Source organism: Porites lutea, chromosome 12 (genome assembly GCF_958299795.1).
Source record: "Porites lutea chromosome 12, jaPorLute2.1, whole genome shotgun sequence".
Lineage (NCBI taxonomy): Eukaryota > Metazoa > Cnidaria > Anthozoa > Scleractinia > Poritidae > Porites > Porites lutea.
The window spans coordinates 7,385,052-7,442,551 of NC_133212.1; the positions used below are offsets into that span (position 1 = coordinate 7,385,052).

Sequence of the window (57,500 nt, forward strand, 5' to 3'; positions counted from 1 at the left end):
TGACCACAACTGAAAAGCAAAATGTTTAAAAATATCGTTAAGACTGAGTATTGCTCTTATCACGAACAGGATGTTATTTTTTCCAAAGCGAACAAATTAAAATGTTTAGTTACCAAATATTCAATATGTTTTATCATGCACGCAGTCGTGCAGCGACATTCCCGGGCATTGCACAAATTATTCCTAAGTTAAGTCTGCCTTCAAAGGTGGGAGACGTTTGGTTATTTTAAGATTCTTTTATTAAAGTTACAAAAAACTATAATTGATAACTAAGTATTTATCACCGTATTGATGTGATGCGCAAATAATAAGTTTTCTTAATTTTCCTTCCTTGTTGATATTTCGAGTCCTGAGCCAAATTTCTACTGAATTACTCTAGACAATTATTCGTTGGTATTTATGAAGTGATCTATTGTCCTTTGAACTTCCTGCCTTGACATTAAACTTTTCACAGTTACCGCAATTTGCAAAGACATCAATTGTGTAAATAAGGAAGTTGAACAATTTGGATTTGTTCAAGTAAATAGCTGGGACAAATAGAACTTCTTTAGTTTAACATTTCACAATGTTTAGTCAGTACCTTTACAGCATAGACCGATCTTTCAAAAAGCATATAGTTTACATAAAAAAAAAACATAGAAAAGTTTATTTTATCCATGAGGTTAATTTGCGCTTTCTTTCCTCTTTTTTCTATAACAAACTTAGACCAATATTTTGCAGCGTAGGAACACCCAGTACACGCAAAGCTCACGAAATGAAGATCGATAATATGGGAAGATGATTTTTCAGTTATTGATCTAGCCCTCTATGGAAAAAACTCCGAGTACTCCCGATAGGAGACGAACCTATGGCATTCTGATTACTAGTCCAGATGCTCTACCACTAAGTTACAGGATATTCTTCGGAGCTAGGGACACTAAACTAGGTTTACGTGACAAACTTCCTGCAATATTACTGCTAGGAAGCCAGTCCAAGAACATTTTTTAAAGGTCTCTCTGGTTTGTTACACAACACCTATTCATCTAATGAGATCGAGCCTAACTTTTTATGATAAACAATTTTATGTAAACTCGTCATACATGTACCAAGACATTTTTAATTTTCTTCGGTTTCATCTATCCATTCCAGCAATATAAATTAATTTCTTCAATTGACCGAAGCGCAAAAAGTGTCCATTATCGTTAAGCTTAAATATTGTTGTTATTACGCGCTGAACATTAATTTTCAAATGCATGCGAAAAAATTTGAATGTGTATATTTAAATGGTGACGAATGAAAAGAGGAAATAATTACACCTGCCTTTTGTCAAAAGTCTAATAATTTCTCGAACCTTTTGTGAGACTTTTAACATTTTTTTTCTTAATTTGCTGATTATACCACGTATTAATATCATGGGTTATAATTGAGCTCACAATCGTGTGGGTTTATTTATTTTTTATCAATTTCATATTGCCATTTTATCATCAAGAAAAGGATCGGACAGGCGATTAAAACCTGGCTTCAAAGACATAAACGTTCAAACCGATTACTCCATCGTCTTAGTTCAAAATAAATTGACGAATTTTTGCAGTCTCAATAATCAGTATAGTTGAGTTTGATCGTCCGGGTGAACGTAGTCCTGAATAGGACTGTTGTTGTTGACAGTGACTGATGTTTCGACAACCTGTGCGGTAGTCATCTTCCGGGTCGAAGTGAGTTGTATCACGTCAGTTGATGGTACTATACTCTGGTTATCGCCCTGATTGGTCAATTACGTCGCGATGTTATTGGTAGTCTGTCAGTTAAGCCGTGATGTTATTGGCTATGAAGACTCGTAATGTAATTGGTGCTTTGTGTTGAACACCTGTACTTACAGTGTATGTGTCGTCAACAGAACATAATTAATTCACGGGATAAATATATCATAAGTTTCTTTGACGCATCCAGTTACCTTTCAGAAGCTCTGCGACCTACTGTACTCCAGTCACTTAAGAAAACCGATTTCTTGACATTTACAACCTCTCCCAAAAATGAAGAATGTATCAGCTGGTACGAGTTCAAATGACATGTCTTCATCATACCATTCACGAGTAGAAGGTATAGTGCTGTGCAGCGTTTTCCTCCTGGAAGCTGTCTTAATTTCCGTTGGGAACTTGCTCACATTTGTAGTCTTCACATCAAAGAAAACGCTTCGCAAGAAAAGTCATTTAATTGTAATAAACATGGCCTTTGCCGATGCTATTTTAGGGGCTGTTGCTATGCCTTTGTATGTTTACTTATGGATCGGGCCCACTTATTGGTTATGGAATTATAAAGAGAAACTGTCCTTGGACATCTCGTGGAGTGTTGTTGATGCCACCTTCTCGCAGGGCTCGTTAATCTCAGCAGCCGCTATAGCCTTTGAACGATTTTACGCCATATACTGTCCGCTGAAACACAGAGCAATGTCATTTAAAGCATACTACATTATAATTTTCATCATCTGGACGCTGGCTGGCCTTCTTTCCGCGGTGTTTAACATGGCAAACTTCTTAATCTCATCTAAAGCAGCTTCTTTTTGTTGGATGTCATTCTCTTTGCCGTCTCTATTCATTGTTTGCGCTTGTAGCATAGGTATTTGGAGAAAGTTTCAACTGAGGAACATTTCTTCACAGCAACAAAACAGAGCCTTGATAAACAAACGCTTGACGTTAACTTTGCTTCTCGTGTCCACCATTTCTCTACTGTCATGGCTTCCCTTAGTCATCGCGAACTGTCTTATTTATATCCTAAAGATTAATATACCTAAAGTTACATTATTTTATCGTGTCATAAATCTTCTCAACTTTTCCAACAGCCTCGTTAACCCGGTTGTTTACTCATTAAGAATTCCCGAATTCAGACAAGCGCTGGGTTTTTGCATAATAAGACGTCGGAAGCTGATAAACAGGGATGAAAGGAACAAAGGAAGAGATAACAAGCGGCTTGCCCCGACTCCGGCAATACGACCATCAATACAGCCAAATGACCAAAATTGTCTTCAGAAGGAGTTTGAACTAGAAACTATTGTGACTAAACTGTAATCAGCTATGTTGGTCTAATTATTGCAACTACGTTGTGATGTAAAAATTTTGACAACGAAATTAAAGTGTAGCGTAGCCAGACACTTAAATAAATGAATGCATGGATACATGAATGAATAAATGAATGAAAGAATGCACAGACGGACGAACGAACGGCATGACATGCATGGTAGTGAAACCTAATTGGTTCAGTTTGTTTGTTTTGAAACGGAAAGTAAAAAAAAGCGGTTTGATAAAAAACAGTCATGATATTTAGTAAACATTTTTAGCCTGGATACAAGGAACAAAAGCTTTAGAGTAATATTAAAATACATTTGGGCTACTTTTCATGATATTTGTGGTCAGTATCGGGAATCAGGAGAGTTTGTCTAAGACAAATCTTATTAGAATCTCGTCAAATTTGTTGAAACACTTTTTTACGTTATGCCCTTTATAATGTTGATACCACCATGATATGGCTCTTGGTTGACTTAAAAAAAAATAAACGATTCTCAAAACTGAAGACGGAGAGAACTAGATAAGCTGGTTGAGGAAGCATGTGTTTGCACGAAATTTTGCAGGTGTGTGAATGGGGTTTATCGACTAGTGACAAAGGGTGAAAAATATTACTGACTACCGACAAAACGAGTAAAAAAATTATCGACTACCGACAGGAAAAATATTAACCGACTAACGATATGGGCTGAAATTATCAATAAATGCTTTAAGAAAAAAGAGCATTTTGTATTTTGTTTTTTGTCTCATCAGATGGTTTAAGGGAAACAATTTCCTGTTTTGTTGATACAGGTACATTGCCACAACCAATATCAAAATCACAGAAATTAAGTCACACCTTAGAGCTGCTGCTGACTTGCTGACTGCTAAATTTTATTGAAAAGCATAAGGTGGAAAAACCAAACGTTTCTTGTTTCGGTCCGAGAAATGCTTAGATTAATCCTCCTCTCTTTTTTACATTGTGCTCTTTCATGTTGACTCCAGAACCATTATATGACTCTCGGTTGACTTAACACTCGGAAGTACACGCAAATTCATACCCCCACCTTGGTGCGGGGGTGGAGGTGGAAGGAGCCCCTCCCCGGAGTTTTTGATATGTTACAGTATTTTGAAACGATTTTGCCTTCAGTGGAAAGCCTTTACTCTTCTTAACAAGATGAGGTATATTTCACGGGTGGTGGCGCTGCTGGAGGCCGCGAGAAATGGTTACGGTAGTTTTTTGTGCTTTACATGAATAATAACACATGAATAAGCACTTTGCATGATTTTAGCCACAAGATATACTTTTATTTTTACCCAAAATTGGCTTGACCACCTGCTACTTGTGACGTCATATGTCATAACCACAGCAACTGACCATCACTAAACTTGTCTCAAAATCTGCGCGAGGGTTGAACGAACAGCTACTGAAAACGTCAGGCCCCGGTTGTTCAAAAGCTGGATAGCGTTATCCACCAGATAAATTACTATCCAGTGGATAAGTACTGGGGAAACCAATAGCACTATCCAGGTTTTGAACAACTGGGTCCAGGTGCTAATGTTTTATCCTCTAGGAAAAAACTCGGAAAAACCTTATGGGGGAGATGTACGTCCGAGGGTAAAAAAAAATATTCTCAAAACTGAAATCGGAGAGAAGAACTGCATACAGGGAGTAACTAGATAAGCTGCTTGAAGAGTAGTGTAATTTGCCAAATACCAGCGCATTTACAACATTCCCCAATGTCCTGGTGCCGAGAAAATGTCTCACCCTATTAATCTGACATAAACTACCTAAACATGATGAGACAGTGTTTGTAATATGTTCATCAAAGCTAAGGGTGGAGTCTACTTGAAGTCCCTGGTCTCGTGCAGAGAAGGCTATAGTAACTTCCTTTCCAAGTAGAGTGACGTGAAAGTCTGCAGGTAATCTCTGTAGCATTTGTCGCGTTCCCAGCACCATCAACTTGGTCTTGTCTGGGTTGATCAAAAGACTATTATAGCAGCACCAATTAATATGCAAGACGCAATCTTTGATAAATCGTCATTAACTTGCTGGACAACACTGCAAGTACCTTTGACAAAAAATGACAAATAGAGTTTTGAATCGTCAACGTGTGATTCCAGAGAACCAGGTTTCGGGTTGTTGGAAAGGTCGTTAATGTAGATGGATGGATTTTTTTTATGGATTTTTTTTTTCAGCCATAAACTGAAAATTTGAAAGAGAATAGCATTGTTTTTCTCTCATACTTACAGTTTCTGAATGTTTGCTTATAGTATAGATGCCAAACCTGTGGGGAATGTTTTCTCTGTTGCACTTCCTTTTATCTCAGGGTGCACGGGTATCAAGACATGCATGAGAAAGGAACTATTTTATATTAAGTCTATGGAAGGGTTAAAAGCATGCAGTTTTTTCGCTGATGTATAGACTGACCCAGAGCCACTTTTGTAAGGGTTAACTAGTTGCTTTTATGTTCATCTATAACTGGGGGTTTGACAGTGCCTGTGGTGGATGGCCATTGTATTATAACGAGTTCATCCACCTAAAATAGGTCCCCCTGCGTGCCCTCGTACCCTGCTTGGCCACAGGCTGTAGGTTGGTGGGGAAGCTAAGGTGGCACTGACTTTATAAGCCCCATTTATATGAAGAAAAATTGCCCCGGGAAAAAGGGTCTCTCTTCCTCTAGCGATCAATTTTATGAGAATAAAACTGAAAACTCGCTCCTCGCCGCTTTGGACGTTTCGCGATGAGAAACGTCTGCGAATCAGCGACAGAAATTCCATACTTATAACCTATATCAATGTTTATATAATAAATCCGGTAGTCATGGGGTTCCAAATGAAGATTTGTTCAATTTTACGTTTCTCTTGGTCGATTTTGGTAAACTTATTTGTTCATCTGCGAACGAGCTCCAAAAAGAATTTAAATGCTTCTTCTAGAGAAGAATATAATCCACAAATATTGACTGTTTTGTTATAGATTCAACGCATTTAAATTTGACCTTTGTGGCCTTTGGATGTCATTCGTAAACAATAGCTAAAACAATCTAACTACTCCGTCGTCCAATCAGCGCTTATGACCGGATTCGGGACAGATTTACGTCATCAGTATGGAATTTCTGTCGCTGAGTCGCAGACGTTCCTCCTCGCGAAACGTCCCCAGCGGCGAAGAGCGACGAGAAACGGCTGTTTTCGCAAGCTACGATCGCGCATGCTTTCAAAGTGTTTATGTGGAAAAACGATGGCCTCCTACCATCGAAAGGGTGATCGGTCTAGGCGAGGCACCCTTCTAGCCGAGCGTAAATTATGAAACGTTGGCGCTCAGGGCGGCTAAACGCTTATACCCCGGACAACGTTTCTACATATAAACGAGGCCTTAAATGGCTTACTGGTAATAGGTATCGTGACGTTACCTGACCTAAATATTGACTTTCCCATTTTATACCAGGAATAAACGGCCCTAGCGTTGAATCATTAGGGTAATCCCTTGTCCATGTACAAAGTGCATCAAAAGCTGTGCCCCTTTATTTAAGTAGTATAGTAAGGACCGAATTGACCTCTATCTGGGAGGAATCTCATAAAGAAGGGAAGGCATACATTATGGAAATCGTGCATAGTCATGAAGACGAAAGCAAAATAGCTTTTTTACAAAAATGTAATATACGCCACTTCCAAATTTCCCATAATTCACCTTATTTGTCCCCCCCCCCCCCCCCCCCCCCCGCCAAAAAAAAAAAAAAATTGCATAAGCTTTGTTTTTCTGTCGCGCTGGGTATTACAACGGTCCCAAGAGAAACTGAAAACAGTGCTTATGCAAAATTTTCGGGGGCCAATAAGGTGCATAATGGGAAATGTGGAAGTGGCGTATAGCACATAACGCGATTTTTTACTCTATATCCGCCATTTGCACATCTCCAATAACACGCCTTGTTTGCCCGCCAAAATTTTTCTATAACCCTTGCACTTTATTTCCTCTGGGTATTACAGTCGTCCCAAGAGAAATTAAAGACTGCTTATGCGAAACAAGCTAGGTCTATTTTTAAGATGTGAAAATAGCGAATTATCCCTTTTAGCTTTTTCACGTTTCTATTGTTTACGAAAAGGGCAAATTTGGCAAGAATTTATAAAATATTTATAACCCTAACCCTAATTAAAACAGAATGAAAAAAGAGGCATGTCGATGATTGTGGGTCTTACGAAAATGACATATTTTTCGATATTGGCGAATTTGGCAAGGATTCATCAAAGGTCTAGCGAAAAAATTAAAATGAGACAACAAAGAGGCCTATTGGCAGCTGGCAATTTTCACGAAAATGGGAAGAATCCATCAAAGGTTTTTGCAAAACCTCAAATGAGGTGACAAAGAGGGAAATTGACAATCGGCGATTATAAGAAAATTGGAAATTTTGGGCCAAAATGCAAATTTCGGCAAAAATGCGAGTATGCCAAAAAGTCATCGAAAATGGCAAATTTGGAGAAAAATTTATTTAAGGTTTGGCAAAAATTAAAACAAGATGGCAAAAGAAGCATGTCGATAATTGTGGGCTTTACGAAAATGACATATTTTGCGAAACGTACCGGCGAATTTGGCAAGGATTGAGACAATGAGACAACAAAACAGTCATATTGACAGTTGGCGATTTTCACAAAAATGGCAAATCTGAGAAAATGGGGAACTGAGAAATACTCCACCCACGATCTGGTAAAACCTCAAAGGAGGTGACAAAGAGGGGAATATTGACAAAAGGCAAATTTCGGCAAATATGGTGAGTGCGCCAAAAATTCATCAAGGGTTTGGCCAAATATTCAAATGAGATGACAAAAAGGGGTTGGGCAACAGTTCATTTAAGGTTTGTCAAAATTCAAATGAGATGACAAACGAGGTATGTCGATAATTGTGGTTTTACGAAAATGCCAAATTTGGCAAGAATTTATAAAAGGTTTGATAAAAATTAAAACACGCTGACGAAACAGGCATGTCGATAATTGTGAGTTTTACGAAAATGACAAATTTGGCAAGAATTTATAAAAGGTTCAGTAAAAATTAAAACAAGATGACGAAACAGGCATGTCGATAATTGTGGGTTTTACGAAAATGACAAATGTTGCAAAATTCGCGAATTTGGCAAGGATTTATCAAAGGTCTGTTGATAATAAGCGAGAATAGCAACTTTGGCGAAAATGGCCAATTTGGCAAGAATTTATCAAAGGTTTGGCAAAAATTAAAACAAGATGACATAAGAAGGATGTCGTTAATTGTGGGTTTTGACGAAAATGCCATTATTTTGTGAAATCAACAAATTTCTGGAAAAAAATTATCAAAGGTTTGGCAAAATTTGAATGAGCCGACTAAAACGCGCACACACACGACGTTTCTCTTTTGCCCATTCCATTCTGATGACGCGTTCTGTGCTCTTCTACCCAAAGTAAAAGCCAGATCACCCTCATATTAACTTAGTTTTAGTCATGTTAGAATGCATATTTATGCAAATGTCATTAGACTGCAAGTGAAGAGGCCGAAAGGCAAGTGCAAAATGTGTTCAAACAGCTCCAGAGGCATATATCTCACGCATATATCTCCTTGCTTTGAAACTGGAAGCGAACAACAGCTGGAACAACCCCGGGGAACAACAAGAAGACGAATTTCCCGCCAGTTTCCCGGCTTTGTTTGCCCTTTGTCGTGATTCAATCATCCATAACCGACCTATCAATTTCCGGTTCAGTTTGACAACCTCCTTTTGAGGGATTGCAAAGCGATGTTCCACCCTTTTAGTTGTAATTAGCCATCCATCAAAGGGAGGTATTGAGTTTTTCTTGAAAGTTCAATTATTCAGATTAGAATAGAGACGTGGGCAAATTGTATTATAAAGACTGCAGAACGAAATAATCTTCGATGTAACGTGAATTACTGAAAAGAATAGAGCACGGGTTTCCTAAAGAACTAGTCTTTTTGACATTTAATTCAGCAATGAAAAGTGTTTTGAATACGCATACCAAACATAACACAGTATGTTTTGACTGTTTGTTTGCCCTTTGAATCTTTCAATTTCCGGTTCCGCCGTTACGGTGGGGCTATCAATTTGCTTGTACGTCCCAGCCTGGAAAATATCCATTAACTTATCGATAGGTTTAGAGATTTTTGGGAGAGTTTAGATCTCAGCAAAAAGAAAGATAATTTTTCTTCAGATTAGGCGTATTCTTTAGTTAAAAATAGATTTATCACGTTTCTACAACGGTTTGTTCAGTTTGTTAGCCGACGAGCTCACACAGGGCTAATTTTAGGCCAACAACACGTAGGCGACTCGGGTCAAATCGGATTCCATCATCGGAAGAAGTTCCGACGGGACCTCCTTTAGACGGATGGCGAAGTGTGACTACCCCTTTAGCCTGTTCCAGGCGTTCAGCTAGTGGGGAGCGGTGCGAAGAAAAAAGGAGCGCGAAAAATTAAAAGCGAGGGAGGGGGGGATCCCCAGTCCCCCTCTACTTTTCATCGCTATCTTTACTTCGCACCGCTCTCCACTATCTGAACGCTTGGAACAGGCTACTACCCCTTAAATTTAGGGATATTCCGGACTGTACATGTACGTAACCAATAGCGTGACAGCATTAGTTTCCCGTGATACTTTTATTACTTGCCCATAAATATATCATTGTAATGCCACTTTAGTTTGTATTAATTGACTTACTGAAGATTGGACGTTTTACTCCGAGATCGTTTTTTTTTTGCACCTCTTCTATCTCTCATTTTTTTGGATGCATTCAAGGCAATAGCAGCCACAAACAGGTAATTTCTTCATTTTCTAGTAAATATAAACGTTTATCATTATAGAACTCGTATGACCTCCGGCTTTGGTTCGATCACGACCTGCGATCCCAGTAGCTAGGTCTTATTACTTAATTTTGCCTAGTCACTGCCAAATTTCTTTCTATCTGTTGCTCAATTTCCAATGTAACTCGGTCTCTGCGTTGTAGTAACTCGCGATCGGCCTCTGCGTTGCAGAGCCAACTATCTGACGAGTCCCTAGTCAAGGAAGGAAGGAAGGTTTCACGATCGTCGCCTAAATGCGCCTCAGTTAATAGAAAAATTTCAACCGTCAAATGATTCGAAAAAGTCGTAGCAATAGCTTTCACTATAAGTAAATGTATATGGGATAGCAGTTGTTAGAAGGCCAAGCACTGGGCATCTCCCCCTGACTTCTAGCTTGAAGTGGACGATCACAGTTTCTATAAATCTCGGCTGATTCAGGGAGAGCTATAAGTCTCATTTAATTTTTTTTCGAGTTTAAATGAAGCTTCTAAGTTCCTCATTTTAACTACTAAAAGTTTTTAAAGCAAAAAAAGTGGACATTTGAAAACGGGTTAAGAGGGTGCTTTTCGAGAATGGTCACGTGATACTCAATATCCATGTGTGACATGTAAGAACCCGCACCGGGCTTTCGTAGCTTCTATCCATAAGCCGCTGTGCGGTTTTTTGTTTTATTACCTTGTGCTCCTGGACCAAAAGTAGAGTGAATAAATAGTGGCTTATGTTAAAAACGTTATTTTGCCTTCTGACGATGGAAAACCGCAAAAATCGCAGTGAAATCGTTTCGCCAATTTCAAATGTGAGTATTTTAAAACCTAATCTTCATTTGTACTTTGTAACTGAGAAGTAAGCTTTTAAGACTTCACCTGGGCGGTACATCACAACCATGACTACAAAGCAAATGTGTTGATGCTGGAAGCTAAGTTCATTAATTAAGCTTACGAAAATCTTTAATAATAGTAAGAAAGCTCACAATGTACAATGTATGAGATGTATGGACAGTATGCCTTTCACATTTGAATGTATTTCATGCACATTTAATAGTCTTACATTCTCGCTTTTGCATGTTTAAGATTTATAATTGAAATATACTTATCGTTTCACGAAGTAAGTTTTCAATAACATAAAGTAAAATGTGATTAAATGATGGTGCATCTACAAGAGCACCTCTTATGACCTCCCTGTTTAATAGATGCCAGTAACAACAGGCCATTTCCCAGTTCCCCCGGGCCTCTATATCAAAACTAGGTTAAGTGCTCAGCCTTTGATATGGAAATAATTTTTCATCCTGAAAGGTTGTTCACTTGGCCTCATTTTGAAAGTGAGGGGTCTTGGAACTCACATGTGGCCTATTTACATCCAGGAAATATGTAAAAGAAATGCATATCCCTTCCCACCCTCAAACCCCTTCTAGAAACACCACACAAAAAATAACAGAGCGAGAGGAGGCTTAAGTAATGTCTCTTGGCTCAGTCGAGTTGCAGGGAGTGGGCTCTATAAAGGCTGAGGTTGGAGGCTGCTCTTCATACTTTTAAATTTCTACTGCAGTGCTAAGCAGCTAACACGATCTTTTTTGGACCTGAATATTACATTGAAAGTAATCTTGTTTATATAAATGAGGCCAACACTTAGTTGAAAAAAAATATTTATGAGCATACAGACAACTTTCTCATTCGGGTTTTTTAATTTCTTGGGATCAGCTGTTTTTTTTTTTTTTTTTTTTTTTTAATATATATTTCTTTATATACTGAGTTTGAATTTAGTTCTCCATGATAATATCAATCATCATATTCTTAAAAAGTAATGATATTGTTTTATAGGTAGAAAAGATGATGATAATTGTCTTTCAAAGAATTTTGCTCTGTTATGGTAACAGGCTGTGGATTAGTGCTGACAGTCTATTTGTTTCTGGGAATTCTCTACCACTGTTTTAGTGTCTTGCTAGTGTGGCATTTCCCCTTGCAATAACTAAAAATTATTAGTGAAAATGGCATCTTCTTTCATTCTGTTAATTATATTTTGTGTAAAAAAGTTTCCATTGATAATTTTTTTTGCATAATAATGTCAGATGGAATCTCATCAGCTGAGTAAAACGCTTTTTGAAAGATGCCAGGGTAGTTTTGTTCCACCGAACAATGGATTTCTGAACCCACTGAGCTTATATAACTTAAACAGTTATAAGTTTGGTAAGCAGCCTATTCAGGAAACATGAATCTTTGCAGAGGCACCAAGAACTTTGGAAATTCTAACGACATCCTACCAGATGTAGAGTTATATTTTTAACAACACACAAAAAATCTACAAACGTTTAACTTTAACACTTTCCTGGAAAGATAGCCAGCCAGTGAACCCTGTAGAAAGAAATCTCAACTGAAATAAATTATTTTTTGGCAACAGCAAAGTCTAAATTTTGGCTAAATGTGTTCAAGCATGTGCTTAAATCAGATTATATCCTTAATGCATCCAATTAGCAGGATCAAAATTAATGGTCCCTTTATTATTAATATATCAGTGTAGCAAAGATCATTTCTAGCATTATTGATTTATGTTTTTTCATGTGGAAGGGTGAAAAGGCAGTCTCAAAAGGTCTGGATTTGGTAAAGAATGCATTTTTGCTACAGATGGCTGTTGCAAAAGGGTCAACTAAAATCACATGGTACATTTAATTACTTTAATATCACTACAAGTGTGACCGACGATAATAGTAATAATAACATATATGTAACATTCATATTAAATATATTTTGTTTTTTGTTTTTCTTTTGGTTTTAGGGTATGTTGAGATGAAACAAAAGAAAATAAAAATAACAATACTAGAGATTAAAAAAAAAAAAAAGAGATTTAACTACTGACGATGCATATTTATATTTATAATTTACTTTGAAAAGCCAGTAAGTCCTTCTTCAAATTTATATGTGAAAGTGTGCAATTAAAGTATTTTTTTTTTATTTTTTGTAGGGGAGAATAATTTATCACAAAACTGATTGCAAGTTATGGCCCAGCCAGATGCAAGTGCTCGTAAAGAAAACAAATCTAAAAGCAACTCTTTTTCCAGAAAAGTCATTCTTATAAAATTTGGTGATGAGTGCACTTCATTCAGTGAGATGCGTAACCTTCCAGATAGATCTGTTATTGAGCTTTCTACCAGGATGACACAAGACAGCGTCAAGGATAAAATTTTAGAGACTTTCCCTTACTTAGAAAAAGAGAGGTGAGTCAATCTGGGTGAAAGTATTTTTTTGCCACGGGATTAAGACACTTCCTGATTTTCATGGCTAATAAAACGTTCAAAATTTTGTTGTCAATTTTTTTTTTTGGCAACTGTTAAATTATCGTGTTCACAGAATAACCTTGGCCTTAAAGGGACTGTTGAGGCCATGATTATAAAGAGACGTTGACCTTAGGAACTAGGGCCTGTCATTGAAGTGAGGGAAGGTAGATATTGGGGATATCCCAACCTCCTTTACTGCTCAAACTGGCTGCTATTAACTTCCTGTCAAATTTAATACGGTACGTAAATCCTCTATGGAGCCCCCCTCCCTCCAATAAGCCCCCCTTGTTAATAAGCCCTTGCTCCTATGCCTTAATTATTCTTCACTAATAAATGATAGACTGTATTAATCAATCACGGCTGTTGAACTTAATAATTCCTGTGAACTGATACAGGATGTTGTATTTTAAAACGAACGGAAAGTTCAGATTTGCGTGACCTCCAACCTTTTTAATACATGTGCTGTACCTGCATGCAGAGCTTTTCCACTTTGTGTTCTAGTTCTTTATAGGGAGAACTGATACCATCATCTTTGTTTAAGAAAAGTAACCCCCCTCCCTTCCAAAATGAGCTGCCGGCCTCTATTAGGCCCCCCACCCCCCTTCCAAATGGGCTTGAAATAAATAAGCCCCTGTGGGGCCTTATAGAGGATTCATGGTGTGCATTTCTTCTTCAGTCTTCTGGTGGATCTTTATGGGGGTTTTGGTGAGTAACTGAGGGAGTGTCTGACGTGGGTTTTTGTGTAACTATGGCCTGATTACAGTTGACATTGTCTCTGCAGGGCAGGCTTGCAGTCCCCTCGATCCAAGGACTTTTGGTGTTTTCTGCCCAGGCTTTCTTTTCACATTTTCTGTTTGTTTTCACCTACATTATAGTTGGTTGTACTGATGGCGGGCCACTTAATAGATGTTGTTACCATATTTATTCAATAAACCGCCCTGGGCGCTTATTAAATTTTTGGACCTTGAGAGTGGGCGCTTATACAAGGCTGGGCGCTTATTAAATTTTCACCATTTTCAGCAAGTGTAGTATGTTTATTTTGCAGCAAAACAATAAATTATGGTAATAACAAAATGCAAAGATGTAGCAAAGCAAGGTTCCTGTAAAATACTCTAAAGAAATCTCCGTCTTCGTGGAAGTCCTTTATTAGTACTTTTTCAATTTCAATTTGCCCAAGAAGCAGATACAGCTTGCTGGATGGATGTCAGGCAATCTAGACCACTGTTTGAGTTTGAGTAGGAGGGGGAGGTGGTGGGGTGTTAGTGGGCGCTTATTTTAGGTTGGGGGCTAATTCGAGGTTGGGTGCCTGTTTGAATTAATACGGTATATCCGGTATAAAGGTGAACATATTTTCCCAACAGCGCACACTCTCATTGGTTACTTTGAGGTCACATCACATCAAACAATGAATCACAATGTTTTTGAAATGTATTTCTCTTGAAATTAACTGTTTCCCTCAGGACCAGCCATTATGTGTTTAATGTTGCACTTTTTGCATGGATCAAATGAATCTTTGTTATGCAAGACATGTCACATATTTCCTTATTAATTAATACTGTATGGAGATTATTAATCATTGCTGTGTTAGTAAAATACTGAATTGAAGTTTTGTTTAACAAAGATGATGATAAAAAAAATTAGCTTTCAAAATGCTAGTGTACTGTTTATCATTTTTCTGTTATCTATTTTATGTTTTAATTCAATTGGTAGCAATTGAGCAACATGAGCAACTGTGATTTTCGTTGTCTCTCCTATCAATCTTCTGTTCAATTTACATGTACTTTTAACTGTATTTTGATCATAACCTACAATCTTGTTTTTTAATTAGTTTTGCACCACGTGTCATATGAGAGTCATTGCATAGAAGTTACAACGGCATCCCTTCTTTTCCCTGTCATCCTGCATGAAAGTTTGTTCAAAATTTGTTGACAGGTTACTGGAAACCAACGCTAAAATACACTTGTATTTTTGTCTTGCTAGGTCCAGCTTTAGGTGTGCAGCTTCAAAAAAAGTTAATAATGATCGAAAGGAATTTGACTTTGGTGGATCTCGCATCTGGGATGGAAAGACAATCAGGGCGAAGATAAATGCGAATTCAAACCTCTATATTTTGGAACAACAAGTAAGACTGTGTAATTTTAAAGCTGTGAGTAAATTAATTACAAAGTCCCACCAGAATCTGTGCTCTCAATCAACCCGGGAATGAGGCAACCTTGAAGGTAATAAAGAAGGTTGGAGGTGGGGCTCCAAATGGTCGCTGGTCATCAAAAGTCACCTTTAAAATAGACGTGAAACCTAACGCTCGGAAGGGGAATTCGTCGTACGCGTTTTATTTGGTTCCAAACGTTTCTGTCGACTCCCATCCAGCTTACGTGAAGATGAGAAAACTAATAATAAAAATAAAACAAGATCACATCTACTACAAACGGCGAACCGCGTCATATGCTGTGTCGCAAAAAAAAAAAAAAAATATATATATATATATATATAAAATTTGCACATATTTTTTAACTGTAGAGTCACGAAGATAGGAGCAGTTCGGATGATGACAGTCCCGTTCTCACAAGTGGAATATCAGAAAGTGACCAAGAATCCTTAGAAAGTGAGTGTTCTCGGCTTGATCTATTTCCCTGCGTTTTCTCGATACACAGAACGTTTTTTGAGACACCGTTTCAGTGTCTTGTAAGATTGACACAGCTACAATACTCGTTAAAAATCGTGAAACACGTATGCGTTTCCCCTTCCCCAATGTTGATTTGTGTGTTACAGTCGTATCAGTGCTCCAAAATACGCCTTGGGGAAGGAGAGGGGTATATTTGAGTAAGAAAATTCAAGAATGAAACGGTGTCTGTTTCAACGATTTGTGACGAGTATTGCAGCTTCTTACAAATTGCAGAATAATGATAGGAAAAAAAATATTTGTCACATAATATCAGCTGGTCGGTCTGTAGGAGAACAACAGTACAACAGTACTGTACCTGTCAAGTTTTTTTTAGGGCTTGCGTCTTAATTAGGGTGTAACCGAATTTACCTCGGAAAAGTTTGCCAGTGTAAAACATGTTTTTTCCTTCTGCAATGGTTAAGTAACTGAAATCAATATAATATCCCGCTTCACTCGCCCAGCTTTTCTGTATGTGATTAGCTTGTTTACAGACATATTTTGGGGCTGAGTCGTTAGATTTAGCATGGTTCCGATTCTGGTTTTAATGTGATTATTAGCTTTATACGAAATGCTGGGTTTCAAAGCACCGGTTTTATAACACACATGTGCCTGCTTAGAAATACTCAGTCACTGGAAACCCATGTCCGTTACTGATTTTATACGTAAAGGAGTTCGAGCCAATCAGAGCAGCGGACGGCGTTTTTCACTTCTGAGTAAAATATTTTGTCCAATCAAAATTAAGCCACAGAGGTGCGTGTGTTTCGCGCCAAGTTTCCTGCGGGCAGTTATTCAACTAGAAAAAATTTACAGGCTATAAAGGAAAGTTTTTTTCGCAGAAAGTGAGCAACCTTCCGGAAATTGGAATAGAAGAACTTTGTATAATTTAATTTCACTGAATACAAATCGTAGGGAGTCTGCAAAACAACAAAACCACAAACTGAACGAGACGTAAGGTTAGGTTTTACTTGTAACAAACTTAGAGCTATTGTGTCTTCTGTTAAAAGTCGAACCTCTCCACAACGGCCACCTTCGGGACAGGAGGAAGTGGTCGCTGTGGAGAGGTGGGTGTTATGTGAAGGGGTGTAATATGACAATTTTTTTAGGGAAGTAAAACACGTTTATTGTGCCAAGTTCATGCTTACTGTATGCCATAATGGTAATCCAATCATATTATATAAGAAGATAGAATAAAACACAACAATAGTTAAATAATGTTTTGAACCAGATTGTTATCATGTCAAAACGAACAAAACTCGCAATAGTTGCTGTCGCAACACTCGCTATAAGTATTGTAGACAGTTCTGATATGCGTACTGCAGCAGTATAAATGAAACACAATTAAAATGCGATTGCCGCGATTAATCATCAACGCGAGCAAATTTTGTGAACATTCTGGCCGTTGTCGAGGTGTTAATTTGGCAGTTGGGCACACACTTTAGTGGCCGTTGCCGTTGTAGAGAGTCTTAAACAAGAGTCAACGTATGGACTGTCCGTCCATGAACAAAAGAAAATTTGGCCGTTGTAGAGAGGTGGCCGTTGTGGAGAGGTGACCGTAAGGTGGAGGTTCGATTGTATTCATTCAAACCGGCCAATTCAATTCCTTCATTTTTTAAATGTAGTTTCAGAAGATAACTTTATTAATTTCAGTAATTTATTACATCTCGTACACACAATAAAGGCCCAAGACCATTTGCTACTGACACGTGTAGTATATACTGAGCAGGCAAAACCTCGCAAAAGAAATGAGTCTTAAAATTAATGATCTCCAGAAAGAGGAGATCTTAGTGCAGAACCAAAAAATGTGCGCAAGCGTTTCTGCCACATCTCAACAAAAATCGCAATTAGGGTAGTTTTCTGGTCAGATTATGGTCAGAAAGTCATTAGTGGCAATCGTTCTATGGAGAAATTTTAACTGGAACTCCATCATCCGTGTACTTTCAGGGTATTTTGAGGATACAGTGTACGCCTTAGACCATTGCAGTTCATCGCTCATACCGTTGTCCATCATCCATTTATGTTGACTGCGGGTATAGGGGAAGTACATTTTTGAGACAATTAAATGCCGAGTTGATTAGCCGACTTTCAACAAGAGATTTTTTAAAATTTTGTAGACGTTTTTTCCTATACGGTACTACTTATGTAGAGCTGTTTTGACAAGTGTTCCAAAGGGCTTTTATTGAAATTATTAGTCCAAAATACTTCAACAGACAGACTTGGACTGTGTATTTAATCTGAAAGCCATTCCAACTCAAAAAATTGTCCGATGTTTGTTGTCACCTCTTTGTGGAACCAGTCGGGGTAGAAAATTGGGCGGTCATCTATTCTTTAGTTATCATGAAATTGTGCCAAATGCTTTGGTCGACAAATTGTGTTTCACTTGTTTTTTTCCCCTCGCAATTAACTTTCACAGGAGCCGATTACTGCTTTCACAATAGTGAGTACTTTTTTTATGAAAATGCTCTTATTTTCCAAACCTTTTCAAGTTCTTTCTTATTGAAGTTGCTTGTCAACACAAGCGCTCCTCCATGCTCTTGCAACTCAATATCAAAGAAAAATTTCCATTTACTTGTTTATATAGCCTTCGGGGAGAAGACGCTTTTTTCGACTTGTTTCACCCGTCGAGACAATAGGGAATTTAAGAACCACGACGACGACTTTGTCGACGACGACCGGAAGTGAGATACCGTGCACTGCGCAAGGGCGATTAGCAAATTTCGTCGTCGTGGTGTCGTCGACGACGCCAAACACAGTGGAATCACGTCGTCCTGCAATCCACAAGCCTCGGCAGGTATAACTACCTGTTTTAAGACATTTTTCAAGGGCTTTGTATTTTTTTATGCTCGTAAGTCGAGGTATCCTTTCTTTTTTCTCCTAACAAGCGATGTAGATTAAAAATTCGACTGATGAATTGTGTTTACTTCGAAGACAACTGAGCTGTGGACGGTGAGCGAGCGAACTCGTAAGTGATAAATTTATTTGTACGTGTTTAGGAAAGGCAAATCATATATCTTTAATATAGAGGAAATGAACTTTATATGGAAAACAGCTATCGCATCGGAATGTCTCTTTTTCCAAATCTAAACTCTGACAGACACTCGGACTCGGTCATCTCATTCAGGTTGAAAGTTGAATAATCTTCGTACGGAAAGCAGAGATTTTTCCATTCGAAAAGGTCAGACAATACTAAAAATTCTTCATCGTCAATGAAAGTAGACGTACGGCTTATAAAATAAGATCTTGCATCGTTTTAAAAGACGCCTTTGCGAAAACAACTTTGTTGCGAACGAACATCACAGTTCTACTACTTCTACTTGTTTGTTTACATTCAGTGTCGTCGTCGTCGACCTACCGATCGACTGCATCTTAAGTTTCCTTTTAAAAAAAACTGTTATTTTTCCTATTAGAGTAAGTCTGCGAAAGCTATAACACTTTAAAATGTATAAAAAAGGGGGAGGGCAACCATGTCGTACCCCTCTTGAATGTTAAAAAAAGTCACTAGCCCATCCATTATTTAACACACAAATTTCCGGGCCACTATAAGAAAGGCTTACCCAACTTACGATACTAGCACCGAAACAGAAAAAAAAAATGTGAGTGCTTCGAATTAAAGGCCATTCTATCGTGTCGAATCCTTTTTTAAAAGAGAAGGAGGCCGAGGATATTCTGCTCCTTAGCTCCTTTCAGACGAATGTTTTCCAAATTGAATTTTCGTTTCAAAAAACCTGTCTGGTCGTTGTTAATAAGAGAGGGTAGTTTTCAAAAGTTAACTGCTAATTCCTGCTTTACCGCTTGTATTCTATGGAGTATTCTATTTATTTACATTAGTATCTGCAATTGCATTTTTTAAAATTGTAGAACAATCATTACTCTTGACGTTGGAAATTATAGGAAGATAACTGGTTAAAAGAATGATCCAAAGGCTAAACGAAGAGAGTGGCCGCCAGGAAAACGCTGTACTTAGCACATGGAGGTGATGCAAGCAAGGCTCACTGCGCTTGAGCCAATCGACTGACCGCGGACCAGGTCCGCGCTCCTCGTTGTTAATTGTGTTAAATAAATTTAACTTCATTTAAACAACTTACTAGCTCGATGTTAAGCACACAAAAATCACTGAGGATTATCAAATCTACCGCCCTTTTATTGCTCCAGATGTGGAAGATACAAGTATTATCCCCAAATCAGGCAGCGTAGAGGTAAGGAGGACTTACCATTAATATTCTGTCACTACTAAATAATGATACTTCTACTACTACTACTACTACTACTACTACCACTACCACTACCACTACCACTACCACTACCACTACCACTACCACTACCACTACCACTACCACTACCACTACCACTACCACTACCACTACCACTACCACTACCACTACCACTACCACTACCACTACCACTACCACTACCACTACCACTACTACTACTACTAGTACCACTACCACTACCACTAACGACGACAACTGCTCCTGCTGCTGGTGCTGCTACCGCTACTGCTGCTGCTACTCAAAGTCCTGCTACTGCTACTGCTCCTGCTGCTACTGCTACTGCTGCCGCTGCCGAGACGAGCCAGTCTTCAGTTGACTTTTGAATTTTTTTTTTCCGGTAACATGAACATTTGTATTTTCATAATTGTTTGCTCGTTACATATTTCACCGCCCTTTAATTCCTGAGTCTTTCTGGTAGTCGAGTATTCCATATGGCAGCCCCTCATCTTCAGGCAAATAATTTATGTTATTCCTTGCTTTTGTTAACATCATCATTATTAACAACTGCTGCTGGGGATTTATTATTATTGTTAGTATTGATAACATTGTTTTACTAATTTTTCTGCGCGACACTCTCTTTGATCTAAACAGGGAAGATATCCATTTCACTTCAATTTCCGTAAAGAGTTGTCGGAAGATGTATCGTCAGGAAGAGTGGATTTTTTTGGAGTAGCAAGTGTTGTGGCACAGAGGATAATGAACTCTTCCACTTTAACTGGAATCGTCCCTTGTAAGTGAAACATTGCTTTCTTCAATTTTGTGTGACTATGTTGGCCCATGACATACTGCGATTCGCGTGAAAGTTCCCGTTGTTGTTGTTATTATTATTATATTTGCCATGCGTATTGTTATTATTATTATTATTATTATTATTATTATTATATGCATTTAAACCATTTCTTTGTTTCTGATTGGCTAACATTACACGCATAATTCATCATAACCAGCGACCGTCGACCAAATTTGGAGCAATTTTGTGATATAAGAAATGATGACGTCAATCGTGCAGCAGCATTGCCTAATTATTGAACAGTTAATTGAGAAGACGTGAAGATGAGGATGAGTTGTTTTGGTAGTGAATACAAAATTGTGGAACATCTCACTCGTTTCACGAGGAAGAAATAGGCGTTCTATTGGCTAAAAGCATAGCAAGAAAAGCAAGAAGACAACTCGACCGACGGTATCTGCTATTTGGAAAAGATTTGCGGAGCTGAACAACCCTTTATTTCCTAAACTTCCCGATAAAGATGCACTATCGATAATATATAGATTTAGCCAGGGCTAATAATACGTGTAAACAAAAAAATTAAATCGTGTAATGCTAAACGGGGACGACAATGAAAATGACTTCAAGACTAATAGATCTAATTAGCAAAAAAACAAATTGTACGTGCAGCACACCTTTTCTTCTAATTAGCAAAAAAAACAGCAGGCTTTTTTGTCTTTCCCTTGCCGTTGTTTTGCACGACAACAACGCTGTTTGTACGACTAAAACGTAAAACCTCTTAGTTACACACTATTTTTATGGAGGAATTGTCGTATGTGCTTACCCAATATTTTGTTTCCTGTGTTCATGTTCGCTTTTATTTTTCACTGCCGCTCATTTTCACCTTGCTGGCCGCTAGCATGTCTCATTTTGTCACCGCCGCTTTGAATTTCCATGTTTTTCTTCCAACGAAATTCGTCTCCTTTGCTTTCAATAACTCGCTCTAGCTCTTTCTCTGTTATCCACGTTAGTGTAAACATGAAAAATAACGCCGAAAAAGACACCACTTTGTTGTTGTTTTTTCTTTCTAAAAGTTCGGGCGGCCTTGTGATTTCCTTCCAAATAAAACCTTGAGTTGCATTTGGGTTCCCATACCTGTTGATTGAGTTATTTTACATTGGTATGCCTGTGGTGCGGACGGACAGTCGCTCGGTGTACGGTCACGTGATTACCAAATTTCTCGGATGGGTAGACTACCACATTTCCTTAGCTGTGGGGCTCCGCGCTTCGCGCGGCGTGTGGAGCTCCGCTATGAACTTAACGTCGACGGAGGTAAGCATGTTTTAGCTTGTTTAAACTTGGATTTATTTTGAATGAATAATATAGAAATTATTGAATTCGGCTTTCGTAGAATATGAAGACTTCTGCGGATCTCGGATGGTGTTACCCACCTCGGCCTTGGTGGATAGTACCCTCCTCGCACTGCAGAATATCCTACTCAGCCTCATCCAATAACTTTTAATTATTTTTTTCCAACCTTGCGAGCGGGCGGAATCCTCCAAATCCTGCAATCTGATTGGTTCCGAGAGCGGGCGGTATTTTATGATCTTGCCCGCTAACCCGGGCGGAATCGTTGGCAGCTTCATTCACAAGTTTGTTTGTTGTTTGTGAATGAGCAGAAACCGTCATTTTCAAACCGTTTTTCTCTTAAAACTTACGCTATTATTAGCATTAGCTAGGGAAAAGTGAATTTTATTATTCAGAGAAAAAATCTGAAGGGAGAATCAAACAAGTCAGCCAGGAAAACCGCTAAAGTAAAGCAAAACAGGTGGCTCGTGTTGTCGCTCCACTAGCTTTATAACCGCGCTATAAGTACTGCAATCTTGCTTTTATGCACCGTTTATTGAACATTTTTGCACTGTTTGTGGTTTTGTTTTCCATTTTTGCTGTATGAATCTAGATTCTGTCGTATTTTATTGAATTTTGCCTCGCTAGTTTTCTACTTATCAGAAAAGGTTGTTGTCAATGATTGCATTTAACTTTCAATCTTGAATAAACATCACTAATCACTTTTCCAGCAGTTGGTTATCGCCATTTTCATTTCTTTGCTTGTAAGTTGTTACTCACATCGCCTTCTTTTATTCGAATTTAATTCAAAACCTTAAAGTTGGTATTTGCAGATAGCTATTTTTACAAAGCGTTTTGCAGTTTTCATCCCACTCGATTGAACTAATCTTAAAGCAATTTTTGAATTATTCAGCCGAAGAAAATCCTTGCTGTTTTTTTTTTCCTGCGGCTTTTAATATCAAGCTCCTCAATTCTTTTATCCCTGTTTGACACTCAGATTATGAATTGTCTAGCAAGACACAAAAACCTTTTTTATTCTAAAAGAGAGCAGTAAGTGCCATAATATAAATTACCGAGCTAAAAATCATGTTGTAATGTTTTGTTTTGGTTTGCAATCGATCGAGCGCTTGATCTTAACTTGTCCTACTTCCCACTTCAACACACATAGGTTGGAGAGTGAAGGAAAATTTTCCTGAAACTTTTAAATCTCAGTTGGAAACAAATGAAAATGTTATTCACCGGCCTAGGTCAATCCGTATTGGAAGAAACCGTGCCCTCGGTCTGAGTACCGCCCTCGGCCGGTACTCAAGACCTCGGACACAGTTTCTCCCAATACGGACCTCCCAGTCGGTGAATAACATATCTTTAATGCTATTATATATCGGCACAACATGTACATGTGCAAAGCATGGCGTATATCAGAAGTATGTTAATAACAAAAAAGGACTTCTTACTGCTTACCTGCAACATCAGCTTAAGTTTAGGTAATTTTCCATTGCGGGAGTGGTGCCCTCTCCTATGGAAGGACATGGTTTTGCTTGGAAAAGGTTCAAAGGAGAGCGTCGAGCTGGCCCTCGGACAAAAGAGGGGCGTAATGCACTACAAGGAGCGGTGTGCCATTTTTAACAGTGCAACAGATGTGTATTTTGTCTAGAAAATCTAGAATTTCAAGACTTCTTCCAGTTTGCCTCAAAAAGAACAAGAAGCAATCATAGTTATTAGTTACCATTTAAAGCATCTAGTTGTAACTGTTACGAATATTCATTTTTTATTAGAATTGTAAAAGAACCAGGAACGGTTTACCTGAGTTGGTTGTCCGGGCGGGAAATTTTGTATGTTTTAAGCGTTCTTTAAAATCATTTTTAGATATCTCGTAGCATTCTCTTTTTATTCTTTATTGGTTATATTTTTATTTACCCTTTGTATGTAAATTTTTAACAGTAGATTTTTAATATTTATTGAATATTATTTTGGACTTTTCTTTTGGGAGTTCTTTACGTAGGCCCAACCTCTTAAACTCCCTTTTTTAAAACATTTTTTGTTAGATATATTCACCTTTGTTTTTAGATGCTTTGAATAAGCGTATGAATGTATATGTATGTATCTCGCTCCCGTCTTTGCCCGTCTAAGGCTATCTTCACACTATACTGAAGGATACCTTTTCTTGTCCCACTTGTGACTATGGATGTTCAGCAGGTCGAAGGACCCTCAACTGGTATACTCGGATGAAAATCTTGTCCCTTTACTTTCCTGAACTGCGAAAAGGGAGCAAAGAATTAAAGCTCCGCTCGCTGCGTCACTTGCTGGCTAGACAGCTTCATGCATGTTTTACCACCAGGAAAAAGATGAATCAGGTTGTTACTTGTTAACAACGTGTTCTATTGTGAAAGACGTTTCGACAACCTGTGCGGTAGTCATCTTTAGAGTCAAAGTGAGTTGTATCACGTCAGTTGATGGTATTATACTCTGGTTGTTGATCTGATTGGTCAATTACGTCGCGATGTTATTGGTCGTCTGTCAGTTAAGCCGTGATGTTATTGGCTATGAAGACTCGTAATCAGTAATTGGTGCGTTTCGATCCGTCTATTGCCACAGTTAAACAGTCGTCTATTGTTAGTCAAATTGTCAGTTCTCCAGTCGTTCTCTCGTAGTTAGTTTTGCTTGATCTCGTCAATAAGTCTCTTCTTCAGGAGCCTGATCTGATCTGATTGGCCGGTTGTTCTTATTTTTGCTAACTTCTTAAAGGAGAGAATAAATACTGGATAGGAAAGGTCGCTGTGGGCACCATAAGGACCGCAGCCAGTTATAGCTGGCCCTAGCGAGACCTTAATCCATCAAAGATATACTTTTCATTACGTCTCTGCTATTTTTACATTTCAGCTCGTCTGCTACCTGGCACTGTTAAAGTTACCGCTTGGACCGATGCAGGCGATTTTCTGGGGGAGACTCATTTTACCTATCATGCTAAAACGCCTCCAAAGGAGGTTAAAGAGCTAGTTGACAACCCGAACCAACTCTACCCATTGTTTAGTTCGTTTTCGGAACAGTTCGGCTTCTCAGTGGAAAATGAGTGTAGTATTGGTGACTCTTACAGTTCAGTTAACTTGCAAGACGCAGGTAAGAAGAAAAATTTCTCTTGGTCCGCAAATCACATATGAGATGATGATCGTTCGATAGTTCCGAATACCCCTACTTCGTTTCTGAAATCAACGAATTGACCAATTCAAGCGTTTAGAATCATACGATTGTGCTGTTCTGTCTGATTAAATGAGTAAGAAATCCAATTTTCAAGCCATAACTTGTCCTTCGTCTTTATGCAATTAAGTTGTTTCATTTACATTACTGTGTAGTTTTTGTTACAAAGGAGGATATCCGTATAAATTTTAACTTGGTCCATACCCTAAGTCCTCTATTACGCACGCGTTACTCAGCATAATTCACTGCTGGACCAAACGCACTGACGGAACTGGCTCCGCTGTCAGAGTTGTTTTGTTCGACTACAAAAGGGCCTTCGACTCTATAGATCACGCAATGTTTTTTTGAAAGATTAATAGGCCTTTTGCATTAGTTGATTATGTATCAGTTAATTCCAGCCGCGCCCAGCCCCCTCCTCCCCCCCCCCCCCCCCCCCTGGCTGACTCCCGGGCAATAGCATTTTTTTTGCCTTCGATGGCAAATTCCCGGGGATGGGGACTCTTGAGCTGTCAAATCCCCCGGGGTGGGAACGAAAAAAGAGGGCAAATGCCCCGTCTTCCGTCAGCACTGCAACATTTTTCATTGATCGCACAGTCGAATAATGCCGTTTTAAGCATTTTAATTTGCGATTTTTTGTTTCAATTAACGTCTTCCTTTGTAATAACGCTAGGATTCTAATTAAGACTTCACGCCTCGACGACATGCACCAGTTTATGGTGTTAGTATTGATATAAAATTATTCACATTAAAATTTATAGAGCGCTGTAAAGTTATATGTTATGAATAGTTATATAAATATGAAAGGATGTTTTTCAAATAATAATTATCAACAGAAATTTGATTCAATGACCATAAAACATTGATTCACATCGATAGCTCCGGATTTCGCTCCGTAATTCTGGCTTGATAAGCAATGAAGAAATGCATGCATAAAATCGAGAGCATACCTTTACAACCCTCTTCAATTTATTCCTGTTCTTGAAAGATGAGCCCATCTGCTTTTTTTTCCTGAAAAACCTTCTGTGTAGTTATATTCTGATAGGAAACCGCGTGTGTGTCAAAAACTCGGGAATTGCCTCGGGGTTGGCAAATGCCCGGCCCCCGGGCAGTGCAAAATTTGCAAATGCCCCACCCTCGGGACTGACAAGGCGGGCAAATGTCCCGCAGTAGCCCAGGGGGAGAAGGGGTTGGGTGCAGCTGGAATTGACTGATGCATTACGTGATCAACTTTCGGTTAACACGAAAACAGTTCGCTTTTGGAAAATTTTGTTAGCACGAGCTGAAAGAGCATATTAAAATTAGGCAACCTGTACAATTTCAGCCCTAAAAAAGTGGCGATTGCAACGGCCGCCGAAAATTAGAAGGATTTGTATGAGAAAAACAACTTTTACCACCCAGTCACGCTTTAATCGTTTTCCATACAAATCCTTGTAAATTTCGAAATCTTTAAACTACCGTGAAATATTTCTTTAAACATTACGGGTCTCAAATCTCCTTTTAATTAATAACAGGCAATTTGAGCCCTTAAGTACGTAAGGGAAAGACTCAACGACAGTTTAAGAATTTCATAATTTACAAGGATTTGTATGGAAAACCACTCAATCGTGACTGGGTGGCAAGATATGTTTTTCTCATACAAATCCTTCTAATTTTCGGCGCCCGTTGCAATTTCTAGTTTTGAGATATATGGCTGAAAATTTACTGGCTACCTAATTTTGATATGCTCTTTCAGCTCTAGCTTGCGAAAACATCCGTTTCTCCTCGCTCTTCGCCGCTGGGGACGTCTCGCGAGGAGGAACGTCTGCGACTTAGCGACAGAAATTCCGTAGTGATGACGTAAAATCTGTCCGGAATCCGGTCAGAAGCGCTGATTGGTCGACCGAGTAGTTACATTGTTTTAGCTATTGATTACGAATGACAGACAAAATACAAAAGGCCACAAAGGTCAATGGTAAAGGCGAAGAATCTCTAACAAAACAGTCAATATTTCTTGAATATAGTCTTCTCTAGAAGAAGCATTTGAGTTTTGCTGGAGCTCGTTGGCAGATGAACACATCACTTGACCAAAATCGACCAGAAGACACGAAAAATAGGACAAATTTATATTTGGAACCCCATTACTACCGGATTCATTATGTAAACATTGATTTGCGTCATCAGTATGGAATCTCTGTCGCTAAGTCGCAGACGTTCCTCCTTGCGAAACGTCCCCAGCGGCGAAGAGCGAGAAGAAACGGATGTTTTCGCAGGCTATTTCAGCTCGTGCTTACGACATTTTTCAAGAGCGAACTTTTTTCGTGTTTACCGAAAGTTGATCACGTGATCAACTAATGCAAAAGGCCTATTGCCTTGGATATCCAAGATGGCTTTTTGTGCTGGATTAACGATTTTCTTAAAGACTGCAAAGAGTCAAGATAGACTTTAAGATTGCAAGTCTGAAACGGAGAGATATCCCGGTTAGGGGTCCCATATTAACACCAGCGTTACTGAAATATGTGTGAAGCTGGCCTTTAAAATAAAATTATTCACGGTATGCTATAATAATGATTTACTACTTTCCTAGGTAGCCGTGTATTTTTTATCTTCTAAGGCTGTATCGTCATGTTTTAGGTTCTTATGTTCAACTAAAAAAACAGCAATCAGTGAAGTTCCTCGAGCTACTGCTATATACAGCAGCTGAAGAAGATGCTCAGCGGTTTGTTGAAATGCTGTTTAGTACTTCAGCTGGACCAATTGTCTTTAACTCTTACAAAAGCAGAAGGCCATTACCTGAAGATGTCGCTCAAGCAAACGGCAATTATGATTTAGCTCAATACTTACGAGATGTGAACACAAGGTAAGTGAAAGCGCGTTCATTATGAAGTTGTGGTCAGTAGTCTTTTTGTTCACCAATGCTATTGATTTGCCCCTTGGCTTTGAAATTTTAAGGCCCAATTACCCCGTCGTTTTTCGTTAGGCAAAATACACACCTTCATCGTCATTCCTTATTAAAACAAGATAAGATATGAAGCTATGGACAGTGTTACACCTAATTGTGATGGCGTTGTCATAAATGAAAAAAAGCTTCAGCGAATCAATTAGGCAGTGTAATCAGGGATCTTGGCTGATGAAAGGATGAATTTTAAAGCGTCCTTAAGGTCGCCAGTTTACCTTTTCTCGACAATTAGCTCAACTGATATCAAATTGAAGCATTACTCCGTACCTCAAAAGTGTTTTCATGATAATCGAAATATTAAAATGTAATTTGCATGGTTAATTAATTTGTATTTGGCTTTTGTTGTTGTTGTTTTCGCTTTTTTGACGGACAACGTTATGGCAATTAGGTGTATATCCTCTGGGAACTTTGTCTAAAGCATCCCCTAGTTTCGTCTGCTTACCTTGAATTCTTTCTTTAGATTATCTGAAGAAAAGTCTGGTGAAACTGAATCCAACGCAATTAACTGGTTAGAGCTTGCGAAAGCGGTGCAGCAAGAAGCTGGTAAGTTTTCCCACAAATGGTACCATTCTTTGTTGGTAGTGTATTAACATTGTTTAATTTCCTCTTCCTTTTTTTTCTCTCATCCGTGTTTTCTTTTTAAGGTTGGTTTTCACTAGCGACTGAGTCGGAATCGTAAGCGGAGTCGCAAGAGCTCTTATGACGTTATGAAAATCAAAAATCAGAGTCGTAAGCAGAGTCACAATCGCGACGGAAGTCTGAAGAATCAGAACGTTTACATTTTCTTCCGACTCCGCTTGTGAGTCCGTCGCCTACGATCTAGTGAAAACCAGATTATCGGAGTCGATAGCAGAAGCGGAAGGACTAATCACAATGCGCGTTCCTACGCTTTGTGATTGGTTTAGGTCCATGGATTCTGCTTGCGACTCTGACGACCTAGTTTTCACTAGATCGTAAGCGCCGGAGTCGTAAGCGGAATCAGAATGCTGTTTTCACTAGATTGTAAAGATCTGCGCTTCTGATTACGACTCCGACTCCGACGCTAGTGAAAACGAGCCTTTTTCCCTTTAAAAATACTGTGGTTTTTCTTTGTGGGTTTCCGACTAATTACTTGATACCTAATACTATTCCTTCAGATCTTCCTCAAGATCAATCAAGAGGACTATTAAGGAACCGTACTGATAATGACAGCGAGGACAACTCAAGTAATAATTTTGCTGATTCGTCCTCAAGCGCATCTTCTGATTCAGACGACAAAGGTCTGTTTGTTTTTTCTTTGGTTCGTTTAGTTATTTGTTTAGTTATGCCAAGCCAAATGTAGCAATATTCAATATTTATAAATGCATTCAATTTAATACCTTTTTTTGCTATTTGCTTACTTCTATTTAATTTAATCCTCAATTTTCATTCAATTCAATCCCCAATCATTCAATTTAATAACTGTTCAATTTAATCTACTAAAAGTCATTCAATCTGAACACTGATACTTATTCAATCCAATCCTTCCGTATTCGTTCAATTTAAAATATACATATATTTTTAATTTGACCACTTATGTCTATTCAATTTATTCAACCGCATTTTATTCAGTTCGAACGATATACATTCATTCAATTCAATCAGCCCATATTCGTTCAATGTTCGCACTCATTCATTTAATCTCGGGGACTGGGACGAGTGAAAACAAACGCGCGGTACTGGGTAATTCTTCCCGCTCTTTGAAGTCGACCATCTTGGTTACACTATGGATGAAGAGAAATTAAAGAAGGCGGCTGGCCTTCTTAAAGAGGCATCTGATATGTTGCTGACTGTGGAAACATCAACATCTACTAATTCTGGAACGGATTCAAGTGATTCGAGTACAATGAGACCGGCAATAACAACGCCGATCGCCGAAACCCTTGCAAGGGCAAGATCAATGATGAACACAAGCTCCAGTCGCGGTCTGTACAGAAGACTCAACAGAAATGAGAGGCTGAGAGCGACAGCAGAGTCAGCGACGAAAAACAAGACGGCGAAAAAGACCAAGAACATCGAGAAAAGGCCATTTGAATTTGCCTTTCTAAGGGCAATTTCCGAAGAAAGCGATGAAGAGGATGAAGTTGAAACATTGAAAAAAGAGAAGATTGTGGAAAGAGGTATGGTGGTACTTAATGAGGATGATAGCGAATTGTGTGTGCGTGGAAAAATAGTTTCATCCCTCAAATCGGAATACGGTTTACTAAGACCAAATGACTTCGACTTTGTTAAAGTAACCCAGAAGAAAATATCAGTGTTAAGACTAGCTGAGGGAACTGAGTACAATTACAGTGTCGTAAAGAAACTAGCCGGACAAGGGCTTCTCTACATTCGCATGAAGAAAGCATACAACTTTGTTTTAAACGAATCAGACTCAGGGCAAGATCAGTCTGATTGGCTTGATGAAGATTTACTTGAGTCTCACAGGCCAGCTCAAAGACCCACCAGTACCACTACATGTCATGATAAGACAGGGGAGTTCACTGGTACAAGTATAAGTACAAATACCAGTACCCAACACACGCAAGAGTCGACAATTACCACTGATCCTGAAAGAGATAAGTCCCTGACATGCCAAATAGAGAAGAAGAACAGTGAGTTCTTTTACAAGATTATCAGTGAATTTCCATCAGCAAGCATAACAGAGCCAACAGAAATGTTAAGATACTTGCAGAGCAAAATTGTACAAGGCCGACCCTTGGATGTTATAGATGATGCCACAGAGCACGTAGGAGACACTAACTTTATGGCAGTTGACCGTGACAATGTCTTGGAAACAACCTTTGATGAACTACGATCAGTGGAAGATCCAAGAATTACCTTCCAAGTAGAGTTTTATGGTGAGCAGGCTGAAGATATTGGAGGTCCAAGAAAAGAGTGGATCAGGCTTTTCAACCAACAGATCAAGGCAAAATATTTTGACCATGGACTTAAGGAACACTTAGCAGAGGATTACTATTTTGTAGGGCAGATGGCTGCAATTGCCCTTTTACAGAATGGGCAGGCACCAAGGTATTTTTCTGAAGAACTGTTGAATGACATTTTTGTTAGTGATGAATTAGCAAGTTCAAAGTGTGTTTTGAAGCTTCGGCAAGGACTAGATACTCTTGGAATTCACATGTTTGCCCGAAAGTTCCCAATGTTCCTTTACCTGCTTAGACCACCCCAAAACAATGCCAAATTGACAGTTCCACTTATCCTTCATCTCCTTAAACCCACGTTCTCTGAGGAAGGCTCTAACAGTCTAAAGTATGAGAAAGCTGTTTATAGTAAGTTTGTCAAGTACCTGCGAGATGTGGCAAGTGGGCGTAGAGTGACCACATTGGAAAACATCTTGGAATTTGTCACAGGAGCAAGTGAAGAGCCACTGTTGGGGTTTACCCAACAACCAAGCATTCATTTTATGGTTCCCTATGTGCCCGCAAAAGAGACCACAGAAGACAACATCAGTGAAGAACAGGTAAACAATAGTATGTAAGTGATGACTATTGTGTTAGCCACTCCAAGCTTATGGGTGGTGTCACCAGACCTGCAAATGTCATCACCAAGCCTTTTTTTGAATTGTAAATTATAGTTATGAAGTTTCAAAGCAGATTAGCAGTAAAAGTATTTTGAAAAATTAGTGCAACAAATTTTGAGCACAAAGGAGTCTTATTTTCCATGGTCTGTGCTCGTATCAACCACAGAAATGACATTGAAACGTTCAAAACTTTGTGGAATCCTATGGTGTGATTATACTGTAGCCAGTATAGAGGCAGCCTAAAAATGGCTACAATGGCTTCACGTTAAAAAAACACTTTCTCTGGTACAAAATTAATATTTATCTGCCACACCCCTGGTTATGGCTCAAAAAGGTCCTTTTTAGTAGTCCGGGACAACTAGATTTTCGTACTGGCCCTATTGGCAAGGGACTGGCAAGTCACCTTCTAACTAAATCGTAACCTCAAGCACTCATTCACTGACCTCAAGCTAGCAAAATGTGAGAACGGCTTCTTCAAACAACAAGCTGGAATTCAAGTTTTTTGAAGTGCTGCTACATGTATTACTGTTTGTTTTCCAGTACATGTATATGAGATTTTTGATTGCTCAACAGTCATTTTCACTCTGTTATTTTTTCCAGGGTACACAAAAGAAAAGGATCACTACGGATTTCTTGCCTAAGGCCCATACTTGTTCTAATACTTTACATTTACCAAGAGGAACCCCAAACCTCCCTCTGCCAGCAGATGGAGAATTGTTCAAACTTTATGACTATGCTTTCAAGAATGCATATTTTGGGGTTGTCTAACAAGGTCCCTGACAATAAGTTTTTTTGATAGTATTCCTGTTCAGGCAGGATTACACTTCAATATGTTAAACCCAAGCAGCTCACAAATTTGCTTATTATTATTGAACAATTAGATGCACCTAAAGTACATCGGTTTATTAGTTTTTGCAAATTTAAAGTGACTAGCATCAAAACTCAACTCTGTCGTTTTTGAACTTCCCTACTTTTCCCCACTGGTTTTTTATTCAACGTTTCCAAGTTCTCTTCAAGGTTATGAAGAACATGCTTAAAAAGGGATCTCGTTGATCTTAGAATTAATTATAATGAATAAAACTTCTTTAAGAGAAGTAGATATTATTGTGATTTGAAAAACCTTACTGGAAATAGTTTTACTTCCAATTAAGCAAGGTTACTTTTAATTGGCAGCAAGTGATTGGAAAATATGTATTCAAACATTTTAAGCTTACATGTATTAACAGTTGGTACCATCATTTCACATTTAAAGTTATTCATGAAAATTGATGGAAATATGAAATAAGAGAAGAAACCACTGAAAAGTTGATATTTTAATGATGAACCATTTCACCCCCAGAGTGAATGATGGAGTCTTTTGATGTGGCTCTACCTTTTGAGCCTGTGTACAAAATCCTGACCATTCAAATGAAACCTCTTTTGCAGTACTTTCACAAAGTACAGTTTGTTTTCAGATTTTTACAAAATATATTGTAGAATTTTGTGCAATTTGGATCTAGTTGGCCACTTCTGGGAGTGAAAGGGTTGAATTTAATATTAATGTTAATGTTACTGTTGTCGCAAAACTTTGAACATGCACTAGTAATATGATACTGTTATGAACTTAAGGAGCCAAATATTAAATAAGCTGGCTGACTGTTAATTTCTGACCTTGAAAATATTGATCAACGTTGGACTGAGGATCACTTTCTTCAATAAAAAGTGTTGAATAATTTAAATACCAGAGTTTTTTTGTGTACATACATTCACTGTTTACAGGAAGTCATTACGACTCCTGAAGGAGGATCATGAGTTGTACACTGATATTTAGAAATTTCCATAATCCAATTCGTGCCCCTCCCTGCTTCCCAGGTTAACATTTGGGCATTGGCATTTTGTACATCACTCATGATGACAGTGAGAACAAGTCAATAACATTGTTCAGTGGAAATACTGTCTTCTTCAGTGTTCTTGCTCTAACTTATGAACTATAATTTCAAGAGCTTTAGCATAAATGTCCACACCAAAACTAGAAGACTCCTGTAAAGGATCAACAGCAGTAGTTAAATAGGCCACCAGTTCATCAGTGTTGTTGCTTGGTAGCTGGGCAGGAAACACTTCAACATTGTTGTTGGATTCTTCAGTTGGTATCGGTGCTTCAGGATCTTCTCCATAAAATGTCATATCTTCAGGCTCAACGTCATTACTGCCATTAGCAAGAGGATTGCATGGATGCATCATCCCATTCAACCACATTTGATTTGGTGACCAACTGTGCTCTGTTTGGACAGGATGGTCATTGAAAGAGACCATCCATTCAGATAAAGCATTGTTTATTCTTGCCAAATAGACATACTGTAAAGTAAACATGTGAATAGGGTTTTCAACATCCAAAACTCCAGTTTGCTCCATTGCATAGAATATGTAGTAAAATACATGGCAAATACATCTGAAAACATCTCTCCATAATCTCTCAATTCTCTGATTTCTTGTGGATGAACCAGCAATGAAACTACCCCGACCTTCTCCCCGGACAGCTACCATTGCATCACATACAGCAGTGTTCTCCACACCATAATCTACCCTGATGCGAGAGGGCCATAACCCACCATCTCGTTCCACAGCACTTTCAAAGAGACCAAGAACTGTTGAAGCAAGATTATTTGTGCTGCAATGAAGGAAAATAATTCTTCTTGAATAACCATCGATGCATCCGTGTATTATAAAGCCCCAGCGAATCAAAGAGTGATGACCATCTAAATGCCATAACGAGTTTGGCCACGGGACAAAATACACTCTCCTTGACACTAATGCACCCCACCTCAATGCGGTGTTCCTTGGATCTACCCTGTTTAAACTCTCTCTGATCCTCCTTCTCTGTATGGTATATCCCAATGCTCTAAAGTATCCACGGAGGTAGGATTCTCCTGTGGTTGACCCATGGCGTGCAATGTAGTCACGAATGATATCGTCGATTTCTTCATCAGTGATGCTACTGAAGAGAGAGAGATTTTCAAGTTCAAATAAACGAACTCGACGCATAATTGTCCAGCGTGACACTTTAAATATACTAGCAATTTTTTGCCATGTAAATCCCAGCCCTCTCAACTCTTCGAGTACCTCAGGCGGAATGTGAACCCGTGGTCTACCTGGGCCTTCAGTCTTGACCAATACACTAGGGAATGTTATTACTTGCGATGTATAAGATGCCGTGCTTCCAAAATGATGAAGGAACTTTTCAAGTAGTTCAGAAAACACCACTCTTAAATCGCCTAACAGTTTCAGATCAGTTTCGTCTGTGACTATCCTCGCCAATTGAGCTAGTAATCTTACCGTTCTCTCTAGGAGATCGAAATGGGTTGAAATACGATGTTCACCGCTTACATTTGAGTTCTCATCAAGAAGTTCCTCCGTCCTGTTTAAGACATGCTCAAAGAAACTCTCGATTGCTAAATCATCACAAACATCGATCATGTCTTCCGATTCCGCCATCTTTTTTGCGGGAAGAGTGTTACCCAGTACCACGCGTTTATTTTTACTTGTCCCAGTCCCCGAGATTAAATGAATGAGTGCGAACATTGAACGAATATGGGCTGATTGAATTGAATGAATGTATATCGTTCGAACTGAATAAAATGCGGTGGAATAAATTGAATAGACATCAGTGATCAAATTAAAAATATATGTATATTTTAAATTGAACGAATACGGAAGGATTGGATTGAATAAGTATCAGTGTTCAGATTGAATGACTTTTAGTAGATTAAATTGAATAAATATCAGTTATTAAATTGAATGATTGGGGATTGAATTGAATGAAAATTGAGGATTAAATTGAATAGAAGTAAGCAAATAGCAAAAAAAAGGTATTAAATTGAATGCATTTATAAATATTGAATATTGCTACATTTGGCTTGGCATATTTAGTCTATAAATGGTCTTATTTCAAATAAGGCACATGCAGTAGAACCTCATTAACTCGAACTTAGTTGTCTTGTACTCCCCACTAACTCCAACCCATAGCTCGATTTCCCGCTGTGTGTGTTTAGGGTAGGGGAAGGAGGAGGTGGGACTGGGTTGGGGTGGGTGCCAATGCGGTTCCTCAGCGAAAATATTTCCCAAGTCCATTTTCCCAGTATGTAAATCCCATTTTCATCTACATAATTAAAAATTCCCAGTGTTAAACATTTTAGCTCTTTTCTGGGGGAAGGCTCACAACTATCAGCCGTTTTCTGCATTATTTAGTCATTTTACTTCGATCTTGTCGTTTATCATTTGATGTAAACGTCCAGGGAATAAGTGAAGGCTTAAGTGGACATGCTTACTATAAATGCAGTATTCTCCCATCCCCATTTCGGCCCTTTTCAAATCCCAGCCCCGGTGGCCCAAGTCCATCCTTTCATTTCATGTCCCATTCTTTTCGTAGGACTTTAAGGTCATCATCATGAGGATATATTTAGAACTTGGCCTTTCACGGCCATACACATTATACACCGATCCAAAGAATTAATTCTCCTTTTGGGTTATGGTCTTGTCACAGTGTTCCTTGTTAGTTAAAAAATGGTTGCATATTTCATTTCTCAACTGCAAGAGTTGCATCAGTCTATAACTGCGATGATGACCTTTACATTCATTTCTTCGCGCAATTCTAATATGTGGTATTCAAATATTCATATTTCAATATATAGAAATCTGACTGAATTTGCCAGAACGTGGCTAACGAAATTTCAAGTGCATTTTAACAATTTGACATCTAAGTCGAATGGAAAACAGTGAAAAGTCACTAGCTAAGGCTCAACAATCAGAACTCTGTTGCTAGCAACTCTGTTGCGAGGAGGTAAACAACACTGGAAACGTTGGGAATGTATAACTTTTTAGTCAGTCAAACCATGAGGCCCATGGCTAAGTCTCTGCCGAAAATCCACAATCTTTGAGTACAGAATAGGCTTTCTAAGACAAAATCGCCTACACTAAACACTCACGAAGCTTTTTTATACTTGGCACAAAGGTTCCTGGTAACACGAGCTCAACTACAAACCTACAAAGTTTTGTCTGTTAACACCTTCGGTAAATCACACAACAAACCACTTTCGCGGCAATCACAACACTTCCGAAAACCACTCATGATATTTCCACACTCAACACAGGAAAGACATCGTCAAATTACTCCCTAAAACTCTCGCTTTCTCCACATAAATCTTCACATGGAAACTTTTCTCGACTCACACAGTCGATATATTCAAGATCCCGGATGTAAACCAGCGGTTGAAAAGGAGACATGGGACCCCCGCCTTCAAAACAAGTCCTTGGTCTGGTCAGAAATCAGCATCAATTTCCATCTCGCCGAATAGATCTCACCCCTAGAACCTACTTTGTGAAGCCAAAGACTTGTTACTGCCAACAACAATCCTCGCAATATCCAATCTTTCCGTCTCAATCCTGGGGTCAGTCTTTCACCCGTGTAGCCCGAAATGAGACGAAATACGAGATGATATTGGACGCAGCAGACTTTGCCAGTCGTGAGAATTGTTCCTTCATAAGGCTTAATGATGCCTTCCGGAAATCTTTGCTCAAGGCAGCCAAAAAAACTCTAAGACAACCCACTATGAGAACCAAGGTTCAGTGTCCTCAAGATAGCACGTGGAGTGTCATGACGGATGGCGGCATGAAGTAGGTTCTGTAATGTCGATGTTATGGGTGAAGTCAAGAGGTTTAGACAAGAAAATCTAAGGTTGAAGGATCAAATCCAAGCTTTATCCAAAGAGGTTGATAAAACTTTTGCTTCAACAGAGTTCCATACAATTAGCGGGTGAATCACCATAACTAACGCGAACGCTACTCCGAGTCGTGAAGATGAGAAGAGCTTAAGCTTCCTTAGCGATAAGCACGATGAATTAATTTTTTTAAAGACAAATGCAATGGCCGAAGTAGAGCGACTCGGTAAGAAGATTGAAGCTGTTAATGAAAAAGTCAAAAACATCAGTGAAGCAATAGAAAGCATGGAAAATTACAGCTACCAATATAATATAAAACTTGTTGGATTCCCCGAACTCTACGAACATAAATCGGCGAATGACACTGCGAAACTATGCCTCGAAATCTTTAAAGCCATCGGTGCAAGTGAATTAACTGGTCAAGATATTGATATCGCTCACCGTGTGCAATCAAGAAGTGACATTGGACCCAAACCAATTATCTGTAAATTCGTTCGAAGATTGGCGAAGGAAAATGTTATGAACCACCGACGAGAAGTGGAAAGTATTTCTCCCTCTACTCCGGCTTGCAGTGCGGAAACTTCTTTGCAGCAAGCCAAGATTTATGATCACTTAACACCAAGATTACAGCACCTCTTATCAGAAGCAAATAAATTCAAGACAGCGCATCAGTTTCAGTATTGTTGGGCGAAATATGGCCAGATTCTTTTTCGCAAGACGCAGGAATCTGGAGTGATCAAGCTGAAGTCAATTGAAGACTTGAGCAGGCTAACAAATAGTCTGGAACTTGAGTGAGATTATCTTGCCGAGCTAAGTACCTGATATTATTTTTTATTCTGATAAATCTAGTTAAATCTAGAAAAGACGGCTTCCTGTAAAAAAATCAATTTGAAGGAAAGCTTAACACATTTGCCTTATTATGACTGCAAATACATTCCCTCTGTTCATCGCAGATTTAACAACCTTTTAGGTGACAATTTACCTTCAAAGAAAATCCTGCGGACGCTGCATAGTCTTTATGATTTCGATATCGTTAACATGAATTCATTTAATGCAAACATTGACCGGGCTAGTTGTCAATAAATTAACCTTGAATATCGAAAAAACTAACTATATCCATTCGTCCACGCCAAAAGGCTATTCCTTTTCATCCTAATATCATCCTAAGTATCTTTGTGGCTTTGTATGTTCGGATGTTTGTTGCAGGGGCCAATAAGGTTGAAGCTACTATGAGTTGATACGTAGAAGCCAATGAGATTTTGGTATCTTACCGTTAATGGCATTGGTTAAGGTCAAGCAAGGGCACTTAGAGACCGCCATCTTGATTCTTCCCAATTTTTACGTCTTTTATTATCGCTAAAGGTGTTTAGAAACATAACATTGAAATATCAAACGCTGAGTACAATGATGTGGCTGTTGACGGGTCCATATTTAGTGTGGGTGCTGCTTCAAGACATTTGACCTAATTCGGCTATCGCGAACGGTACAACGCACGTATTTCATAATTTATGAGTTCTGTTTCACCTGCTTCAAGGTAGAGTGTTATGCGGGTAATCTTTTAGAGGACGGGTAGCTTGCAAACCAAACTGAACGCAGGGTTGTCGGAACAGCAACAAGAAGATTTATTCCAAAAATGAACATAGTTTCCACGAAGTAAAACTCCACAACAGCACGTAACTCGTTAAACTTACACGGCCTCCGCCAACTTCAATTAACTTGATAAACTTACACGGCCTCCGCCAACTTGAATAAACACTGCTTTCGTCACACTTGACTAAACACTACTAACGTCGAACTCTCCTCGCTTGTGAAAACTAGTTAAATCTTAACTCGGGCTCGCCTACTTATATGCGTTTTCGATAAGATTCTAGAACTTTCAAATAGTCTAATTATAGAAAGATTACAAAATATACCGCTTTAGGAACGCTTACGCAAGATCCTAAAATAAACGAACTACGAACTCTCGCGAAGCTTCTAGAAAGTCACGCTAGTCACGCAATACAACTTTTCGTAACATAACCCCCTTTCAGAAGAAATTTCCTAAATTTCCAATACAACAGAAAAATTTTTATCTAATGTACAACAGGGGTAGTCCGATGTCTCTCAGGTTACTCTTCTACTCGACTAAGATAGTCCGCTCCAACATTCTCTGATCCTTTGATGGCTTCTATCTTGAAATTGTGACTTTGTAGAAACATGGCCCATCGCATTAGTCGTGCGTTGGTATATTTTGCACTGTCCATGTACTTTAGCGGCTCGTGGTCTGTCTGCAGCACAAAAGGTACACCGTACAAATATAGATGAAATCTCTTGATTCCCCATACAATCGCAGGGCATTCTTTCTCGATTGTAGTGTAGTTGCGCCCTGCACTTGATAATTTCTTGCTTGCATAACAGACCGGGAATAATTTCTCATCGTGCGTTTGCATCAATACTGCTCCAATTCCATTGTTGGAAGCGTCCGTCCGTAAGAAATAGGTTTTAGCTGGATTGGGGAGACGTAGAATAGGTTCACTTGTTAAGTAAGACTTGATTGTTTGGTAGGCTTTCTCTTGTGCTTCACTCCACTCAACTTTATTGGGTTGGCCTTTCCTTGTGAGATCAGATAAGGGCGCTGCGATCGCTGCGAAGTTGGGAATAAAATCTCTGTAGTATCCTGCTAGACCCATAAATGACCGCACCTGTTTCTTTGTGCTTGGCCTTGGGGCATCTTTAATTTTCTCCACGTTATCCTGATGTAGACCAATCATTCCTTGCTCCAGTCGGTGACCTAGTAAATCTACACTGTTTACTCCGAATAAGCACTTCGTAGGTCTAATAGTCAACCCAGCTTGTACAAGGCGCGAAAACAGCTCTCTGTACTCGTAGCGACTGCTCCAACAGCTACTGCTCCTTCGACTGTAGTCTCCTCCCGCTCAAAATACTTTTTAAGGAGGTTAGCGTGGTAAACTGCATAAGTAACTTGTTGTGGTCGGTAGGTAGCAGCACAAGCACTTTCTCACCTGGTTGAAACTTCCTAACCTTAGACTTGCGGTCGTAATAGTGCTTTCCTTTCTGCTGAGCTTTCTTCAGTTCACTATGGGCGAGTTAAAGGGTATCTTCTAACTTCTCTCGCAACTCGAAAACGTACTGGTAACTGTTCTTTACTTCAGGCTCCTCAACTTCTTTCGTCCACAGCTGTTTGAGTATAGTCATTGGTCCTCTAACACCTCTTCCATATAACAGCTCGAACGGCGAAAAACCAGTGGACTCTTGGGGGACCTCACGATAAGCAAACAACAGCGGGTTTATGTAGCGATGCCACTGTCTTGGCTGCTCACTACACAGTCTCTTCAGCATAGATTTCATTGTTCCGTTGAACTTCTCCGTCAATCCGTTTCACATCGGGTGATAGGGTGTTGCTGTAAGCTGTTTAATGCTTAGTAGTCGGGTAACTTCTCTCATACACTCCGAGACAAACTGTGTGCCCAGATCACTCAGGATTTCTTCGGGTACTCCTAGACGGCTGAAGATATCTACCAATGCTTCTGCTACAGTCTCCGTATCAATGTTCTTTAGTGGTACAGCCTCAGGGTAGCGAGTCGAAAAATCTACCAGCGTCAATATGTACCTGTGTCCGTCTTCACTCGGAGGACTGATAGGCCCAACAAGGTCTATTGCTGCTCTCTTAAAGGGCTTGTCAATTAGCGGCATCCTCTCTAACGGTACCCTCGGTACTGATCCCTTATTTACAGTCTTCTGACAAACGTCACAGGACTTGCAAAATCGAGTCACGTCACCTTGAATTCCAGGCCAATAAAACGCAATCTGGATCTTGTCTGTTGTTTTCTTTATCCCCATATGACCGCCCATGATTGTTCCTGAGCTACTTCCATTATGGGGCGTCTCAGCTTCCCAGGTACCATGACTTGTTTAAGCGGTTTACCACCATTCACATAAGGGTGCTTGTACAGACGGTACAGTACTTCACATTTTTCTTCAAATGAAATCTCTGCCTGACCCTTTACTAGTACATCGTCTCGATCCCAGTACTTGCGTAGACTCTCATCTTCACGCTGCATCTGCTTGAGCTTTTCTCTATCCACGATAGGGCTCTCACGGCTACTTGGCACCTTCAAGGCTGTGCGTTCATCCTTTTTCTTAGCTTGACTCCTTGTAGTCACTGCACAGGCCTCTTGCCAACTGGGGTCTGGATTTTGTGCGTCCCTGGCATCAGGTACGTTGCCAATAATTAAGTCGTAGATAGGATCTGAAAGGCACTGCGCTTCTACTTGGCCCTTAAGATAAGGCGTATCGACATAAATTCTTGCTATGGGCACCTTCCTTGCAGTGTTGTCAATAAGCAACATAACGTTAAAGTCTCCGGTGAACTGATCCTCGCCGACAAGGTCCTTCTTTACTACAACTCCACTGCAACCAGTATCTCTTAAAACGTCAACAGTCTTCTCTCCAACTCTACCCTTTACAACAGGCATCTTACTTCTTAGTCCAGTTATTAAAGGGTTCAACACAGGCATTACACAGCAACGGGACTTTCTTGCCACAGGCTAACAGAAGCTGATCATCTTGAATACACGACTTGACTTCCTCGGGGGTAGCGTTAAGATCGGGTGACTTAACCAAACAGCCAGCACTAACTTAACCACGTTGCACAGGGTTGCCATCCTTACCTTGGCCTCCTGACTTTCGTCCACCTGATCGACAGTTCCTCGCTTCATGACCTTGCTTGTTACACAGGAAACACCTTTTAGGTAGAGTTGGGCAGTTAATAGCTTTGTGTCCGCGGGCATTACACTTGTAACACTGGAGGGCTGTTGTGTCACTCTGTGCAGTCTTCGTTTCCTCCACCTTGGGCTGTACTTGTGGCTTCTTGCTCGCAGAGCTGAACAGATGCTTCCAGTGTGCTTCTAAGTACTGATCGGCAATCTTCGCTATCTGAACAAGCGTTTCCGGGGCTCTTTCACGAAGATGAATAGCTAACTCTTTTGGACAAGAGTCAATAAACTGTTCTTTCACAATTAAATCTTTCAGGCCTTCAAACGATCGTTCCGTGTGCGAAAGTTCCAGCCAACGAAACAAGTATCTATCCAGTCTCACTATAAACTGTTCAGGACTCTCGTCAACTTCCGGCTTTGATGCTCTAAATTTACGACGATAGCCGTCCTCTGTAAGGTCATATCTCTTCATTAAAGCCAACTTCACTCGGTCATAATCTTGGGCTGCTTCCTCAGATAGTCGTGAATAAACCTCTAGGGCACGTCCAGACAAAAGAGCACTAAGTTTCGAAGCCCATCCTGTCTTCTCCCATTTAGCTGTAGTGGCGAATCTCTCAAATCGTTGTAGACAAGCATCCAAGTCGTCCTTGCCATCAACAAATGAGGGAAGGTTGGGTGCATTGGCCCTATCCTTTCTCACTTCAGGGTGTTCGGCACCGTTACGGCCTTGTCCTAGACGAGCGAGCTCTAGTTCATGCTCTCTCTTAGCGGCTTCAATAGCCTCTTTCTGTTTCAACAGGTCTGCTTCCAGCTCTAATTTTCTCAGTTCGCGTTCTTGCCGCCTAGTTTCTCTTTCTTCGTCTTCTCTTCTACGTCTTTCCTCTTTCTCTTCTTCTTCCTTCCTTCTGTCTTCTTCAAGTATTCGACGTCTCTCTTCCTTTTCTTCTTCTATCTGCCTACGTTTTTCTTCTTTCTCTTCCTCTTCCCTCCTTCTTTCTTCCTCAAGTTTTCGACGTTTTTCTTCTTTTTCCTCTTCTAATTGTCTACGTTTTTCTTCCTTTTCTTCTTCCAATTATCTACGTTTTTCTTCTTTCTCCTCCTCCTCCCTCCTTCTTTCTTCTTCTAACTTTTGTTGCGCCCGCACAAACTCGAGCAGTTTTTCTCCCTCCAATCCGAATTCTTTCCCTATCTGCAAGAGCTTCTCCATTCCCACAGCAGTAGTTCACAGCAAACACACTCAATATACTTCCTCGTATCAGTTCTTCTTACTTCCACTGTATACTCCTTTTTCTTGAACTGTCCTTTCCTGGTTACTGTAGTCGGCAAACAATTGAATTCCTCTCCCGGACAGGCCCCTAATGTTACGCGGGTAATCTTTTAGAGGACGGGTAGCTTGCAAACCAAACTGAACGCAGGGTTGTCGGAACAGCAACAAGAAGATTTATTCCAAAAATGAACGTAGTTTCCACGAAGTAAAACTCCACAACAGCACGTAACTCGTTAAACTTACACGGCCTCCGCCAACTTCAATTAACTTGATAAACTTACACGGCCTCCGCCAACTTGAATAAACACTGCTTTCGTCACACTTGACTAAACAATACTAACGTCGAACTCTCCTCGCTTGTGAAAACTAGTTAAATCTTAACTCGGGCTCGCCTACTTATATGCGTTTTCGATAAGATTCTAGAACTTACGCAAGATCCTAAAATAAACGAACTACGAACTCTCGCGAAGCTTCTAGAAAGTCACGCTAGTCACGCAATACAATTTTTCGTAACATAGAGTATAAAAGATCATATATTTTTCATCAAAGTTCTTCCAGTGAAACAATAATTGAAATTTAGACATGGACTAACCCTAACAGACCTTTTTCGTACCGGCAAAAAAAAAAAAACATGAATTGGGTGAGGAACATGATACATGATTGCTGCTTAAGGGTTAATATAGTTATGGAAACGTATTTTATTTTATTAGTAAAGATACGTAACTTAATAATAATAATAATAATAATAATAATAATAATAATAATCCATTTATATAGCGCCTTTTCTACAAGATTCAAAGGCGCTGTTTACAAAAATTAAACAAAACCAAAAAGTAAAAACAATCACAAGAAATTGACATTGAAAACTAGACGCTAACTACAAAATAGATAAATGTACACAATAGATTAAAAAATAATAATAAATAAATAAATAAATAAATAAATAAAAACATCACGATTCATAAGCTCGCATAAAAAGAAATGTTTTAAGTTTGCGTTTAAAATCATCAATTGAGTTTGCAGATTTAATATCCTCAGGTAAGTTATTCCAAAGTTCCGGAGCAGCAACAGAAAAAGCTCGTTTACATACGAATTGAGATTAAAATAGGGTTTAACTAATAAATTTCTATTAGAGGATCTAAGATTGCGGCTGGGTGTATACAATTGAAGGAGTTCCTGTATATAGATTGGAGCTCGATCATGTAGTACTTTGTAAGTAATTAACATAATTTTAAATTCAATACGAGAGGAGACAGGGAGCCAGTGAAGATCCCTCAGGACTGGAGTAACATGGCAAAATCTTGGACACTGGTTGACAAGGCGAGCGGCAGAATTTTGAACATGTTGAAGCTTTCGCATAAGATAGGATGGTAGGCCGTACAATAAAGAATTACTATAATCAAGTTTAGAAACAACGAAGGCATGAATAATGATCTTTGCAGCATCATAAGTAAGATATTTGCGTATGAAACCAATGTTACGAAGATGGAAAAAGGACGATTGACAGACTGCATTGACGTGAGGTGCTATACAAAGGGACTGATCAAAGATAACTCCAATATTGCGTGCACTGGGGGAGCAGGATACAGTCTCATTACATATATCAACAGAAGATAGTGGTGGCCGAGGTCGATAGGAAGAGGATATTACGAGAACTTCAGACTTGTCTTTATTTAGTTTTAGCTTGTTGGAAAGCATCCATGCGTCCATGCGGCCCGAACACAGTTTACCAATTTGGCGTTACTCAGATTAAGTCGAAACGGTAGAGGTCAGGGAATTTATTAAATAGAAAGAAGCTAGTCGACAAAATAATTACGTATTGTTTTATTGAGTAGAATAACATGATATGAGTAGAAATATATTTCGGCAGTTCGATAATTTTCGTGGAAGGAAATAAATGTTAGGCTTTCAACCTTGAAGTTCCATGAAGCATAATTTAATTGCAGACACATGTATTGTAAAGCCAAGGTGATTTTTTAAAATCGTTTGGGCAAATTTTCTAGTAAACCCGTACGAATTGTAAAAGGGACAAAGTCCAACACCTTCACGTGCAAATTGTGTGCATGAGTTATTTTTATAATCCTGTTTACTGGATTACTGTGTGATAACTCGAATTCCGTCACGTACGAACCACGAAAGGGGCAAAGTCCAACATTTTCACGTGTTAACTGTGTGACTGTATATCTCATACAGACGGGCTTTTCACAGTAATAATGGTAACTTGAAGGTATCAAGAAGTTAGTTTTCTAACTAGTGCCTTAAGTGAAGGCTCTTTTCTTTTCAGAATCAGTGACTTATAACACTTTTAGAATGAAGTTGTCAGAGTTAAAGACTGTTTCACTAAATGAGTAGAATCGCGCGTGAAAACCCCGTGAGCAATGATGATGCAACCATCTACAACAATGATGAAAATCGTTACATTTCTTAGCTATTCGGCATTTGACGAGCTTCATTATCTTAAGAAACCATGAAAAAACCTTGAAACCTTCAAGTCTTCCCTCTAAGCAACGTTTGGTGAGTTGATATTCATAGGACTTAAACAATTTGTTTATTTTGCAAGGAAAGACAAAGAAGAGTGAATCTATAGTATGTGGTTTGACTCAGCAGTGCGCTGCGGTTCGCGTATTCATTAATGTACAGCAATACCCAATTTCGCATAAAACATAGTCTTAGTTTCGGATTAAAACAGTAGATTGTTTGATATGGTTACACTGAAGCATTCAAAATAGCTCATGCACGTTTAACGTGCCTATGTTTCTCGCCCGGGAGCTGGTATCTATTTTGTGATATTCGTTCACAGATGAAATGTTGGCGATTTTCTGTTTACCACAGGTTTGTTTATAGTTTTTCTCGCAGTTTTCAATCAGGTTTTTTTATCATAGGAAAATTTCCATTCTAAGATAATCGGATATGTAGATATTATGCTAACAATGTGTTTTGGCACACTGTGTTTGTTTTTATGGATGCAAGCAAGATCAGCTTAGATCGACCATATTTGATTCTATTACAAATTACATCTTTCGCTTTTAAAAGCTATTTACAGCGTTGTATTTGCTTTTGTTTCTCACAATCTTTGAAAAATATACAAGAAGTTGAACAGTGAAACATTGACCATTTCATCTCACTAATTCCGGCTGCGTTGTATTTTGAAAACAATGCTTAGTAGGTGAGTCGTTTTAGCCTAGTGTCACACTACAAGGGTTTAAAGTGATACGCGACGCTTAAACTTCTCAGATAACTTTAATTTTCTGTATTCCCAGTTTTAGCCAATTTAATTGATCATCCTATAGTGCAAAAGAATATCCTGAGGATCATAGTCAGTGTTTGATCTGTTGTTACATACATGTACTTTACTTAGAGGTTTAGGCAAGTAAATCTAAAAAGTACATTACGCTCTTGCGTTTTTGAGGAAAAATGAAATAGTAACGAATTGTAAAGTGGGAGGACAAACAATAACTGATAGAGACAGCTGCTGATATTCATATTGATATAAGTGTTTGATTTTGATTTCTTGATATTACCAGCCCATCAGGTTTTGCACCCCCTTCCCACTACCACTCACTATCCACCACCCTTCCCCTCCCCTAATTTGCAGTTATTACTAGTTCTGGTTAATTGTACCGTAGTAGATCGCTACGCTTTATTTGGGGCCCAAAATCGAAAAATACATCAAGAAGAATTAAGGAAGATTTAGGATACTTATCTACAGGGGACACTCGGAGGCCAGGAAAAACCTCTTCAAATAATAATAATAATAATAATAATAATAATAATAATAATAATAATAATAATAATAATAATAATAATGATGATGATGATAATGATAACAATTATAAAAATAAATAAATAACAAGCTAAAGTTGGACTTACGCGCAGAAAGGATAACAGAAGGAGAGTCCACCCAAGGACAAACCACATGATATACGACTCTATAGTTGTGACACAAAGCTCTTCTGGTAAGAATAAAGAAAAGGAAAGCGAGTTTTTTAGCATTATCGAGGCCTCAGCGAATAAGCTGTTTTCCCGAATTACCTGGGGTATCCTGTGAGGACTCAGGGAAAGCGATTATCACATCAGTTCGTGTGAACTAAGCGTGGGAGGCCTAAAGGTGTAGTGTCACTTCTAAACGCGAAATTTCAGTATATTTTATCGTTTCTATAAAATAATTTTAAACTTACAAACAAGTTCATGTGATGATTCACTTTTTTGTTATAACATGTTGCCGTTTATAGTGAATGATCTGAGTTGCCAAGTGATTCTACGACTTTCTGTAAACTCTCCTTATCATGTACTATTTTTTATTCTGCAGGCTAGAACATGAAAGATTTAGGTTTACATAAAATTCTTTTGAAGTGTTGTTGCCTTTTCATCATTTTCTAATTTACTTAATATGTCACAAACTTTGACAGTTGGTGATGGTGACACAAGCACAGCAGTGAGGCCATTAAGTATGTTTGCTTTGAAGACATCATACAGCAATAGGGACAGCAAATTAACGCTTGAAGCGATTGACGACGGACCAACAGTCATGCCAGAAAGGATAGCGATGAATAGTGAAGCGCAGATGCATAAAGGGGAGGAAGATGTTCTTTACCCACCTAACCGGGACGATAGAGGAGATGCTTTCGTCGTGAAGAGAGACTCTATTTTGAAGTTGTCTTCAGAATACCAAAGGATACCTACGAAAGGCGACGGCAACGACGGTAACGTGAACGTGTTCTTGTCAACACAAACATCGAGTTTTCTCTCTAACTAACCATCAAACGTAAATTTCAATCTCGACTGAGGAGCTCATGGTCAATTTTTATGAGGGAAAGTCGAAGGCCTTTCGTGCAATCAACGAACTTTCCTAATTATTGGCAAATTGATCTTTTCGGAGACCGCTTGCAAAATTTTTCGCTCACTTTGAAAAAGGGTGATAGCCTGGTTCCCAAACTAAGCGCGCGTGCATTTATGTGATTGTACATGCAAGTTGTCGTGCGCCTTTGTGCACAAATAACTTCAGGAAATCCCCTGGTCTGGCATTTTATAGAATACCAAAGGCAAGACGTATCCAGCGAGAATATGTAATTTGCTTTGGAACACTGATTTGAAGTTGAACATCTCTGAAGCTGTTCTACGGTGCATTTTTCTGGTTTTTCTCGAGTGAAGATCACTCCACGCAAATCTTCTTTCGTCAGCTTCACATGTTTTTTTTTTTTCTTCTGAATAGTTTGGGTCCCACGCTACCACTCTTTTCTGAAGTGAGTTATTGACAGTAGTAATTTAGGGTGGATTCATTTTCAACATACACATTTATAAAATAACTAAAATAGTACGCGCGCTCTGATTGGCCGAGGGGAGTGCTTGCATGAGAGTATGTGAACATGGTTGTGGCGTCAAGGTGTTTTGCTTTTCGCGTGCTAATCACGCAAGCACGAATTTGAAAAGTTTTTCGAGTTCAAAACTCGACAAGTTTACTTTATTTACCCATTTCTCCAATTCTTCTTCGGTGTGGGGGGGGGGGGGGGGGGGGGAGAGTGGGAAGATGGGCTGAAATTTTTGTGTTGGTGCTTGGGGCTTTGAAAAATTGGTGAGGTCAAAGGGAGGGCGTAAAATCTGGCTATCGAACTAAGGGTTTGATCACATGAGCCGGGCTGGCTCACTTTGCAGAGATCCCGGCACCTTAGTTAAACGCAACAAAAATCAACTATGCGATTATATGACAACCAAACCAGCCCGATTAGCTGGGATCCCAGTATTCTGATCCCGGAATCCGCGGTGAAAGTTTACTGTAATGTCAAGTTTTCCTCATCGATCGCCATAGTTGCGTAGCGCATCCAACGGGGAAAGTTTATCAAGGAAAGTTGCAGAACAAAATGTCAACGAAGCCGGAAAAGTTTCTATAGTCGTGTAACGAACACGGAGATCTGAAATGTAAGCTTGGCTTTGTATACTAGACAATGTGGGTAAAGGTGTGGAAAGTGACAGTGCAGTGCAAAAATTTACGATACCTTCGATAGATCCGCGTCAAAAATTCATCGGAGATTGTTTATTTCTTGTAACCGTGCTAAATCTTGCAATTTTCCCGGCTTCGTAAACATTTTGTTCTGAAACTTTTCTCGATAAACTTTAATTTCCCCGTTGAACGCGCTACGCAACTATAGCGATCGATGAGGAAAACTGCATTGTGTAAGAAACATCAGAGTCAATTGGCTGCTCCTCTTCGCTCTTCCTGGCCAATCAGAAGCAGGCAATTCAAACGCTTCCGAAACTGGTTCAGTAAGAGCAAGTGCCCAGGGGCTGTTCTCGATCTTAAAGTAAACTTTCACGACGAACATGCTTTCCTCCCGACTAGCTACCCCTGGGTCTCCGATGATGGTCGCGTGATCGATTAAAACGGGAATCATTTCAATTGCGAAATTAGCAAATAATCAACACTTATATTTCTTAAAACTTTCTGCACTACCACTACAATAACAAAAACCAAGAGAGAAAACAATTCTGCCAGTAACTAGGACATGGTACGTAGTTTTGGTCACCTAAATTCAAATTAAACTCTGTGCTAAAAAAGAACACGCCGTTTTCTCGTTTTTTCTCGATTTCAAAATACTTTTTATTGTCAAAACTGGAGAGCCTAAGGAGAAAATAATTTAAGATAATTATATATTGCGATATAATATGCCGATGTATCTCCCGAAGTTATGATAGGACGGAATCTCGACTTTCATGGAGAACATAAACAACCGATGTCAAATGATTTCTCTTTCTCAGTCTACTTGACCCTGAGTTAAAACTCCGAGAAAATTTTTGTTATCTTTTAACAACCTGAGCACGTTGGAATAATCGCAATGTAGGTTAAAAGAGCGCGAAGTTTCTAAAACTGCGAGCAGTCTCTTGTGTTTCTTGTTAAGTCACTATAGATCTATAGCGCGCGTGAGGGGCAAGTGCAAAGCCGCGAGGAACGAGGGAGGATACATCTATCTCAGCTCAGGAAGTGTAGGCAACCTCGGTGACGATTTGGTTGCCGTCGCTGTCGTGGTTGCCTACATTTCCTAAGCTGGAGTAGATGTCAAACATACGAGGATAATTACAAAGGTGGGTTGAGTAATGGTATCAAACTGAGTGTTTTCCATGGTTCTTTTTCTTACTTTTAAAAAGCCCTTTATCTAACGACAAGTACATTCAGACCGAAAAGCGCCCGCATTGAGATACTACACCTATGCAGACAGCTCTCAAACAGCATTGCTTTAAGCCAGTCAAATGAATTTCTTCTACATACCTGTGGGAAGTTGGCTTGTCCCTACCCTTGCCTAGTGGTGCAGATTGTTGTTGCAGTCAAGGACGAAGAAACAAAAGAAATCTGGGATTGCAATGTAACATCAGACTTGCATCAGATATATCTCACGGTAAGAAGTCCCTTTCAAACTTACGGTCTCCCTGTTATTTAGTCACTTGATAGGTTGAAAGCTCAATCCTAAGCATTTTTTTTAACCTGATTCCGTTTTCTTTGGTGTATCGTTGTCTACAATGAGAACTTGACAGGTTTCGAGTTCGCCTGTTTTGAAATATCCGATCACTAAAAATTTCATGTTGGGGACAAAAGATCAGAACGAATATCCCGGAAGTACGTTATTAACCTAACTCAAACGTTTGTTTAAAATCCATACAAATTGTTCGCAATCCTTGTTGCACATTAAGAAAGTGGGGCTCGTACTGATGAGAAACCGATAATGACAATTGTTACAAACAAGAATAGTCTTTTTAGATGCGTCACTGCTACATTGGACCTTCCAACGAAACCTTCCTCTCCCCTCCCCTTGCTCTTTCTTGTAAGGTCCTCGTGTGAGTTGCCTGCCAGTGCCAAGAATTATAGAATGTTTCGTAGGCATTGCGTTGCTCTGAAAGTCTTAATTTCAGTTATACTTTTAAAGTATCTACCGTACTGAAAAGCTATCTCACACTTCTCACTTCCTCATAAAAAACCTACCTGTGATGCACTTCGACGAGGTCACACACTCGGTATAAATTTCTAGTCCTCACCTTTTTCTTTTACTGCTCCTTCACGAGCAAATACAAATACATCGACGATACTCGATACTTGAAAAAACTTGTTCATGCAATCGCATCAAACTGAACAAAAGGGAAAAACTGAATCCACGCCTAAACATCGACGCCTCTGAAAATTTTGTGACCGACTAACTGCATTGTAGAGTCACGTGCTCGAAAACAAGGAAATACATGAACATAATTAAAAATCGCGGGGAAAAGACACAGACAACACTACCTTTTCCTTTAACTCAAACTAACCTCCAAAAGAAATTGACCTTCTCCAGCTCCGCCCCCTGGGAAATAAGATTTATGGCCCTTAGATCTTAACCAGCTCTTAACAACCACAATGTCAAAAAATCTGTGTATTTGACGATTACTAGATATGAATCAACTGAATCTCTCTTTTTTTTTCTGTTCTACAGAGGGATAGAATGTTCACGATTGTACCGGAACTAAGTGGGCCATATCGCTTTGTCTTCTCACACAGCCTTGACTGCAGGAAAAAGCCTCTACCACCATTCGCTGCCAATCTAGTATTTACATTGCCTGTAAAACATGCGACGCCCTGTCGGGTTAAAATTAAGCTGTGCAAAGGAGTAGACCCTCATTATGTTCAAGGTACTTTTACACACTAGACTGTGGACAGCCGCCTCCTCCCGTAAAAAACCGGTTTTGTTCGAGGGGAAGCGGTGGCCCTACACAGGCTATTACGCAGCCAGATACGTATCTATCAATCAGCGGTGAAGAAACTAAGAAGGACTGATTAAAATCGTCTGAAACGGTGCAGGAAGTCAGCTTTTCTTTTAAGATGACACTGTGCAGTTAGGGCGGTAGCCGATCTTCATCACAGGCAGAACCTGGTGCCGCGTGAGAAAAAAGGCGCTAATGATTGCGGGGCAGCTGTTGGTAAGAACATCTGGGCCAAACTGCTAAAAGGGCAGTTCTCCTTCGTTCTAGCCTCGGGCACACTTCTTTATTACCAAATTACCTTGTAGTGGTATGGCCTCATGACAGAGAATGTTTTCAGATGGTAATATGTTGGATTATTTTCCCTATAATGTGAAAGAAAGAAGGGAAGAAAGAAGCATTTATACATCGACATAGCGGTTTTTCGTTTACCATTCCTCGTCGAATTGGAATTTAAATATATTTGTTTAGGAGAGGTAAAAAACCTGAGTATACCGAGAAAAGCTCTCGAAGCAAGAGAGAGAGCCAACAACAAACTCAACCCACCTATGGAGTCGACGCTGGGTATCGAACCCAGGCCACATTGGCGTAAGGCGAGTGTTCTGACACCACTGTGCCTCCCTTGCTCCCTTACATTCTATCTGCTCAATTTACATGCACACGAAATTTCGATCGTTTTTGAGCTAATCCTTCTTTGAATAAGGGCCATAAGTTTAGACTATGTCGTATGTTCCAGTTTCAAAGACAAATTTTTTGTTTTATCTTTAGTTTTGGATGAGGTAAAGTACGACTTTCTGTGTGAAAGCATAATTGCAAGAGTGGAAAACCCTTTGGCCAAAATTCGGAAGCAAGGTATGCGGCACTCCCGTTTGTAAACTTTTTTACTCTAGACTTTACCGGAAGGCATTAAATCGCGTCGACTGAAACCAAAGATGGTGACAAGCAGTTTTAGTAAAACCAGGGGTGTAGACTGTTCACAGTCCTCTATTTTTCGTGAGATCGTCGAAATCGAAGACTGTGCATTACGGGCGTTCATCTTGGTTTCATATGTACCTAAGGGGTTAGCGTCGGGGTTTGTAAAGGTCGGGGAAGAGAGGCGAGAAAAATAGTAAGAAGATTTGACACTCATCCAAGATAGCCGTCCGTAACGCAAAGTCTTTAATCTCAATGGTATTAAGAAAAAAAAAAAGGGGGGGATTGTGAACAGTCTACCATGGGTATGGCCAGGAGCCGATTTCATTTAAGCCGTTGGAGTCAACCCTTTTCCGTGAGAATTCAGTTATAGAAACAGCTTTCGCGGAACATATTTCACGCCTTCTTACAATATTCAAACAAAGAAGAGCTATGATCAACGTCACACGTACGTTGAGTCACAGACGCGCGATTTGAATTTCGATTTTATCGGATGATAGCTCTGATCCTCAATCAGGTTAAAAACATCTTCTCTAGGCACGCGACGTCTTCATAAGTTTAATAAAAAACAAGCCAGTCCCGGCCCTCGACAGCAGGTAAATATTAAAAATCAAACTCCTTAGTTATCTTATTTTACTGGTTAACTCGCTTCTTCAATGCCTTATTAGAGCTTTTTATTAAGTTCACAAAGGACGGGGGCATTTAACGACTGTTTCCTCCAAAATGCGTTGAAAACAAATTTTATGCTTTTAGAACTCTAGAAATGCATTGTAAACGGCGCTAAAACATTTCCATCTGTTTGGTCATCCTAGGGGTACTTTTAGGACAACCGAACAGCTAAAAATGAAATAAAGAAAAGGCTTAAAAGTCTTTTCGAAATCACCAGGGCTTATTATTTTCCCGAAAAGTTTAGAGCAGTTTAACGTTTTACGAAAGTGAGAATTTCTCTGATTCCTCTCCACATTTTAGAATCCGTAGATTTTAGGTTTTACGGAAAATAGTGTAACCTGGGTAGTAAAATATGAAAATTAAACTTCAGAAAATGGAGGGAATTTATTGGATAAGCTTCGAAATTGTACATGAATGGAACGTTCATCTAACTAAAAATTTTTAGCCGTCCTCATGCAAAAGGAAATTCTAGGCAATAATTTGCTTCTCAGAACTGAGAAAATCAAACTCCTTAAAAAAACTCAAACTCCTCAGGGTGCCCCTGAAAGGAACACACTGCATCAACCCACAATTAATTTTGAAGTCAAAAGTATGCTGTTACAGTACACGGACTGTTTCTTTCGCTTACGACTACTGTAAAAATATGTACGGAGTTTATGATTCCAATTACCGTGGCAATGAATGAAAAAGACTTAATCTTATAATTTCAACGGCAAATATTTCAAGAAGACATATCAAAGAAAACAAAGGAGATGTTCAACAGTCACCTGCAAAATTAAAATATCCGAACAATACTATAACAGCAAGCATGACCGTGTGCATTCAACAAAATAAAGGGGAAACTTTTTCAGCCAGGTTATATATTACTTAAATTAACTCCATATTGACTAGATACCAGCTTCCTTGGTTGTAAGGGAAGGGATGGAGGGCAAATTTTTCAAACAAAAACGGTGAAGGAACATTGCAAATGCTTTCTCCCTAGGCCGCCATTTTTTTTCCCTTCGTGGTTCTGTACGAACGTCTACGGAAATCAGGAGATCTTAAAATAAATCTTAACCGGGAAAAGGATTGACTCAAGGTTATAGCACACGCTTCGGGTAATCGGCTCCTGGTATGGTTTGGCTTCTCGCAATGCACGTTACTAAAACAACTACGTTACCTAGCCGAAGCAGTCAGCTCTGAATCTTCAGCTATGATATCTATATCCGGTCTCATCAATAGATCTGATGATGAAGCCCTTGCGTGTCAAGTACCTGACGTGAACAAAGTTCTTAAGGAATGCTGCAAGCAAAAGAACTGGGGTTTTGTTGACCACTCTAACATTTCAATAACTAGCCACTTAAATCGAAGTGGTCTTCATTTAAACAAGAAAGGCACCACTCGCCTAGCTCAAAACTTCATTAACCATTTACGTATAGACTAGGATATTGCCGTCTGGGAATCCGACTCGGCTGATGTCCATAAGGGTACCGACCGCGGTAAGTCCAGCTGTCCCACAATCTTTGGTCGAGGTTTAGCCATAGCATCCCTTAACATTAATAGTCTGTTGTCTCATATTGACGAACTTAGAGTTTTTATGTCCTCTTCAAAAGTTGATATTTTACATATCAACGAGTCAAAATAAGACTCTACAGTACGTGATGACGAAGTTTACATACCTGGCTTTGAAATAGTCAGAAAAGATCGTAAAATTAACGGAAGGAATGGAGGTGGAGTATGTACATACGTACGCACTAATCTGAACTATCGAATACGTAATGATTTAATTAATGATCTTTTAGAGTGTCTTTTTGTTGAAATCAGTAAGCCACGAAGTACACCATTTCTGGTCGGTACTTGGTATCGACCCCCAAGTTCTCCACCCAATTTATTTAGCGAATTTGAGAATGTTATTGCTAAAATTGACGCGGAAAATAAGGAATTATATTTACTCGGTGATATCAACTGCAATTTGTTGCCTGAAGCAATTACAGTTAATTCATCCCATCTGATAAACATTTTCGATATATATGGTCTTAGTCAGTTAATCACTGAACCAACACGTGTCACCCAGGACTCAAAACATTAATTGATTTATGTATAACGAACTCCCCAGAGAAGATTACAAATTCCGGTGTCATTCACCTTGGCATAAGTGATCATTCTCTTGTTTTTTTGTCACGTAAGACTCAATACTGCCGTATTGGCCCTCGCGTGATTGAAACACGGCAATTTAAACACTTTAACAGAGGAAAATTCTTAAGTGACCTCAATCAACTACCTTGGGCCAATGTTGATTTGTATTCTGATCCCAATGAAATGTGGCATGTATGGAAAGAAATGTTTCTTGGCTGCGTCGATAAACACGCACCACTTAAATCCAAAAGAATTCGGAAAAAAGATCTCCATGGATTACTAGAGAGTTACTGAGCAAAATCCGAAAACGAGATTTCCTTAAAAAGAAGGCAATCTCCTCCAATAACCCGGCTATATGGGATCAGTTTAGGTGTGCAAGAAATCAGGCAAATAACGCAATTAAACTCGCAAAAAAACTCTCTGTTTCTGACAACCTGGAAGCCAACAAAGGTAATTTGCGCAAAACATGGAATGTTATCAACGAGCTAACTTCACGTAACAGTGGTAAGTCAACGAATATTTTGGAGATCAAGGTAGATGATAGAATAGCAAGTAACCCTTTGGACATTGCGGAAACTATTAACGATCACTTTACAAACGTTGCGCAAGTATTAGCACAAGATATTCCTGTTGTCGATGTTAATCCTGAGTCTTATTTAAAGCCCACTGATCATTCGTTTTCTCTGCAAATTCCGAGTGTTGATATTGTTTCTAACGTTTTGTCGAAAATTGATGAAAAGAAAGCCACCGGTCTTGATATGATTCCGAGTAAACTGTTGAAAATGGCTGCTAATATCGTCGCACCCTCTCTTACCTCAATATTCTCAAAGTCTATTCTCACTGGGATATATCCAAACGATTGGAAAACAGCCAAAGTGACTCCACTTTTTAAAAAGGGCATTAAATCGGACCCTAACAACTACAGGCCAATATCTGTAATCCCTATAATTTCGAAAGTTTTTGAAAGAATTGTTTATAATCAACTTTTCCATTATCTAGATGATAACAAATTGCTACTAGGTTGCCAATCAGGGTTCCGTTCTCTACATAGTACGCTCACGGCTTTGCTTGAGGCAAAAAATGCTTGGTCAGTAAACATCGACAATGGCCTTCTAAATGGCGTTGTCTTTATTGACCTTACTAAGGCATTCGACACCATTGATCATGAGATCATCTTGCGTAAGATGTCATACTTGGGTGTCGATCAGGTAGCTATAAAATGGTTGTCGTCGTACTTAAGTGGCCGAACCCAAAGATGTAATGTCAGTGGCGAACTATCATCTGCTCGTTCCCTCAGTTGCGGCGTGCCGCAGGGTAGCATATTGGGTCCTTTGCTATTTTTAATTTACATTAATGATCTTCCCAACTCCCAGCGGGACGCCGTACCAAGAATGTTTGCCGATGACACCAACCTTACGTTATCTGCTAAGACGTTAACAGAGCTTAAGCTAGCTCTAACCCCTGAATTAAATAACCTTAGCTGTTGGCTGAAAGCTAACAAGCTCAGTCTAAATGTTGCTAAAACAGAGCTAATGATTATTGGATCAAGACAAAGACTATCTGCCCAATGTGACGATGTAGAAATCAGAATTGATGACCAAATTATCAAGAGAGTCGATCATACCGAATCCTTGGGTCTTACCATAGATGCTCAACTCTCTTGGGGTAAACAC

General features: G+C 39.2%; 3 protein-coding genes across 3 annotated transcripts; 2 read left to right on the forward strand and 1 right to left on the reverse strand.

The window, feature by feature from the left end:
* Positions 1-24,251: 24,251 nt before the first annotated feature.
* Positions 24,252-32,736, forward strand: LOC140953646 (uncharacterized). The gene is made up of 7 exons (XM_073403063.1): positions 24,252-24,285; positions 24,951-25,187; positions 27,876-28,101; positions 28,661-28,743; positions 29,337-29,459; positions 29,925-31,678; positions 32,339-32,736. Exons 1-7 carry the CDS (start codon positions 24,252-24,254, stop codon positions 32,504-32,506), a joined length of 2,625 nt encoding a protein of 874 aa, XP_073259164.1. The 3' UTR covers positions 32,507-32,736.
* A 943-nt stretch (positions 32,737-33,679) lies between these two features.
* LOC140953647 (uncharacterized) lies at positions 33,680-35,295 on the reverse strand. The gene is made up of 2 exons (XM_073403064.1): positions 35,102-35,295; positions 33,680-34,712 (listed from the first exon to the last, which is right to left on the reverse strand). The coding sequence occupies exons 1-2, from the start codon at positions 35,113-35,115 to the stop codon at positions 33,680-33,682; spliced, it is 1,047 nt and encodes a 348-aa protein (XP_073259165.1). The 5' UTR covers positions 35,116-35,295.
* A 2,340-nt stretch (positions 35,296-37,635) lies between these two features.
* LOC140953648 (uncharacterized) lies at positions 37,636-38,226 on the forward strand. Its single transcript, XM_073403065.1, has one exon. It carries the CDS (start codon positions 37,636-37,638, stop codon positions 38,224-38,226), a length of 591 nt encoding a protein of 196 aa, XP_073259166.1.
* The last annotated feature ends 19,274 nt before the right edge of the window (positions 38,227-57,500 follow it).

What these genes read in the sequence shown, in the direction of transcription:
- LOC140953646 (XM_073403063.1), top strand. Translation starts at nt 24,252, where the DNA reads ATGGATGTTCAGCAGGTCGAAGGACCCTCAACTG. An exon ending in AGTTAACTTGCAAGACGCAG is followed by an intron (nt 25,188 to 27,875) that starts GTAAGAAGAAAA and finishes GTCATGTTTTAG; the next exon opens with GTTCTTATGTTCAACTAAAA. An exon ending in TTACGAGATGTGAACACAAG is followed by an intron (nt 28,102 to 28,660) that starts GTAAGTGAAAGC and finishes TTCTTTCTTTAG; the next exon opens with ATTATCTGAAGAAAAGTCTG.
- LOC140953648 (XM_073403065.1), top strand. Translation starts at nt 37,636, where the DNA reads ATGGCCGAAGTAGAGCGACTCGGTAAGAAGATTGAAGCTGTTAATGAA.